Source organism: Argentina silus (assembly GCF_951799395.1).
Source record: "Argentina silus genome assembly, chromosome: Y".
Classification (NCBI taxonomy): Eukaryota; Metazoa; Chordata; class Actinopteri; order Argentiniformes; family Argentinidae; genus Argentina; species Argentina silus.
Genome location: NC_139654.1, coordinates 19,932,241 through 19,987,995, shown reverse-complemented (window position 1 = coordinate 19,987,995; position 55,755 = coordinate 19,932,241). Strand labels below are relative to the sequence as shown.

Below are 55,755 nucleotides of genomic sequence, written 5' to 3'. Positions count from 1 at the left end.
TGTAAACAGCCAGGACAAAAGGCTTTAGAAAACAGCCTGGGTCAATTGATCTTTCAACAGACTGACCGACGCCAAGCCAGGTAGGAGTATCTCCCTGGATGACGAAATGTAGTTCTTGAATGTTATTGGTGTATGCAGACAGGAATTAGAAGTTTGTTGAATGGAGGGCGTTGACCTGTGTGATGTTTATAAAAAGACAGGTAACGGAAGTGGAAAGGGTTCAACTTTGCAAATCTGAGAATAAAGTCTCTGAATGAATCAACAGCTCTGGTTAACGGTATGTTATTTCAAAATACCATTATTTAAATTCTACGACAGTCTGTGGTCGTGTAATGATGAAAGAACATATAAAACAGTAAACCCAATCATATCTCCATAGGTGAGTGTGCTGCAGTTCGGTAATTTGTTATTTTGATGTATAAAATCAACGTGTTAATTTAATAACAGGTTAGGCAAAGATTTGTTTATGTAACCTCAATCATTGCATCTTAACCCCCACTAAATAACCATAACACCACTACACTTAATCAACTTGTATACTAATCACCTGTGTCTCTGTCGTGGAATTTAAGTCATAGTATTTTGAAATAAAATACCGTTAAAATACCGAGCTGTTGATTCATCCAAAAGACTTTATTCACAGAGAACAAAGCCGGGTCAGGTTTGCAAAGTTGAACCCCTTTCACTTCTGTTACCTGTCCTTTAATAAACATCACACAGGTCAACGCCCTTCATTCAAATTCCTGTCTACTTACACCAATAATATTCAAGAACTACATTTCGTCATCCAGGGGCTTCGCCCCCTTTGACTTGGCGCCGGTCAGTCTACTTGAGAGATCAATTGACCTAGGCTATTTTCTAAAGCCTTTTGTCCTGGCTGTTTACAACTGTGTTTATTACCCATCGTATCCTGTCCCCAGATCACTCTGCAGCTGTGTGGCTTTGTACTTCATTATTCCTACCCTCTAGTCAACCCCCACTATCTGATCTCACCCCTTCTGAGTGCATTCTCCAAATGTTCCAAGGCCACCTGTGGGGTGTGACCTCTTCACCAGGTGTGGGATTGCTAAGGCTAATATTGTTTTTAAATTTACCATATCTCCACTTCAGCCATCTCAGTGCTTTGCATTGTGAAATTATCCATTTTAGATGAGCTGTCAACCATTTTTTAAGTGTGATTCCCTGTTGATGTGGCGAATCACATCAGCTCTGCCCTGGTGTCTGCATTCTAACTCATGCCAGCAGGTTGCACACCAAAAGTGAAAAGGTGTAGTCCCAGTGATGAAAGGCCATTTCTTGGTCCACTGAGTTAAATTGGAGCCATGAGGCTGCCCATGTATTCTTCCTTTTATTTTTGATGGAATATGTGACTCACACTCTCTCTCTTCAGTCTATGGGGAAGAGATATAGATTTTTAATTAGCTAATTGAACAAAAGTGTAGACACTGAAGCCAAGTTACCTGCGATGGTCTCCTGTCTTAAGATTGCACTTGTCTCATCATCTCCATTATCTCATTCTCTCCTCTGACGATGTTACATTCCTGCCTCCTCTGTCCCTCTGCACTGTTGGCTAATGCTGATCCCTCGTCTCCTTCTCTCTCTTTCGCCTTCTTAAAATACGTCAATAAGCTCATCTGGAACAACAGAGTTGATAAGTCTTTCTTGAAAGCACATAGTAGCTAGCTAACTAGTGGCATAGAAAAACCGAATGCCATTGTTTAGCATTGCTTGTTTAGCATTTCTCTCTGCCGTGCACTTAGCGTTAGACAGCTAACGTAAACTAGCTAGCTGTACATAGCTTAACCTAACTTAAAGTTACTATTATAGTCTATATATAATATGGTTCGTTAATTAATTAATCCATGATTTATATGCTATATCCATGCTGTTTAGTAGTGATGGCAGTGCGACACTGAAGCTTCGATAGCTGCTTCAAAGCTTGCTTTGGTGCGAAAAAAATCACGTGACATATGACGTCCGAAGCAGCAACTGCTTCATTGCCTGAATGAATCACCTGACTGGTTCGCGGTCCAATCAGGTGATTCACTGGCACTGCCTCGTCTCGATTCTGACAGGTGACAGGTTGCGACAGTTTTGAATTTGAGCGCCTCAACACTTTATAACCGCTCTAAACAATGCACAATTTGTGGGTTGTCGTAGTAGGTGCGTTGTTGCTGTTGAGTTGTTGCGTTTGTATTCTCTGAGTGTTCTTCTTGTAATCTTTGAGTGTTCCCCATCCCACATAATCACCCCCTGCCATAGTTACACAAGCACACCCAACCTGCCATATTTTCCCCAGCACTCTCTCCTCAATAACACAATACACACATTCATCAATCTTTATTTGTAAATAGAACATGATATTCAGTCTTAGTGTGTGTGTGCATCAAAGAATTTTCAAAGCAAAGATACTTTAAATCCAAGGGTGATCAAAGCAAAGATGCTTCAGAACAAAATATATTTTCTACAAAAGTAAAGTAGTTTCTCCAACACTGCTCATTGAGGTGTGTGTAATTAAAAGCCTCCTGTCCACCAACTAGCCTGCCTAATTTGACTGCAGCCTTGCACTTCGCCAGGAGAGGTCACTGTAACTGAAGCTTCGAGTAATGAACCCATTTTCGAAACAATTGGCTAAAGTGGTTCAGTGCTTCACAAAAGCTTCATTTGCCCATCACTACAGTATAGTACATACAGTACAGCCTCCCTCTGCTGCTGATCATATTTCTTCCAGCTGTTCTTCCACAGTGGAAACCTTGTAGTCACTTCCTGCTAAATATAGCCAACCTGAACAAATTAAGTTACCTACACTATTAACTGCACAGAATCAAATATGTGCCTTGAAATGTAGCCTACAGATCCTCACTGGAAAATGTACATTCTTCTAATAACAATAACTCAGTCAACTACAGTACACCTTGTAACATAAGAGATACTGTATGACTTACCTAAATCATAGCTTGTACTGTATGAGTGGACCTTTACAATACCCTGTTGAGTTTACACACACACACACAGCTAATACTCGAGAACATTCTGCACTTGCACAGCCAAATGTGCAACTCGTCCTAGTTCCTCATCCAACAAGCATTTGCTGAGGTATTGACCATTAAAGATCTGTCTAACTTGGCACACAGCATTATGACTGAAATTAGTTGTAGCAGTTAAACTGGATTATGTGAATAGATTTAAAACAGCTATCATACTACTCAAGTGCAACACAAATGAGCTGACAGATTGGTCCCAAGTCTTTGTGTTACTTTATTTAGTTCCAGATACAGCATAGCATCCCAGTGAAGAGAATTCAAGAAAATCCAAAGCAGTCTGCATGATGTGGGACAATCAACAATTAGGTTTATTTAAGAGACCAATGAGGGGGAGCTCAGGAGAAGATGCATACATGACACCACACAAAGATCAGCTACAATCACCCCACCATAATAAAACATTATGTGGCCTTTTACACTGGATCCATAACAAAGGCATTGTTTGTCCAAGTCATAAGCACAATGATTAAGAACAATATAGACAAGATTTGCCATGTTCCCCCCACATCAAACAACCCAATGACAGGAATAGAAATTAAAGCGCCTGTGATAAAACTGAACAAAATAAAAATCTGACAAGCCAATTATGAGCAACACTTTACAGTGGTCCCTAATAGTGTGTCTGAGAACACAGGGCAATTCATTTGACCAATTCAAGATTCAATTACAGATCATCGCCTGTACAGGAGGGGTTGTGTGTGTGTTTATGTAGAGGGACCACATGCAAACACTGTCTGCAGTTCTTCACCAGCATCTCACAGACTGCTGTCAGGACTGGTCACTAATATGTCCTGGTTAGCCAAGACCATGATAAAGGTCCTGTCCACAAACAACTCCTACTCCCTAAACACTTGTAGATCTGAAAAGACTTAAGGAGGTATAAGCAAACTATATTTCCCCCGCATCTTACTAATACCAATCCACCCCTCTCAGATTGCCTAAGGGGGTGTTTGTGACAAGGTCCTGAGTACAGTGGTTATGTAGGGAGGAATGTGGGGGTCCAATCAGAGATGCTAAAGCAGCAGCATTGGCCAGCATGCAAGACTTGGAGCAGAGCCAGTTCCTCCTAAAGACCACTTCACCCTCACTACCCCCCCCCCCCCCCCCTATACTAACCCCGAGACCTCTTCTCCCCTGTTTCTCTCCTGCTAATAATATATATATTTTTTTTAAATAGCCTACTGGCATTACGACTGCCAATGGCCCCTGGTGTGAGCATTGATTACTTTGTCTTATGATGACTGTTGGATAGATGATTCACTTACTTAAACAAATGTATTGTTGTAAGTCACTTTGGATAAAGGCGTCTGCTAAATGCCAGAAATGTAAAATGTAACGTCGTAAAGCATCCATGTACAGCAGGGGAGAGAAGAGAAGGCAGAGCTACGCTGGGATAGTTCCGATCATCGACAGGACAAGAAAAAAAAAAAAAAAAGGTTGTTAAAAGCTCCATTCATTCCCTATACATAACCAGTAGCTTCAGAACATCAATAAATATATCTTAAAGTGTTGCCACGTTGTGTTGTCTTGGTGGTTGCCAGGGTAACCATTGTGGGGAGTTTACACCAGGGCCAGAACTGTAGACAAGGAAACAGAAGATTAACAATGACTCAATGGACTGATGATGCTCACATCAGCTCAGGTGATATGATACCATACAATGCTAAAATACGATAGTGATATGATACCATACAATATGTGTACAATTTAAACAATACAGGTGACTTCAGACGGGAGGATGACTACATACTGCTTATAGCCTCCTGGGCGAAGTACTTGACATCCATGTCTGTGTCTGTGGCCAGTTTCTCCAGGACTGGTTTTACCTCCGTCTGCAGGGCACTAATGACAAACAAACAGTTATTAGCATGCATGGGCACACAACACACGCTGGTGGAGACAGAAATTGGAAAACGGTCTCATAATGCATGAAATGGAATGAGGGATGGTATCAAACGTGTGTTTGATGATATTGCATTCCATGCATTACAATGAGCCCGTCCTCAAATTTCTGCCTCCACCAGCCTCCCCTGACACACACACTTCAGTTGCTCAGTGTACATACACAGCTAATCCAGTTTCTTGCTGAGTACATAGTCTAGTTTCTCACACAGCTAGCACTCCTGCATGCCATAATGGATTATGAGAGTGATGGGAGTGAAACATGCATTACCTATGGAGAGCAGTGTATACAATGGGTGGCTGGGTCAGACTATGAGTGAGGGCTTTTGCTGAATTCCATAAGCATGTTGTTGTGTGCTTGTCAAGGTAATTCAATGATTTTATTGATCTAACTGAAGACCCACTTGCTGTCCAAGACCGGTCCGATCTTCTGGAGGGACTTGGCCACGTTGAAGCGCACGTTGGCCACCTGGTCGTTGGACATCTTCAGGACGACAGGGAGCATCTGCTTGGTGGTTATGTCCTGACCACAAGCCTCTGACAGGGCCTGAGGGGGGACACGCTGTTAATAATCAGGTTATTATATATATTATATTCCCCAGAGAGGGCCTGAGGGGGATGAGTCAGAAATACAATAACACAAATAGTAATCAGGCAGGAGAACTGGTAGACACTTTGTGAAACATAATCATGCCATTTATTCTGTTTGCTTTGGAAGTTTTCGATAAATTGTCATTTTATGTAAAGCATCTTCCTGTTTTGCTTTCCATGAAAAACTATTTGATCAGCCATGCCTGAAATGTGATGTACAAATAGACATTGAATAGAGACACTCAATATTGTATATGAATCAGCAAGTTATTGTAGACATTTACAGGGTGGGAGCAGGACTCACGTTGATGCAGAAAAGCGTGGTCATCCTGTGCAGGTAGTTGGGATCGATGGCCATGCCGAGCACCTTGGGCACGATGGTGTTCTGAGCCCACTCTGCCCCAAACTTCTCCACCAGCTTCATCAGGTTACAGGTGGCAGCCTCACGGATGGCATACACTGGCAACAGCAAACAAATACACTTTCATATTGATTTTGTACACCAACACTTCAAATAAATAGGAGCTAGTTTGCCAAAATAGACAACCTCATCAATGAGAATCAAGTCTTGTATTAATCTGACACCATGACCTCAAGTTAGTAGAAGCAATGTTTCATGGAATATTTCTATCATGAATAGAAGGCTGATGACTGCTGTATGGCAGTGGTCTCTAAATCAGCTTAGCAGTGACAACTGAAGCCACAGACCCTCTGATCTCATTCAACACAATAGCTGATCTCTATAACTGCATGGCCTGGTGGATACATGGCAATTCCCTAGTCTGAAGTCTCAACCTACTGCTACATCAATCAGGCCCAAAACTGTACAGCCAAGGGCGCGAGTGCGAGAGAGAGCTAGTGAGTGAGCGTGAGAGCAAGTGTCAGAGTGAGTGAGTGAGTGAGAATGATCCAAGTGACATTGTGACTGTGAGAGTGAGAGCGAGTGAGTGCAAGCGGGAGCGATTGTGAGAGCGAGGGAGTGTGAAAGAGCAAGCGAGTATGTGTGTGTGTAAGTGTGAGAGCGAGAGAGTAAGTGAGAGCGAGCGAGCGTGTGTGAGAGTGAGTGAGTGTGAGAGTTAGTGAGTGCGAGCGAGCGAGCAGGAGCGAGGGAGTGTGAAAGAGCAAGTCAGTGTGATTGTGAAAGCGAGCGAGCAAGTGTGAGTGAGAGCACAAATGAGTGAGAGCGAGCGGGTATGTGTGCGAGAGCAAGTGAGTGAGACGAGAGCGAGGGAGGGAACAAGTGAGCGAGAGCGAGTGAGTCTCAGTGAAAGCCTCCAGCTCAGCTAGGGGAGAGCAAAATTGAAGGGGGGGAGAGTGAGGCCCCTCTCATTATCAGGTTGCTTCTCATCCCCGTCATTGGCACAGCTATCACAGCCACAAGGCTGAGAGCTGCAGACCCACACGTCTCCCTCCCTTCCCCAAAGCCACAGAAGACATGGGGAAAAGGAGCAGCGGGGAGAGGCTAGAGCAGCACGAAAGCATATTGATGTGTCCTACTGGCTGGCCAGTTGTCTTACCGTGGTCGATGAGCCAGGCCATACACAGGGTGTTCAGCTTCTCATCAAAGAACTCCACTCCCTGTGGAGACACATGGAGCTCACTTGCAACTCGATCTCAACTATTAAGACTGAACATACAGGTAATCACAGACAGGCAATACAAATGATCAAGAGGACTCCCAATATGCCACTAAGAAGTGTGTGTGTGTGTGTATGTTGGGATGTATAGGCGTATAAGACTGACCAGCTGTCCTGCCAACAGGGGCATGTACTCTATGATGGCGAGGCGGACCCTCCACTTGGCGTCCTCTGCCAGCTCTACGATGGCGGGCAGCAAAGATTGGGATAGCTGGCGGATGCCAATCACCTCGTTGACACAGTCCAGGTTGGAGATGATGTTCAGACGCACCTCTGGGCACTGGGGAGAGGGCCGGAGAAAGCGAGAACAGGACAATGTTTAGCGGGGCAAAGTAGAAAAAGATTTAGCAACAGACAACAGCCTGATCCTAAATAGAGTTCTACTACCTAAGTTCTACTTTTTGGAAGCTAATAAACACTACATATCGATGTGCAGTTTGTCTGTGAGACTGGTCTGTTCACTACCTTTGTCCTGAAATGACTGACCCTAGTCATGAGAAATGAAAAGTCAACAGGTCAAGCAAAGACAAGTCATTTCTGTATCTGTATTTTAATTTTATTTTCAGAGAGAATGAGTTCCTAGTTAATGGTGTCCAGGAGCTGGGTGAAGAGACAGTCCTGGCTGAGGAAGGTTAGTATCCAATACTGTATGTAAAAATGTCCTAGGTTGTCAATATTTTCAGCAGTCATGACAATGTCTTTTCCTTTTCCAATAGCATGCAGAGTATGTCGATGGTCGAGGATCTGATCCATGTGGATGAGGTCAATGATCTTCGGCCTACTGTACACATTGTTGAGAAGTTTATAATTTGGCCACCGGTGTGACGATGTTGCAGGAATACAGCAATGGCACTGGTGAGTTTTATTTCAGGTCATTCACTGAGGCAAAACAACCACCAGGAGGCATCGTTGAGCATGGTGGATATGTTTACAAACATTGCAAGAGAAGCTTTTGAGTTCTTGTTTCAATTTGGAAAAGGACAAACTATTGTCTGGTCGGAGAAATTCGAAATGATGTCCTTGGATAAACCTTAATTTATAACAAATCACGTCTTCATGGACATTTCATAAAATGATGTCAGACATGGAATGTGTGTGTCCGCGAAATTCCAGATTATTATGTTTATTAATGTTTCTCAGTTGATTCCGTGCATTTTAGTAGTAGGCTATGGACACGTCATACAGTATAATGTTTCATAGTTTGCTACAAATAAAGAGGCACAATTGTGGACAATGGCTTTGTAAATCAGTGGGTAGGGCCGCTTGTGACATTCCAAATATGAACACATACAGTTAAAGTCGGAAGTTTACATACACTTGGGTTGAAGTCATTAAAACTCCCTTCTTAACCACTCCACAGAATTCATGTTAACAAACTATAGTTTTGGCAAGTCGGTTAGGACATCTACTTTGTGCTTGACAAATCATTTTTCCAAGAATTGTTTACAGACAGAGTATTTCACTATATCACAATTCCAGTGGGTCAGAAGTTTATATACACAAAGTTGACTGTGCCTTTAAACAGCTTGGAAAATTCCCAAAAATTATGTCATGGCTTTAGAAGCTGCTGATAGGCTAATTGACATCATTGAGTGAATTGAAGGTTCTGTGGATGTATTTTAAGGCCTACCTTCAGTGCCTCTTTGCTTGACATCATGGGAAAATCAAAAGAAATCAGCTCAGAAAAAAGAAATTGTGGACCTCTACAAGTCTGGTTGGTTCATCCTTGGGAGCAATTTCCAAACGCCTGAAGGTACCACGTTCATCTGTACAAAGAATAGTATGCAAGTATAAACACCATGGGACCACGCAGCCGTCATACCGCTCAGGAGCAAATCAATCCCAGATTAACAGCAAAGGACCTTGTGAAGATGCTGGAGGAAACAGGTACAAAAGTATCTACACTCACCGGCCACTTTATTAGGTACACCTGTTCAACTGCTCGGTAACGCAAATATCTAATCAGCCAATCACATGGCAGCAACTCAATGCATTTAGGTATGTAGACATGGTCAAGACGACCTGCTGAAGTTCAAACCGAGCATCAGAATGGGGAAGAAAGGTGATTGAAGTGACTTTGAACGTGGCATGGTTGTTGGTGCCAGACGGGCTGGTCTGAGTATTTCAGAAACTGCTCATCTACTGGGATTTTCACACACAACCATCTCTAGGGTTTACAGAGAAGGGTCTGAAAAAGAGAAAATATCCAGTGAGCGGCACTTCTCTGGGCGAAAATGCCTTGTTGCTGCCAGAGGTCAGAGGAGAATGGCCAGACTGGTTCGAGATGATAGAAAGGCAACAGTAACTCAAATAACCACTCGTTACAACCAAGGTATGCAGAAGACCATCTCTGAACGCACAACACGTCAAACCTTGAAGCAGATGGGCTACAAAAGGGGGTCTAAACCCAGTACTAGCAAGGTGTACCTAATGAAGTGGCCGGTGAGTGTATATCCACAGTAAAACGAGTCCTATATTGACACAACCTGAAAGGCCGCTCGGCAAGGAAGAAGCCACTGCTCCAAAACCGCCATAAAAAAGCCAGACTACGGTTTACTACTGCCCATGGGGACAAAGATCCTACTTTTTGGAGAAATGTTCTCTGGTCTGACGAAACAAATTGAACTGTTTGGCCATAATGCCCATCGTTATATGTTTGGAGGAAAAAGGGGGAGGCTTGCAAGCCGAAGAACACCATCCCAACCGTGAAGCACGGGGGTGGCAGCATCATGTTGTGGGGGTGCTTTGTTGCAGGAGGGACTGGTGCACTTAACAAAATAGATGGCATCATGAGGAAGGAAAATTAAGTGGATATTGAAGCAACATCTCAAGACATCAGCCAGGAAGTTAAAGCTTGGTCGCAAATGGGTCTTCCAAATGGACAATGCCCTGAAGCTTACTTCAAAGTTGTGGCAAAATGGCTTAAGGACAACAAAGTCAAGGTACTGGAGTGGCCATCACAAAGCCCTGACCTCAATCCTATAGAAAATCTGTGGGCAGAACTGAAAAAGCGTGTGTGAGCAAGAAGGCCGACAAACCTGACTCAGTTACACCGAGTTCTGTCAGGAGGAATGGGCCAAAATTCCACTAACTTATTGTGGGAAGCTTGTTTGACTCAAGTTAAACAATTTAAAAGGCAATGCTACCAAATACTAACAAAGTGTATGTCAACTTCTGACCCACTGGGAATGTGAAGAAATAAATAAAAGCTGAAATAAATCATTCTCTCTCCTATTATTCTGGCATTTCACATTCTTAAAATAAAGTAGTGATCCTAACTGACCAAAGACAGGGAATGTTTAACTAGGATTAAATGTCAGGAATTCTGAAATACTGAGTTTAAATGCATTTGGCTAAGGTGTACGTAAACTTCCGACTTCAACTGTACTGTGTTAAATACATTTTAATAGAATCAGTGGCTACGGCCATGGGAGACATTCCAAACATTAATACTTCAAATACAGAGTGGTAGGTCTGCCCACTTTGCTCAAATGCATTTCAATAGAATTAGTGGGGGGAAGTGAGCGATTTTGGCATTCATAATCGTTTCCTGTTAACAAACAAAAGCGTGACAATTTATCTCGCCATTGGAGAGATACAATTCGAATGATCACCAAACGAATTTCGTTAGTTCATAGAAGATTGACATGCAAACATTGATGTTACTGTCGCCTTGAATGTTACGTATTTTAGAGAATCGTGGCCGCACCCCCCACTTCCGAAAATAAATGCATCATTATTAGTAGTAGTAAATTGTGTGAACAAGAAGGCTGCCCTTGCTGAAAATGTGGACATTCGCACCCTATTATTATTGTTTTAACAACTGTGTGTATATATATATATATATATATATATATATATATATATATAGTATATTCTTTGTATTGTATATTTTACATTGGTTGGCATTCTGCGGACAGCAAAGCAAGAATTTCGTTGTACCGGGAAACATGTTTTCTACTGTGCATATGATAATAAACACTTTGAGTCTTGAATCTTGAACTGTAGGCTACTTTTTTATCCAGTCTCAATCCCCCTGAAACCCAACATCCTTACTGCTGTCTCGCATGAACATTCCTAACTTCATTCTGTAAACATTGTTAGATTATTAAAGCAGACTCGCGCTTATTCATGTTAGACTGCGTTAAAACATTTCACTGTTTCTCTGCGCTGTGAGAGAATGCACAATGGCAGTATGAGAGTAGATAGGAATTGGTCTCATTGCTTGGTTCTTGTTAAAATAACCTGACATTTAAACCATTTCCACTCATCTCTGCAATTCATGAGTTGCTATAATAAACTTGATTTTGCCAATATGATCAGGCAAACCATTCTCTTTTCAAATATCCTTCACAGCTCATCACCACCTTGTTACGGCTTTTGGCAGCACTTCACACCCCATGCCTGCTGCGATGTTGGTGTGCTGGTATTAAACCCCTGCCAACAGTAAGTGTGAATGTAATGTCTTATTTCAGAAATACCATGTCATCATAATAGGTTTCTTGTATTTCACTCACGTATGTTGTTGTCCTCAACACACATAGGTCATCATTGTAAGAAATGTCTTGGATGTTAACTTTGTATAAGCTACATGAATAGCAGAATTATATTTTACCCTCCATGCACAACATTGTTATGAAGGCTAGCTTGTCAAATAGGGTGTTATAATTCAGCCTGAGATACAAGACACTCAAGCGATGTAGATAACAACATGACACCACTTTATCGTTATTATTATAATGAAATCTGCATGCATCTATCAAAATCTATCAATACAACTTATATTTTATACCTTTGAACATAAAAGGGTAAGATTTTCCTATTTGTGTTTGCTGTCAAGCAAGTGTCATGTAGTTCTCAATTGATAAGAGAATACTGTCTGCTAGCTAGCACATGACACTGACCATGGATTAGAGTTGTACCATTGTTGTCAGATAAAAAGGTAAGACATTTTCATACACACGCCGTTTCAGTGTAATAACATTAACAATTCTTACGTTAACGGTTACAGCTGACATTATACTTTTATCAACAGTGTGTGTTCATACAGGTGCATGCAGTAGCTAGCTAAATGCTTTACATTATCACAAAAATACAATAATACCAATAATGTGTCCAGTGTGCCAACTTTGTGTGCATTATTTTATCATCCGACATATACTACATCAACAGCATTTGTTTCTCTGTCTCTGCTGTGTGAGTGAGCCCTCGCTCCCTCCTTTCATAAATATAACAACATTTTCCGCATGAAAAGGAAGCTAGTAGGGGCGAGCGATATACCAGTGTTGTGCCATGACATGGATTTTGGAATACCACAAATATCATGACAGCACATTTTCTTACCCCCCCCCCCCCAACGTTCTAGTTAGTTAACAGCTACATAGCCTTTAGTTTAAATCTAACTTACTAGCTGCTACCTAGCTAGTTTTACTAGATGGTTATTACTACTTGCTATGGCTAGGTAACTTTATGCTAACATACGATAGCCAACTACTGAATGATAGCCAGAAGCTACCTAACAATTAGCTCTTTTTATTTTTTATTTTTTTATTTCACTAGTTAGCTCTTACTTTAGCTAGCTAGCTAGTTAAACAGCTACATAAGCTAGATGGTTATGACGACTACTTGCTATCAAATTCACTAGCCAGCTAAGGTGCATTGACCCACAGCTAGCTAGCTAACACTAAGAAAAACGAAGCAAGTTGGCTACTAACTTAATGGTTTGTATTTATTTTTTAGGGAGAATTTCGTGAAAAAAATAAAATAATAATACTAATTAAAAGGGGACAGGCACAGCAGGCTATCCATGGTTGGTTTGTGAAGAAGCCATGTCAGAGTCAGACAGATGCCAAGCCAACCTGCCACCAGTCAGGGTAAAAAAAAGTAGTAGCCATGGACCTGCCACCACAGGTCAGAGCCAGCCTGAGAGGGCCAGTGACACAAGCAGCCATCAATCTGCAGCAACAGGTGAAAGTCAGAGCAGGAGCCTGTTGTCATCTTCCTTTGCACAACCAGTTCACAAGATACCACTTCCCAGATAAGTGTACTAATACTAATACATTTGGGATTGAGTGGTGAAGCCTGTTCTCCAGTCTAAGTAAATTCTTTTAAACAAGATTAAATTTAACTTTGCTGTATTTTGCTGTGGCAATCCTGCTTAAAGCTTTGCGACCTAGTTTCTGTTGAAAGCCATCTGTTTGAAACCAATTGCTGTCAATCTCCAGTGGGAGGGCATGAAACTGTTCTGCAAGGTATTTTAACTTCTGCTCACCTTGGACCAGGACTAATACATCTGGGATTGAGTGGTGAAACCTGTCTGGTCGTTAACTGATCGTTAGGTGGGAGGGGCTGCTACCCTGTTAGTCATCAGCAATTACAGAATCTGCATTTCTATCGTGACGGTCATAGAGACAGCCTCTTGACACGAAGACGCCTGACACAAAGACGAAGAAGTCAATATGTGGAGTCCATCGAGGAAGGCCAAACAACTAAGTATTTTTTATTCTATTCATTTATTTTTTCACTACTCTGAGTGTATTGAGCACGACCAACATCTTGTATTACCCTCTCTCTATATTCAAGATTCAAGATTCAAAGTGTTTATTATCATATGCACAGTAGAAAACATGTTTCCCTGTACAAAGAAATTCTTGCTTTGCTGTCCGCAGAATGCCAACCAATGTAAAATATACAATACTAAAGAATATACAATATATACTAAACAAACTATATCAGCAAATATCACAATGTGCTTCCTCCCCATTCCTGTTATTTCATCCCTCAGGAAGACACAGACACTACATCCCCACTCACAACCATCTAATCTACCCACCATGCTCAACTGACCACGACCTCAGTCGCGGGAGAACTTTGGAACTGCCAGTCAGCAGTCTGGAAAGCAGAGGCTCTTAGCTTACGCCTGCTTCATGTCCCTCCACTTCCTTGCTCTCACAGAGACAGATTACACCGGAAAACACAGCTACCCCGGCAGCCCTCTCTGATGCCTACTCCTTTTCTCATACCCCAAGACTCCGGTCGAGGGGGAGGCACAGGACTCATCTCACCAATGCCCTTCCCCTGTCACACCTGTCCATATCCACCTTCGAATTCCATGCTGTTTCTGTCACCTCCCCCTGTCAAACTTCACATTGTCGTTATCTATCGTCCACCAAGTCAGCTAGGCCACTTCTTTGATGAGATGGATGTCCTTCTCCGCTTCTTCCCTGAGGACGGCACACCGCTCACACTACTGGGTGACTTCAACATCCAGTCGGAGAAGCTTCACTCGGCTGGAGCACTTGACCTTCTCTCCTCCTTTGGCCTTACCCTGTCCCACTCTCCTCCCCCTCATAAGGCGGGCAATCAGCTCGATCTTGTCTTCACCAGATCCTCCCATACATCCAACCTTACTGTCACCCTTCTCCCGGTTTCTGATCATCATTTTGTATCCTTCTCCCTTCCTCTCAAATCCTCCCCCTCCCAGTCAGTCTCTACCCACACTGTACCCTCTCCCTCACTGCTCTGTTCTTCTGTCTTATCCTCCCTACCCTCTGTTGAATCCTTCTCCCTTCTATCCAATGATGCAGCCTCCTCCACCCTCCTGTGCACTCATTCCTCATCCTTCGACTCTCTGTCCACAGACCTCAAGGCCAGCACGATCCTCTCCATGTACTACTTGGCTGTCTGAAACCATGCAAGCTTGTTGAATAGGGCTCCGGGCAGCTGAGAGGAAATGGAGAAAAAACAGCCTCCCTGATGACCTAAAACCTTCTCTCTCCTCCTCAACTACACCTCATCTGCATCAGCTGCTAAAGCTTCTTACTACCATTCCAAAATTCAATCCTCTACCTCCGACCCAAGGAAACTGTTCTCCACATTTTCCTCCCTCCTAACCCTTGAACATGCCGTTTCTTACCAACTGTCTCAGTACCTCCTTCAAACCAACCTCCTTGACCCTCACCAATCCGGCTTTAAGGCTGGGCACTCTACTGAGACTGCTCTCCTTGCAGTCACAGAGACCCTCCACTCTGCTCGAGCTTCCTCCCTCTCCCCTGTTCTCATTCTTCTGGACCTGTCTGCTGCATTAGACACAGTAAACCACCCGATCCTTCTCTCCACCCTCTCTGGCTCTGCACTCTCCTGGTTTGCATCCTACCTGGCCGATCGCTCTTACCAGGTGACCCTCACCCCTGGGGTCCCCCAGGGCTCTGTCCTTGGGTCCTTACTGTTCTCCCTCTACCAAATCTCTTGGAGTAATTTCCTCACATGGTTTCTCCTACCACTGCTACGCAGATGACACTCAACTCTTTCTCCCTTTCCCCCCTTCTGACACTCAGGTGGCAACACGTCTCTGCGTGTCTTGCAGACATTTCCGCTTGGATGTCAGCCTACCGCCTCAAGCTCAACCTTAACAAGATTGAGCTGCTCTTCCTCCCAGGGAAACCCTGCCCTCTCCAAGACTTCTCCATCAAAGTAGAAAACTCTACTGTGACCTCCTCCCATACAGCCAAGAACCTTGGGGTGATCCTTGACAACCACTTATCCTGTGTGGCGAACATCACAGCGACAGCACGCTCCTGTAGATTCTTCCTCTACAACAGTCCATTCCTCACCAAAGAAGCAGCACAACTTTTGGTCCAAGCACAATCTCGCCTTGACTACTGCAACACACTCTTGGCCAGGCTCCTGCCTCTGCAGCTCATGCAGAATGCTGCCGTCCATCTCGTGTTCAATCTCCCCAAATTCTCCCATATCAACCCCCTCCTTCGCACCCTTCACTGGCTCCCGGTAGCAGCTTGCATCAGATTCAAGATCCTGGTGCTCGCCTACTGGGCGGCAAAGGGAGCAGCCCCTCCCTACTTTCAAGGAATGGTCAGCGCCCGATCACTCCGCTGTTCTGCAGTCATGACTGCAGAGTCACTACCCATCTTCCGCCGTAGATTGAAGACCCACCTCTTCAGGCTCCATCTTAACTGTCCCTCCTAAAGACCTCTTCATCCCCACTATCCCCCTGTACAAGTTTCTCTCCTGCAAATAATACATTTCTTTATAAAAAAATTAAAAAAAGTTATTCTTCCTTCTCACATTGTGACTGCCAATAGCCCCTGGTCCTAGCAGATTACTTTTTCTTATGATGACTGATGAATAGATGATTCACTTACTTACAACAAATACATTTGTTTAAGTCGCTTTGGATAAAGGCATCTGCTAAACGCCATAAAGGTAAATTATATATTGATTCATGTTTTAGATATACCCAGTAATGAAATCTCCCACCAAACCTCTGAGGGAGAAGAGGACCAGTATCAGAGCACGCGTTGCAGATTCAGAGGGCGACAGAGAGCACCGCCCAGTCTCATCTGGATTTGCTGTTCCTGTTAGACCTCAAGGTATGCTGACAAATTTTATTTTCCAGTCAGTGGGATTGTGTTAAACCGTGTTTATTATGAAATGGTCTAAGATGAAATAACTGGGACTAATTTTTATTCCGTTTATATTTCTTTTAGATATTTCACAATACAGAGCAGTGGGTCCCGGTGCAACCTCATTTGAAGTTCCCTAGAACACAGCAAGGACAACATATGAAGAGGAGGGCTTTTAATGCTACATGGTATAAAGAACATGCATGGTTAGAATATTCGCAAAGTCAGGACTCGGCCCATTGTTTTGTATGCAGACATTTTTCAGTGCCCACTGCCCCTCAATCTGCCTTCGCTTCTTCTTCTGGTTTTGCGAACTGGAAAAAAGCCCTATATAAAAAGACGGTGGGTTTGCAATGCATTCCAGATCAGAGCATCATGTAAAAGCCATGTTAGCATGGACTGAGAAAGAATGGATAAAGAATACCCCCCCCAAAACAAAATAAAAGTGAAAGAGAATCAAGACTATATAAAAACTGTGGCAGATGTTCTCCTGCTTACTGCTACTCAATATTCCCCAAAGAGGCCATCGTGAATCAGGAGTCGGAGAATAGGGGGAACTTTCTGGCCATACTGGAATAAATAGCAAAACATGACCCAATAATGAAGAAAAGAGTCAGATGGTTCGGCGTGATGTGATACAAGAGGTCAAAGAAAGTGAGGCATTCAAGTATACTTGCTGATGAAACCAAGGATCTGAAGAAAAGAGAGCAAATTTCACTGGTTCTGAGATATTATTATGAAGGGGAAGAAAGAGAGTTTCTTGCATTTTCAACAAGCAGATTGTTTAGGTGCTGCAGGCAGCTAAGATCATCAATTGTCTAAAGCAGGGGTTCTCAACCTTTTGCAAGCTGGGCCCCCCCAAAGCTGGTTCATTGCAGTTGGGGCCCCCCCTCCTCCCGGCGCCACCCCCCCCCCTTCCCGGCGCCACCCCCACTACACCACCTTGCATAGATAGATAGATAGATAGATAGATAGCCCTAGGCTAGGCTATTATTGTTAGGCCCACACTATTATTATTATCATCATCAGTAGCGGTAGGTAGGCCTATTATAATTACTAGGCTATTGTTATAATTGGCAGTAGCACCAGACTTCTAATGTGAGCTTGCAGGCATTATTATTATTATTATTATTATTATGAGTAGTGGTAGGCCTATTATCATTACTAGGCTATTGCTATATAATTATATGAGGTTACATGCTTTATTGTTGTTGTTATTATTATTATTATCAGTTATTATAGTTAGCTAAGTGCACGTCTAGCAGTTAAAAAATTACTGGCTAGGGCTGAGATGGGGATAATCTTTAAAAAGACTGTTTGTGGGGTTAGTCTTTAAAAAGACTGTTTGGGTTTTGAAGTATAGGCCTAAGTAAATCGATATCGAGATTGATAACAGATAGACTAGCGAGAGTTGGCACAAGCGAACTTGGCAAGAGACTAGACTAGAGTGAATGGAGCTACGACGCGTGTGCCGACGCTTATATAGTAGCACTTACGTGACGTCGCGTCACAGGCTCAAAATACAATACCCCTGTATTGGTAGATTTGAAATGAAACTGTGTGGTTGATTTGTTTGTGTGTTATAATAGTCCAACCACTTGCATTTCGACATGGGGGGAATCTGTTGCATCTCCTTTGTAGGTCTACTAATAGCCAGTGAGTCCGTGATTTTTTCCCCCCTCCCATCCTGTAGCCTACTCGCGCACCCCCGGGAGAGTGTCCGCGCCCCACCAGGGGGGCGCGCCCCACCGGTTGAGAACCACTGGTCTAAAGAGATATGGGCTGGAGTACAAGAACAATCTTGTCGGTCAGGGATACGACGGGGCGTCCGTAATGCGTGGAAAACATACTTGTGTTTCTGCACGCATAAAGGCAGTGGCAAAACATGCAGTGGAAATCTGTACTTTAGTCTGATGAGTCCAAATTTGCGCTGACCATTGCTTGAAAGTAGGGAGGGGCTGGTCCCTTTGCCGCCCAGTAGGCGAGCACCAGGATCTTGAATCTGATGCAAGCTGCTACCGGGAGCCAGTGAAGGGTGCGAAGGAGGGGGTTGATATGGGAGAATTTGGGGAGATTTGAGATTTTTGGTTCCACCCGCCGTGTCTTTGTGAGACACAGAAAAGGTGAACGGACGGTTTCTATATGTGTAGTTCCCACCATGAAGCATGGAGGAGGTGGTGTGATGGTGCTTTGCTGGTGACACTGTTGGTGATTTATTCAAAATTCAAAGCACACTTAACCCATTTGTGCCGACTGCCGCACGACATCTACCGCCGGTTGCTGCGTTGCGCACATTTGAATTTACCGCCATTTTTGATTTGTCGTAATTTTCATGAGTGCAGCATATAATGCACTGTCATTGGTTCAAATACACATGAGGTGGGTCTTGTTGATTTTTTAAAACCACGTGAGCACCCAAATGTCTTGTGGTTCGCCGAACGCACTTGTATGTCTGATTGATTTTCCACGACACGACATTCGGGTGCTCACGTGGTTTTAAAAAATCAACAAGACCCACCTCATGTGTATTTGAACCAATGACAGTGCATTATATGCTGCACTCATGAAAATTACGACAAATCAAAAATGCTGCGCTGCACAGCAACTGGCGGCAAATTCAAATGTGCGTAACGCAGCAACCGGCACAAATGGGTTAACCAGCATGGCTACCACAGCATTCTGCAGCGACATGCCATCCCATCTGGTTTGCGCTTAGTGGGACCATCATTTGTTTCTCAACAGGACAATGACCCCAAACACACCTCCAGGCTATGTAAGGGCTATTTGACCAAGAAGGAGAGTGATAGAGTGCTGCGTCAGGTGACATGACCTCCACAATCACCCGACCTAAACCCAATTGAGATGGTTTGGGATGAGTTGGACCGCAGAGTGAAGGCAAAGCAGCCAACATGTGCTCAGCACCTCTGAGAACTCCTTCAAGACTGTTGGAAAACCATTCCAGGTGACTACCTCATGAAGCTGATTGAGAGAATACCAAGAGTGTGCAAAGCTGTCATCCAAGCAAAATGTGGCTACTTTGAAGAACCTAAAATATATTCTGGTTTGTTTAACACTTTTTTGTTTACTACATAATTCTGTGTGTTCCTTCATAGTTTTGATGTCCTCAATATTAATGTACAATGTCGAAAATAATAAAAAATAAAGAAAAACCATTGAATGATAGTGTCAGCTACAGCCAGCTGCAGCTAAAAAGGCCAAGTGCCAACCTTTCACCCCAAATGACTTAAGACATGAAGCACATATACTGTGTGTACTGTAAACAACGCGGTCCAACTGCTGCAGGCAACACACCACTTTACAGCTGCAACTACTACGTTCAAGCATGAGACCCTCAAAGTTCATAACAGCAAAAGGCACGCACACACAATGCAGGGACAGATGAACAGGAGAGCTGCCACCCTCCCAGTGCCGTTTCAATGATAAGAAACGGCCAACAGATCTCATGATCTGTTGAGATGATAAAATTTAACACGGCATACAACATGAACTGCCCTTCACCAAATTCGCAAACACTACTTCAAAAGAAAAATTGACTGTCTGTAAACCCAACATACAGCAACGACACCGCATGCGCCCAGTTCTGTGATAGCGGACACCCTGAAAAAGACCGGTGTGCAATTTGCTCCTTACCAGTCTGTCATGATAGACATCAACATATCAACGAAAGAATGTGAGATTGTTTATGCGCGTATCAGTCGCAAGGTGTTGTATATAAGCAATAGCCCTTGTTCAACAAGGGGGGGGGGGGACGACTTCATTGTGCCATTTCACTGTATGCCACACAGGTAACAGTTTGTGTAGTCTGTCAGGACAGGTACTCCTCTGTGTGCTATCGTATGTCATGCATGATCTTTTTAATCAAATAGGGAGGGGAAGGGGATTCCATTAATTAATTGTATTTCCAATGAAAGTAAAAATATATTATCATCTTTACAGATTGGAACTGGCCTTGCTCTCTGTCCAGAGGGACAATGCCATGATTGGCCAGGTCGACAACATGCTCAACTTGGTACGGAAGAAGTACCATTTCAGCCTCAAGTCCGAGGGAGCTCAACGCCCTTGGAGTGGAACTGGGGGGTGAATGTGCATGCCTTCACCTACTGCCAGGTCTCCCCTTATAATCCGTAATCATCTGCAGCCCACACCACATACCTCTCACATAAGTGCCCTGGTAATGTGATTCTACCATGTCCCTGTATTGCCTTTTAGCATCTCTGATAGCTTTCCCCAGAGTTAAATGTGGTGGCCCATGCTTCTTTGCTTTTGATTGTCCTCACTGTTTGGGGAATGTCCAACATCGTCAATGCATTGTCACTGGTTTCATCAGGCAATCAGTAAGCTTGTTGACGTCCACGGCGACCCAAATCAAGTCCCAGTTAGTGGAATCAAAACAATCCTGAAGCATAGAACAAATAGGTTGCTCCAACGATGAACGACTCGCGTCACTGTTGCTGTTTGTTTTCAACCTCTGCCTGTAGGCTGGTAACAACAGGATAGAGGCGTGATCAGATTTACTGAACGGGGGCCGGGCCTTGTAACCATCCCGAAAGGGAGTGTAGAAGTGATCCAGTGTGTTGTCAGTGCCCGCGGGGCAGGAGATGTGCTGATGGGAACCTAGGTAGAACTCTTCTCAGGTTGGCTTGGTTGAAGTCCCCAGTCACAATACAAGCAGCTTCTGGATGTGCCGTTTCCTGCTTGTTAACTATCCCGTACAGTTCTTTGAGTGCAATAGTAGTGTCGGCCTGGGGTGGGATGTAGATAGCAGTAATAACAGACGAGAATTCCTGTGGTCGATAGAAGGGTCTGCATTTTAACATCATGTACTCCAGGTCAGGAGAACAAAACTTTTGAGCGTCTCAACATCAGCACACACAGTTGTGGTTGATCATGAAGCACACTCCTTCCTCCTTACGCTTGCCAGAGTCTATTGTTTGGTCCTGTCGCTGAATTGAATAGCCATCCTGTTGAATAGCCGAGTTGGGCATCGATGGGGAGAATCAGGAGTCAGTGGAGATAAGAAGATTGCAATCCCTTATGTCCCGTTGGAAAGTTATCCTCCCTCTAAGTTCGTCCAGCGACTGAACAAGGAGAATAGTCAGAAGGGGGGGGGGAGTTCTTGCGGCATCTCAGCCTCACTAGAACTCCAGGTACGGTAGATCGTAGTTATGGTAAGTAAAAATGTATCTCATGTCCAAAAGTGCTTGGTGGTCATAAGAAATAGTGGCAGAAACATTTTGCACACAAAAGTAACAATAAGAACCAAAATAAAGAGCAAATGGCAAGGTTGAGCAGCAGCTTGCCGAACAGCGACATCTTGAATTCAACATTTATTTAGACCATATACGGCAGAAACATTTGAGGATGGTATAAAAAGGTGTGAAAATGTATAATAAATGAGTACAATGTCAAACCCAGGTAACCAGCATTAGTCTGTTTATGACGACAGTCTGATGAGCCAGGTTGGGCCAGGAGAGATGGGGTCTCCTGTAGCCCAGAGTTGGTAGGCCTCCAGCTCCTCCAAGGTTTTCCCTACATACAAACATAAGCCATTGACAGTCCACCTTCACTTGGTCTACGAGCTGGACCAGGAAGAGAGGAAGCACGCAGGGTAAGGTAGGTTACCTCGTCTTTGAGTTGGGCCAGGAACAGAGGCAGGAGGTGTTCCACGGTGTTGTCCTTTCCCAGGATGGTGGACAGGCCCATGATGACCGAGGCCAGGGCTGACTTCACATGCTGGTTGGTGTCAGACACCAGCTCCTGGAGGGAGGGACAGAGGGGGGAAGGAGATGTCAGACTACACCCATCATCAACATCATATTTATGTTCCTTCAGGACCCGCAAGGGCAAAGCTGTTGTATTTGGAACTGATAGTGGAGATCCAAATAAATAAATCAGCGCTGTGGACAACATTTGCAATAGCAGGGGACTGCAATAGTTGCTGCGAGAAATGTTTCTCTCAGGAGAAAAGGGGCATTGAGGACCAATTCAAGAAACTGTTTCAGTTGAGAAATAAGCGTTTCAGGTCATGTGTCAGCAAGCTGCGTGCATGGCCTTTCTGTTGTTGGCACATCCAGCAGAAACAAGGTCTGTGATGACATGTTTACACAAGCTGATGCTCCACACTGCTCAAAAACAATGCCATGGTGTTTAGAAGAAGATGCCAATACAACAGTGCCCTCTGCTGGCCAAAGGCGTTAGGGAACTGCAACACTGAAATCACAGGCTAAAGCTCAGTAGGCTGACAGTGGCCTCATCTCCTTCATATGCACTGATCAGAAATAACAAAAGGCATGCTTGCTTTCACTCAGCCTGAGTTTTCAGATCAGTGCAGATGAAAGACAGGAGATTAGAGGATGCCACTTCAGATTATTGGGGTGCAGTGATGGACTCTACCTACAGAGTGTACATTCATGGTTATGACAGGCTGTGAAAAAGCATCAACATGGCTATGGCAAGCAACAGGTTAATCCCAGTGAACAGGCTGAGAGGAGAGTGACCCAACCGGACATATAACTACAGCTGAAATATTAGCATCTCAACAGTGAATCTGTTCAACGAGTGTCAGGCCCCCTTCAACTAGAGAGATCTAAGATAAGAGAAGCGGTTCATCTCTTTAAGACTCGTGGATTTCTAAGGTTAGTTCCATCCAGTGAGAAACTGACATGTCAAAGAAAACCCTTACACAGTAGTTAGCTAACAAACTAATATTTCTAAAAAGGATAAGAGTAAGTTGTACCTTGACACAGGGCAGAATGTGAGTCATGATGATGGTCTCTCTACTGTCTTCTGGCAGATTCTCACAGAACTCTGGGGGACATAAACAAGTTTGGTTAGTTAACACTGCAAAGCTGTCTGGAGACTAGAGGACTCATTCAAACAGGGTATCTAGAGCTCAATAGTCATTACCTCCCATTCCTGCCTCTGTTTTTACCTTTTGTTTTTGTTAGTTATTTGTACTGTTTACTGTTATGTATACTGTTTAATAGGTTTACTATTGGAACAAGACTACAAGTCTGCAGCCAGGCTCACCCTTGACTTTGTTGGCAGCAGCAGCCCTGACCTCTGCCTCACAGTCCTTCAGAAGGTTCTGGAAGGCTGGCACCAAGTCGTTCTTGGTGATCTCTGGACCAACTGCTTTCTGGAGCTGTAACATTACAGTAACATAGCAATTAAACTGTATGCATCTATGCAAGGGACGTAGAGGATGTTACAGTTAGTGCACAAAGCTCATTCTAATAGTCTCTGCAGCACTAGATTTCAGATTATTATTTTTCTAATATTGATTAAAGCAGCAAAGGCATATAAACAGTTCCACTCTCCTAACCTCAGAGAACTTGTCTGCCACCATGTAGCGGACCCTCCAGGACTTGTCCTCTGCTGCCTGGCGAAGGGTTGGCATCACCAGGGTCTCCAGGTCTTCCTGGGGCAGCAGGGTGGCGATGCTCACACACGCCTCCACCGCTAGCAGACGGACAGAGTCCTAACAGAGAGGGCCATTGGGATTAGTTTAATTCAAATTAATCTCATGTATTCTCCCTTAGCAATAAGCCATTAACAGTTTGCTGGTGGAATTTCAGCAACTTCCCAGTCCAGTGTCACATCCACAGTATCTCATGTTAACCAATTACCTGCTCATCTGAGGCCAGTGCAGTGAAGAGTGAGATGATGTCACTCTTGATGTAGTCCAGCTCCAGAACCTTGGCGAACTCACCAAGCTTGGAGGCAGCTGCGCGGCGCACCATGGGAGTGTCGTCTGAACACAGTGTACGGAAGTGTCTAAAGAGAGAAGAACAACACACCAATGTCAGAACAGAACTTTCCATGTTTGCTTCTACTGAACATGACCATGGTGCAGTTAGTTTGTGTTGCTAGTAATGTGTGTGAGGCTAGTCTGTGCATTACTGTGTCGGTGACTGGTGTGCGAGAGAAGGTAGCAATGTATGGTCTCTGATGTACTCACTGGCGGATCTCAGCCTTGACGGTGCTGGAGACACGGGGATAGCAGACAGAGAAGAGGCCACAGGCAGAGGTACGGGAGGTGAACCAGTCTCCACTGGCCAGGCGCTTCACTAGGGGCTCGAAGTGAACCTCAAGGTCCACGGGGGAGTGCTCCTGGGAAATCTTACGCAGAGACTCCACAGCCTTGTCTCTCACCACTGTCTCCTCTACGGTGGCCAGGCTCTCCAGAGGAGGCTGTAGAGACATGGTCAGGTAGATCAGTAATGTGTGTGGATCCCCAGCCGACAGTGCACATACTAGGGCCCTCCTCCCACTTGCATGGTGGGTGTACACTCACCAGCAGGCAGTGGACGTACTCGGGCCCTCCCACCAGCATGGTGAAGTTCCCCAGCTGCTCAGCCAGGGCAAGCAGCACCTCATCCTCATCATAGATGGTGTCTACAGAAGGGAGATACACGGTCAAACATCACATGCATGGCATGCCATGCCACTGCCAGTATAAATGCTGAACTGTGTAATCATGGCATACTTTTTCGGGAATGTAATGACAGAATTGCTGGGTCATAAGTCAGGTCTCATGACGATGGATGTTTCTACCAAATATGAAAGGTGTATGACAGGTGTTAGGTACCTGTGAGGAAGGGGAGGAGCTCTGTGCGGGTCCGCTCCACCCCCAGAGCCAGAGCGATGGTGGACAGCTTCTTGATGCTATTCAGTCGAAGCTGAGAAAACAACAGTAGGTTGTAACAGGTTTAAGGACAAATATTCTGTGAAAAAAATTGTTAAAAACTAACCACTAATAGAGTCCCAAAGAAGCCTAGAAGTAACTTTGATCAATTATTTCTTACTAATAAACATTTCAGAGAAATATAAAATGTCAAACCCCCCCCCCCCCCCCATTTTCCAAGGGAATTACAAAGTAAGTCAACACAACACAAGAACGCACCCACCGGGAGGAAATAAATTAACAAAAGAATTATCAACCGCCATTCATTGCAGGAAAAACAAGCCACACAGTTATACGTTAAGTTAGAGTATCTGCCAATCCTGGATTTCAGTGTGCACCAATACAACAAAAGCAACCAAGCTACAAGCAGTGGAACAACCTCAATATGCTTGGTGTAAGCTTATAAACAGCGACACCCACTAGATTACTTAAATCAATAACAAAATAGAAACATAAAATGTGTCAGCCGGCTAGCGGTAAATACTATCTAGCCAGCCAGGCACTAACCCTACCATCCAACCAACATACCTGAGTGGAGAGACTGTGTCTATGAGCATCTCTATCCGTATGTAAACTATAAACCAAAGTTATGACCAAGCAAAAAAGATGCTCACTGTCCGGTCACGGTTATATGCGTCTCTCAATTTCCTGAGGTGCAGCCGGAGGGGTAAACATCATGTCTGGAAATGCCCTCAGCTAGCTGCCTTCACCGTGACCAAATCGCGTTCCACACAGTAGATGGGCCAGTCCTGTGCGCGGCTCTCCATTTCCTAATGGACCGGAGTGGTAAACATGTCCGGATATTCCCTCTTCAGGTAGAATTCAGCTGCTTTCACCGTATCAAAAGTGCGCTCGCCGTTCCTCGTCACGATCCACAAAACAGCTGGATGGCGCAAGCCGTGTCATGCTAGCCTGCCTCAGTACCTTGAGCAGAGAGAATGCCATCATTTTCTTGTGTAGCAGGGGAGAGGTCAAGGAAGATCATGATTTTCAAATCATGAGCTCTCCCTTGGCACGGGCAGCAGCGAGGATTTTGACCGCGTCCTGAGACCTGAACAGCTTCATGACCAACGCTCTTGGTGCCGCCTATCCCGGGACTCGCTTCGCAGTGTACTGTGTGCTCTTCCGATCTCCATTGGGTCCTCTGAGGGGCGCAACTCCAGTATTTTGGGGATCCATTCTTGCAAGAATGCAATGGCATCACGGAGTCCAGCTTCTCCTCTCTTGGAAATGGCGCCATCTAACTTCTTGTCTCTTTCCTCCAGGTCCTCGAGTATGTCGACAATGGCTGCCTCATAGTTAGTGTGTTAGGGTAAAACAATTGGAAACCAAATCTCGTGTCGTCTTGGTGAAGTTTATCGATAACCTCATCAACTTTAAGATGTTCTGGTAGTGTTTCCTGAATCCTAGCAATGCCTCTGTCCATCTCTCTGTCATCTGTGTCGGAACCCGCCGAGGATTGAGTCGTCAGGGCCTGTTTTCCAGTGTTTCGACAAACGATGTGGCGGAGGCAGTTTAATCAGGGTTTTTGTGGCTACTGAAGTGCGTCAATCTATAACAAACTTGTAGAAATAGCTGCGCTGTTTTAAAACGCATTTTAAAAGTAAAAACATTTCGAAAGTTTCAGGAGGCTATGACGACGCGTCTGTTCAGAGTTTCGCCATGACCGGAAGCCCCCTTTTAACTACAACTTGCTTCTCTGGAATCATTACACACTGCAATTATCACACACCTTATATGCCTAGATGACCATGTTGTTGTAGTAGTGGTAGCCAACAGACAGCTAGCTACACGATCAATACACATATTGCTAACCTGTACACGCAAAAAGTATAGTTTCTGTTATATTAGGCAACAGAAACGCTTAAATAGGCTGAGGTACAGACAGTGATGCACTGACAGATTAACGTGGGTAGAAGCATCCTACAAGCTGGCTAAAATGTGAAATCTTAACCATCTTACTTTTTAGAAGAGTGACATCAGATTTTTGCCAGTACAAAATGAGGGCTCATGTGTGTAGTTAAAACGTGAGCTAGCTAACGGCGTTAGCTAAATACACGACTCAGTCGCGCCTAGCATTACTAGCAAGCTACCTAACCCGTTGAACTGGTTAGCTTGCTCATCTGGCATTTTAATTCCCAAAACGCGACTGATGCCCCGCTGATTTGCTAGCTAATCTAGTTAATAATGTTACGTTGTACGATCACACGACACGCGTACATTAGCTAGCTAGGTATGATGGCAGGAGTTGTCAAAACAGCCAGCTAGCTAACGTTAGCTACAACACGGCAGGGTCCGCCCGGCTGAAATTATAGGCTGAGGTCGAGGGGTATCATACCACGCACGTTCAATAAATCAAACAAAGCCCGTTAATATCCCACATGAAAATCTGTTATAAATGAGCCATCAGCAAATACCTGAACATCCTCATTCCGAAGCTCATCAATGAGAACAGCTATAGGGTACAGAGAATCGTCTCCTTCAACTCCTGCCATTTTGGATAATGTTGCGGTTTCTGAATGGCGGTTCAACATACGGGGTTTCTGCCACAAAGGTCCGTGTACCTCGCGGCCATCCGATTTGCATATTCAAAACGGAAATCAGAAATCCACTCATATCTAGTTTTTCGTTTGTGGATTTAGAAATCAGAAAGCGAGAATTGGCTCATTTTCCAATGTTGGGGAATCAAATATCATTTGGGGGAAAAAAAGAGAAACAAGGGTAATTGGTTTTCAATCTGCACCCCAAAAACGAAGAATGGCTTGTTTTTCTTTATTTTTTTCAGTTTTGCTAAATCAAATAACAGTAATAGAAAGACAAGAAAATAGACTTCATTCTGTTTTCGTATTTCCTATTTTCTATGCTGGTGAAGGGCGGTACTAGCTTCCAATATGGGCCGGCCCACAATACTTTCATTGGCCAAATGTAAAGCTAGCTTTTCCAACCCACCCTTTTCCACAAGCTTCACTCAAGGGCAAGCCATGCTGTCACCTAGCCTATTATTACGAAAGTATTAAGTCTGATCAACCAGATTCAAGATTATATCATGATCATTGCTTTCCTGTGAGTCCAAGGCAGGCATAACCCTATTACATTGAGACATGTAGTGGGGGCCGGTGTGCAGCGGTGCGGGGCACAGCCACTTGATAAACCGTGCTTGTATAAATATTTCTTTGTACAGTTTCCACTGTTTTGATGACAGACCGTAATTGATAGTCCAAATAGGATACAATTCATAACTCCGTCGTCCCAGCCATAGTGCGGATTTACATTTACGCCTTCAACTCTTTCTCCCTTCAGTTTTGTGCATAATCTTTCGACGTACAAACTTTTGTCAGTTATGTGGCACCTGAAAACACAATACAAATCGTATGTACCTATCAAAAACTAGATATGTGTTTTGATTTATTGCAGCTAACCTGCTTAACCAATCAACTCGTTGACAGATATGACAGCAGCGCCACAGGCAATTAGAATCCCCCAGGCCAGTAAACCTCTCAGAACTGGGCATCTCTGGCTCTGCACTCTCCTGGTTTGCATCCTATCTGGCCGATCGCTCTTACCAGGTGACGTGGAGAGGATTGCTGTCCTCTCCACGAGCCCTCACCACTGGGGTCCCCCAGTCACTCGGTAATTTCCTCACATGGTTTCTCCTACCACAGCTACGCAGATGACACTCAACTCTTTCTCTCTTTCCCCCCTTCTGACTCACAGGTGGCAACACGTGTCTCTACATGTCTTGCAGACATTTCCGCTTGGATGTCAGCCCACCCTCTCAAGCTCAACCTTAACAAGACTGAGCTGCTCTTCCTCCCAGGGAAAGCCTGCCCTCTCCAAGACTTCGCCATCACAGTAGAGAACTCAACTGTGACCTCCTCCCATACAGCCAAGAACCTTGGGGTGATCCTTGACACCCACTTATCTTGTGTGGCGAACATCACAGCGACAGCACGCTCCTGTAGATTCTCCCTCTACAACATCAGAAGGATACGTCCATTCCTCACCAGAGAAGCAGCACAACTGTTGATCCAAACACTTGTGATCTCTTGCCTTGACTACTGCAACGCACTCTTGGCCGGTCTCCCCGCCTCCACCATCAGGCCTCTGCAGCTCATCCAGAACGCTGCCGCCCGTCTGGTGTTCAATCTCCCCAAATTCTCCCATGTCACTCCCCTCCTCTGCACCCTTCACTGGCTCCCGGTAGCAGCTCGCATCAGATTCAAGAACCTGGTGCTCGCCAACCGGGCGGCAAAGGGAACAGCCCCTCCCTACTTGCAAGCAATGGTCAGCCCCCAAACCCCAGCCCCCAAACCCCTGCCCGATCACTCCGCTCTTCCACCTCGGCTGGCCGCCTGGCCTCTACGTGGATGCAGCAGCCGCACTACTCGATCACAGCTTTTCACTGTCCTGGCGCCCCGCTGGTGATGAGCTTCCCACTGCTGTCATGACTGCAGAGAATCTTCCGCCGTAGATTGAAGACCCATCTCTTCAGGCTACATCTTAACAGTCCCCCCTAATGACCCCTTGACCCCCACTATCGCCCTGTACAAGTTTCTCTCCTGTTAATAAAACAATAAAAAAAATATCCTTCTTCTAGCATTATGACTGCCTATGGCCCCTGGTTGATTGATTACTTTATCTTATGATGACTGATGGATAGATGATTCACTTACTTAAATGTATTTGTTGTAACTCGCTTTAGATAAAGGCGTCTGCTAAATCCCATGAATGTAAATGTAATACAATTTGCAAGGGGGTGCTGCGTAAAATGTTGTGAAGGCCCCTTTATACCAAGAGAAAATAATGCATATCACCGGTTAAACAAGCAATTTTCTGAGAATAACAGTGGTTAGTGCGAATGAAAAGCATGTGCAAAGCATGAAATGATCGGGTCTCAGGTAAATGACACGAGTGCACCCGTCCGGACCCCATAAACAGGTCCGATCACGAGATCGTTGCATATATTTGTCAGTATAGTAATCCCAACTCATCCAAACCTGCGCGACAATCTAGCAGGCGCCTATGTCAACGTGCACCACAACACAAAGTGATCACATATAGTGAGAGAGCAACGTAAGGCGAGATGGGGACATTAGCGGACTGACCATCTGGATCACCGGGAGAATTCGTGGGGCCGGTGAGCGACGCGATCCGTGAAATATAGTTCAGTCAGGGCACTTAAGTAGTTAAATGTTTTAGTTTAATGAATGTACAATTTGATTTGGCGTAAGGGATAGTTCGAATATGAATTAAACAACATTATAATACAACATAATATACATAGCAGGGAGCCCATCAACTTCTAACCCTTGAATAAACAATATTAAAACGAATAAATACAAAAGCGGGGAGAACCATGAAATTCAACCCTCCGTATGTAGGTAACAACAGCTAACCTGCAGGTGGAAGCTGGGGTGGTGGTGGGAAACTTAAACGAACGGGCAGTGTGAACGACCGCTCAAGCTGTAGTGGAACTAACATGAACTGGCTCTTATAGCCTGTCCCATGAACATGTGACATGATCAGCAAAGTGAGAACGTCCCTGAAGGCCAGCTGCGTCCTCCTTGCTGTGCCTTACTGAACCTGCGTGATACTTCAATTCAGTCAGGACACTTAAATTGTTGATGTCAATGTTTTTAGTTGAATGAAGGCACAATTTGATTTGGCGTAATGGATAGTTCCACTTTTATATAGTTTGGTATAGTTAATTAAACACAATTATAATACAATGTAATATACATAGCGGGCCCATAAACTTCTAACCCTCATAAACAGCAGAACCATCCAATACCACAAGACTGTGTCCGATTTAAGCCGGTACCTGCTTAGCAGGGTGACCCACCCGGTGTCCCCCCGCATGTGTGCGGGGACGGGAGTACTGTTTACAACCTGGATCAGACAGGGGTCATTCTAGCATTATGTGAAACTAAAACTATGTATCCGATTAAACCAACCGGTTCCTGCTTAGCAGGGTGAATCATAGACCCCCAGGAGTAAGCCAAGGAAAAAACTCTCCAGAGGGGAGAAAATGATAGGGCACAGTGGCAAGGAAAAACTCCCTCAGAGGAAGAAACCTTGAGAGGAACCACACTCCAGGGGGACCCATCCTCCTCTGGCTGATCAGGTGCTGAAGAGTAAACTAATGTGGAATGTGGTGTGGTGCAATAGTTCAGGGGTCCATTGCAAAGGACAGCTTTCTGATGGGAACCGGGGCAGCGAGGACCACGATATAGGGTGGAGTAGACTCAGCCTGGATGAATTCAGGAACTGGAGTCTACTTTTGAGGGGCTCAGAGCTGTAAGGGGGGAAAAAAGCGCCCTTTGTCCTACTCAAAGGTTGATCACTGACTTTTCAGAAAATGAATATTGACACCACTTTAAGTAACATAAAATAATAAAAGGAATTTTTCCCAATGTAAATCAGGGAAAATCTTTCTTGGTTGTCTGGAACAAGAATCACTGAAAACACCGAAGTATAAGCAGAGAAATACGTTTATTGCAATCTTGACAGAGTACAACAAACTGAGTTAGTTCATGAACAACTGAAGCTGAAAAGGGAAAGCAAGGGGTTTTATACCCTGGGTCCGCCTCTGAATATACGTCACAACACTTTCCAATAAAATGATTAACATATTGAAGTACACTTATTAATAATACACTTATTATAATAAATGATGAGGATCAGTTGTTTCTCATAGGTATGGTGTAGGTAATTTTAGCACAAAGCCTTGTCTATTATTTTATATACTAGAACTGTGGAGCTACTTTCTCACATTCTGGTCCCTATTTGTTACAAACTTATTTATAGCTTAAGCAAAACATTTACATAATTTGATAATTTGGTGAGGTTTAGGCAGAACAGCTCTCGGCAGGCATACAGATATAGGTAGCACTCATCACAGGGGAAGATGAAAGACTAGGCAGTTTGTGACAGTTAAGGCAGATGGTGATCCGCTCTGTGTTAAGGCTAGGGTGGTGTATCTTATTCAGACCGTTCAGTACAGTTATAAGTTCAAGACGGCCTTGACCAGTCTCTGACTGGGTGGGGTGGCGCCACTATATCGCCCAATCAGTGTACCTTATTTAGCGGAGCTTGTTTTCTCCACCTTTCTTTTGCCGTTTGGTCCCCGTGTTTGTTTGTACCCCATTCCCCTTTTTTGTATTAAAACCCTGTTTTGAAGTATTTACCCTGTGTCTGAGTATCTCTCCGCACTTGGGTCCCTCGCACTACCTCCCAACCCTAACAAACTAGGCACACAGCCAGAGGAGAGAGAGAACGATTAACAATATCTAGCATAGGAGCCCCTAGGACCGGTAAAAGTTCTTTACTTGACCCTATTCCTACGAGGCTAGTTAAACAACTGGATGGCTTATAAGACATAATCAGTTTGCTGAATGTCTCAGGGCTAATAGAATCAAAAGCTACCAAAACTTCCCTATTTCTAACCATATCCTGGGAACAATTCTACAAATTCAACAATACTCACAATGTTTTCACATTTCCACACAGTTCAACAGATTCAACAATACTCACCTTGTTCGTCACATTATCCATTGTAGTCTGATCTTCTACATTTTTCATCAAAGTATTCCATAAAGTCATCACAGTTGAATTGATTGGCAACGTAATTTTTGCCAGGCTGTCTACTTGTTAGTTTCGTGACTGAGGAAAACAAGCAATTTCTCTTCGATACAACCAGGTTTGAGAGGTAGGTGGATCTTGCCGTGGCGAGGGCCTGTTTATACTGGGATAGGCCATCTTTCCAGGCAATGTGAACAACTTCTAAATTAGTGGAGCGCCACTTCCGTTCGAGTTTTCTTGGCTTGTTTAAGGGCACGGGTGTCATCAGTATACCAGGGAGCTAAGTTCTTGTGTCTCTGCTTTCTCCTCCTGAGCGAAGCAACAAGGTCAATGTAGCCGGGGTTGCTATTCAGGGGGTCCGTGGATTGTAGAAAAGAATCAACACATTTATGAGCAGTGCTAGAATTTATAGAACGGCTAATGATAAATCTAGGTTCTGGGCTAAGGTAGTTTGTTACTGTGAGCTGGCATGTGATAAAAAAGTGATCTGACAGCACAGGGTCATGAGGAAATACTAAGACTTCATCAATATCAATACCACACGATTTAGAGTATGATGATGGCAGTGGGTAGGTTCAGTTACCTGTTGTAAAAAAACAACTGAGTCAATAAGTGCTAAGAAAGCTTTTCTGAGTGGGTCAGCATCATCATCTACATGAATGTTGAAATCTCAGAATATCACAATCCTATCAGCCTGAATTACCAGATCAGACAGGAACTCTGCAAATGCATTAAGGAATGTTGAGTACGGCCCAGGGGGTCTATACAGAGTAATCACAGTGAGCAACTGCGGAGTAAGTACCGTGCTATAGCTACGCGTACGGTTCTGCTGCAAATACTTCATTACTCAAACCTCAAAAGTTGAGAACACCACCTCCGTTTTAGGTGTAAGACCTAGACGTGTGTCGTAGATCATAGCAACCCCTCCTCCTTTCTTAGACGCGCGCGGGACATGGCTGTTAATAAATCCAGGAGGAGAGGCTTCATTTAACTGAATATACTAATCTGTTTAAGCCAAGTTTCAGTTTGTCCCATCACATCTAATGTATGGTCTGTAATACGTTCATTAATTAAAATAGCCTTAGAAGTAAGCAACCTAATATTTAGTATGTCCAGTTTAAGCTGGGTGTTGGAAAGAGACGCAGAATGCATTTTACTATCAGCAGAGGGGCAAATTTCTATACCCCACTAGGTTACTAGAACAAGGACCTGATGGTCTATTTAGCTCAGTTATACCAGACGGGGGACAGACACAGTCTCAATATGATTAGCTAAAATACCCAAACTATGCGTACTGTTGGCAGACTCCACTGAACTAGCAGACTTGGGGCTTAAAGTCTGCTGCCTGGCCTGCGCCCTAGCATATCATAGTTGATTAGACTGACGCAAGCTGCACGCATGTGCAAGGACGGGCTTGCACCAACCTAGATCAGACAGGGGTCATTGTAGCGTTATGTGAACTAAAACTAGTGTCCAGTTTAACACTGGTACCTGCGCCAGCTAGAATAACTTTCACATACACCTGTTACGACTCCAGATGAAAACTCGTCTACGTCTAGGGGCTGTAGAGGAGTCGCAACAAAAAGGTAGTACATCAGACTTATTGTAGGAATTAAACAACCACAAGCCACAATTCAACTATATACAGTGGGGGAAATAATTATTTGATCCTTTGCTGATTTTGTTAGTTTGCCCGATTACAAAGAAATGAGCGGTCTATAATTTTTATGGTACTTTTATTTTAACAAATAGAGACAGAATATCAACAAAGAAGTCCAGAAAAAACACATTATATAAAGTTATAAATTCATTTGCATTTGATCGAAGGAAATAAGTATTTGATCCCCTACAAACCAGCAAGAATTCTGGCTCATACAGACCGGTTATATGCCCATGAGGCACACAGATTACTCCTGTCACTTTTAAGAAAGTACTCCTAATCTCTGCTTGTTATGGGTATAAAAGACACCTGTCAATAGAATCAATCCCTTCCATTCCAACCTCTCCACCACCATGGGCAAGACCAAAGAACATTCAAAGGACATCAGAGTAAGAGTTGTAGACCTGCACAAGGCTGGAATGGGCTACAAGACCATCAGCAAGAAGCTTGGTGAGAAGGAGACAACTGTTGGTGCAATTATTAGAAAATGGAAGAAATACAAAATAACCATCAATCGCCCTCGGCCTGGAGCTCCATGCAAGATCTCGCCTCGTGGGGTAAGGATGATCATGAGAAGGGTGAGGGATCAGCCCAGAACTACACGGGAGGAGCTTGGTAATGATCTCAAGGCAGCTGGGACCACAGTCACCAAGAAAACCATTGGTAACACACTACACCGTAACGGATTGAAATCCTGCAGTGCCCGCAAGGTCCCCCTGCTCAAGAAGGCACATGTACAGGCCCATCTGAAGTTTGCCAATGAACACTTAAATGATTCAGAGAAGGCTTGGGAGAAGGTGATGTGGTCAGATGAGACCAAAATTTAACTCTTTGGCATAAATTTGGAGGGAGAGAAATGCTGAATGCTACAATCCCAAGAACACCATCCCCACAGTCAAACACGGAGGTGGAAACATTATGCTTTGGGGTTGTTTCTCTGCTAAGGGTACAGGACGACTTCACTGCATTGAGGGGCCAATGGACGGGGCCATGTACCGTAAGATCTTGGCCGAAAACCTCCTTCCCTCAGCCAGAGCACTGAGGATGGGTCGTGGATGGGTCTTCCAGCATGACAATGACCCAAAACATACAGCCAAGGCAACAAAGGAGTGGCTCAAGAAGAAGCACACTAAAGTCATGGAGTGGCCTAGCTAGTCTCCAGACCTTAATCCTATCGAAAATTTGTGGAGGGAGCTGAAGCTTCGAGTTGCCAAGCAAAAGCCTTGAAACCTTCAGGATTTGGAGAGGATCTGTAAAGAGGAGTGGACCAAAATCCCTCCTGAGATGTGTGCAAACCTGGTGACCAACTATAAGAAACGTCTGACTTCTGTGCTTGCCAGCAAGGGTTTCTCCACCAAGTACTAAGTCATGTTTTGCTTGGGGATCAAATACTTATTTCCTTCGATCAAATGCAAATGAATTTATAACTTTATATAATGTGTTTTTTCTGGACTTCTTTGTTGATATTCTGTCTCTATTTGTTAAAATAAAAGTACCATAAAAATTATAGACCGCTCATTTCTTTGTAATCGGGCAAACTAACAAAATCAGCAGGGGATCAAATAATTATTTCCCCCACTGTACAGTTATTTATTTCCTCGGGGGAAACACAACACAAGACACACGCCAAGGAGAAAAGGGAACCACGAGTGGTGCCAAAGCAAAGAAATCATAAACAAAAGTGATGTCCTAAACTAGTGCAATAGTAAGCTATACTATCAGGGCTATGCTAAAGTGCTATGCTACACTAGACTAGAACATACATGGGGCGGCACCCACTCCTAACCTGGTGAATTGTAACAGAGGTGAGCCTACGTGTTGGAAATGTAAACCCATGGGTCTCTTACCTATTCACCTTACCCCTATGGCGTACAATTAACAGACAGACAAACTATCTTCCTGAATTTCCCCCTGGGATAAATAAAGTTTCTATCTATCTATCTCTATCTATGAGAAAAAACAATAAGTAAACAATGACGTAAATAAAACAAAAGAAAACTAGATGTAAACTAGTACGTCGGAGATTCGAACACAGCAAATGCAAAACTAATACGTCGGAGATTCGAGTCGACAGCAAACGCAAGACTACTGTGAAAATGGGTCGACTCCCGAGGGGAAGTCCAGCGGAGCTTTTAAAGGACACGGACAGCCCTCTGATTGGTCAGGAACAGTGATGACTGAGGGGGACGAATGAAAATTGCTGACGGACACCTGAATGTAGAGTGACAGGGTAAGGGAAAAACAGAAGGAAACACAAAACACGACAAGGATACACGCACATGTAGGAGTGGGAACGTAACACCTAACACTGTACCGAAATTATTGCAACATGCCATGCGTTCTAAACATCGTTACTCCGTGCCTTTGAGCTTTAACATTTCTACTGAATTCAACCTAAGTAACATTCATAAGCAGCTGAGGGACCATCGACTCATCTTCATCAAAGTGGCAGTGTTTGAAGCTCCCGTCCTCGGGTCATGGGTTTCCCTCCTCCGTTAAGAAAATGGTTTGGTAGAACTTGCTACCACCGTGGTCGACCATGCAAATATCGAGAACATGGAAGAAAGAAAAGCAGTATTCGTTTAAGATATAACAATGGGAATTCCTCTGCTGTTCCCATCAGAATTACAGTGTTTGAGAATGATTGTGAAACAGGTAATTATCCAATCCTAGTCAGCGAGTGTGAGATTGGAGGCCGGATCGAAAACGGCACTACGAGTAGTGTATTCGCTATGCCTAAGAAAAAGCCTGTAAAAGCTGTAAGAAACACAATTCCAGTAAAACATCCACTTAAACACTGAAAACCCAGCATTTGAGAAAACACACCGTTTGTGCACTAGAGTCAAAGGAAGACGTTTGTCATTGCCTTCTGGTTGCCAAACTTGGATGACCGGCATCTGGTCCTAGGCTTCCCTCCTCGATGATGAACATCGGTTTGTAGGCAACGTTAGTTAGGCATAGCAGATAGCAGGACATGGAAAGAAAGAATACAAGCAACTATTACTTGAGAATTTCCTCAATCCAACTAGTTTATGAGAGTGAGTAACGACTCATCCAAACTAAATCAGAAAGTGTGAGAATCATAAGGATAGAACAATAAACACAACCGTGATTCACCATGCCTAGAAGCCAATGCAACCATGAGAACCAAAAGCTACTCAGCGACCGAATCTACATAGTGACTGTAACAACGTCCTTGGACACAGAGGCGGACTCGATATGGATGGTGAGGGAAAACCCAGTTTATTTTATCAGTGTACGTTAGGACCTGGTTGACTTTCCAGTCGTCCTTCCGAAAGCAGAGGCACACACATCTTAAACCATTTCGTTAACGAGGCTTCATTCGCAACAGGTGTGCAACAACGCCTCGCTTCCGCACCTTGGCCACGGTCCTGTAGCTCCCTCTACAGGCCGAACGCTGCATGTCCCCCCACATACCCCCACCGCCCGACACAGGCCGGGGACACGACGGCCGACAGCCTACTCCCCCCCCCCCCCTGCACGGGAGAGGAACTCTGCCACGACCATCTGCGGCCCCGGTCTGTGCACGACCGAAAAGTTGAAGGGCTGCAACGCAAGATACCACCGGGTGATCCTCGCGTTCACATCCTTCATGCGGTGGAGCCACTGGAGGGGAGCATGGTCGGAATAGAGGGTGAAAGCGCGACCCAGCAGGTAGTAGCGGAGGGCGCCGACCACCCACTTGATGGCGAGGCACTCCTTCTCCACCGTGCTGTACCGGCCCTCCCTCTCCGACAGTTTGTGGCTCAGGTACAGCACCGGCCGGTCAGCCCCCTCCACCCGCTGGGTCAGCAATGCTCCCAGGCCTCTATCCGACGCGTCCGTCTGTAGGGAGAAAGGGAGGTTAAAATCAGGCGCATACAGGACCGTTTCTCCACAAAGAGCCTCGAATGACCCCTGGCACTGGCCCGACCATTGGACCAGATCCGGGGCACCCTTCCGGGTGAGGTCCATCAAGGGACTGGCCAGCTCTGAAAACCCCGGCACGAACTGCCGGTAATAGCCAGCCAGCCCCGGGGAGGCGGCGATGGCCGCAGTCTTTTCAACCTGCGGCCGCACCTCCCCTCGACCCAAGTGGTACCCCAGATACCGGATCTCCGTTCTCTGCCCCGTTCCCCTCCCCCACCTAGGTCAATCTGACCACCTCTCATTGTTCCTACTGCCCAAGTACTCAGCACTCATCAAACGGGTGAAACCTACAGTGAGGACAGTCAAGGTCTGGCCAGAGGGTGCTGACTCAGCGCTCCAGCAGCATTTCGGAAACACTGACTGGGGTGTGTTTGCCACACAGGCCACCCATGACTCCCACACGGACATTGATTCATATGCCTCCTCTGTTTTGGACTACATCAATTCCAACATCAATAGTGTCACCACACTCAAACGGATCACCACTTTCCCCAATCAGAAGCCATGGATGAACAGTGAGGTCCGACTCCTGCTGAAGGCACGCGACATTGCCTTCAGATCAGGGGATGCTCGGGCCCATAGCTCATCCAGGGCTAACCTGCAGAGGGGCATCAAAAAGGCCAAGCACAACCACAAGCTGAGGATAGAGGACCACGTCAAGAACAACTCTGACCCCCGACGCATGTGGCAAGGCATCCAGGCCATCACTGACTACAAACCGACTAACACCTCACCCCTCTCCGTCGACGCCTCCCTGCCTGATGAGCTGAACCACTTCTATGGCCGCTTTGACAGGGACAACAAGGAGGTGGCCATCAAGGCTGTGCTCCCTGCGGATCACCAGCCCCTCACTCTATCTCCCACCGACGTGTGTGCGGCACTGAGCAGGACTAATGCACGCAAGGCTGCTGGTCCTGATGGGATCCCCAGACGCGTCCTCAGGGCCTGTGCTGTGCAGCTGACTGAGGTTAGGACTGACATATTCAACCTGTCCCTAGCCCAAGCAGCTGTCCCCGCGTGCTTCAAAACCACCTCCATCGTGCCGGTGCCAAAACACTCCACGGCAACGAGCTTAAATGACTTCCGCCCAGTGGCACTCACGCCCATCATCATGAAGTGCTTCGAGAGGCTGGTCTTAGCTCAACTCAAGACCTGTCTACCACCCACACTGGACCCCTTCCAATTCGCCTACCGGCAGAACAGGAGTACAGAGGATGCCATCTCAACGGCACTTCACTCCGCCCTGTCCCACCTCGACAAGACCAACTCTTATGTGAGAATGCTGTTCATTGACTTCAGTTCAGCATTCAACACCATCATCCCCTCCAAACTGATCTCCAAACTCAGTCAACTGGGCATCAACTCCTCCCTCTGCAACTGGATTCTGGACTTCCTAAACAACAGGCCGCAGTCTGTTAGGCTACACAATCACACCTCTTCAACCCTCACCCTGAACACCGGCGTTCCACAAGGCTGTGTGCTGAGCCCCCTCCTTTACTCCCTCTTCACCTACGACTGCACACCTGTACATGGCTCAAACACCATTGTCAAGTTTGCAGACGACACAACGGTGATTGGTCTCATCAGCAACAACGATGAGTCGGCCTACAGGGAGGAGGTCCAGCACCTAACAATGTGGTGCAACGACAACAACCTGGCTCTCAACACCAGGAAGACCAAAGAGCTCATTGTGGACTTCAGGAAATCAAAAGCTGGCACACACACCCCCATCCTCATCAACGGGACTGAGGTGGAGCGAGTCACCAGCTTCAAGTTTCTGGGTGTCCACATCTCTGAGGATCTCTCCTGGACCCTCAACACCTCTACCCTGATCAAGAAGGCTCACCAACGTCTCTTCTTCCTGAGGAGACTAAAGAAGGTCCACCTGTCTCCTCAGATCCTGGTGAACTTCTACCGCTGCACCATCGAGAGCATCCTTACCAACTGTGTCACAGTATGGTATGGCAACTGCTCGGCATCTGACCAGAAAGCACTGCAGAGGGTGGTGAAAACTGCCCAACCCATCACCGGTTCCTCACTCCCCTCCATCGAGGCTGTCCAGGGCAAACGATGCTTGCGTAAGGCACGCAGCATCGTCAAGGACATTTCTCACCCCAACCATAGACTGTTCACCCCACTCCCCTTCGGGAGGCGCTACAGGTCTCTCCGCACCCGAACCAGCAGGTTCAGAGGTAGCTTCTTCCCTGCGGCTGTCACCCTACTGACAACCTACCAACCCCTGCACCCCCCCCCCCCACCCGGACAATTGCACTATTACTGTACCACTGCTCTTACTCAATACCACTGCTCTCCTGTACATATCTGTCTATACTGTTCATAATGCACATATCCCTATATTTTCTTTAATACTACTGTTAATACACTGCACATATCTGTACATACCTGTTTATACTGTTCATACGGCATTCCATATTTATATTTATTCTGCTATCTACCTTAATGTTACTGTTAATACATATATACTGCTAGACTGCATTACCTATACAGCTCATATGCTGCTACACTGTTCATACTGCAACCTATTTATTCTGCTTATAATGCTACTGCTTACTCATATACTGCTTTCACTGCACTACTTATACTATACTGCACTACTTACTGCTCATATATTGCACTACCTGTATATACTGTTCATTACACTTTCTGCTATTTTGCACTTCTGGTTAGACGCTAACTGCATTTCGTTGTCTCTGTACTTGTACTCTGCACAATGACAATAAAGTTGAATCTTATCTAATCTAATCTAATCTGCCTCAGGGACCGCAGAACAGCAGCCACACGCTGCATATGCTGCGCCCAGGTGTCACTGTAAATGACAACGTCATCCAGGTAGGCAGCAGCATAGGCAGAGTGCGGCCGCAGAATGCGGTCCATGAGGTGCTGGAAAGTGGCTGGGGCTCCGAACAACCCGAAAGGGAGCACCGTGAACTGATATAACCCGAGCGGAGTGGAGAATGCAGTCTTCTCCCGGGATACCGGGCGAGAGGGGAATCTGCCAGTATCCCTTCGTGCAATCCAATGTCGTAAAAAATGTGGCTGTGCCAAGCCGGTCCAAGAGCTCGTCAACCCGGGGCATCGGGTAGGCATCGAATTTGGAGACCGCATTAACCCTTCTATAATCCACACAGAACCGTATAGACCCATCCGGCTTGTTGACAAGCACGATGGGGCTACACCAGTCACTGCGGGACTCCTCGACCACACCCAGTTCCAGCATGGCTTCCAATTCCTTGCACACAATGTCTCGTTTGTGTACCGGCAACCTATAGGGACGCGTGCGCACCGTTAAACCCGGCTGCGTTTCTATATGGTGATCGATAAGCGTAGTCCGACCGGGCAGGGGAGAGAACACGTCGGCGAACTTAGCTTGCAAATCTGCAACGTCCGTGGCCTGGCTAGCAGAGAGATGGTTATCAATACCGACCGGAGTGCTAACTTTTGATTTTGGGACTTCCGGTCCGAACTCATCTCTCTCTGGAATCATTGTAGCCAGAGCAACAGTGACCACGTCGTTCCATTTTTTAAGGAGATTTACGTGATACACCTGCAAGCTATCCCCCCGGTCCGAGCGTACTACCTCATAATCCACGTCCCCCATGCGACGTGTGACCACAAACGGCCCTTGCCACTTCGCGAGTAATTTCGTGCTGGAGGTGGGTAACAGTACGAGCACCTTGTCTCCCGGTGTAAATTCTCGCAGGTTAGTTCCCCTGTCGTGTAGGAGTTTTTGACGCTCCTGGCCTTGCTGCAAATGCTCGCGTGAGATAACCCCTAGGGCGTGGAGCTTTGTGCGCAAGTCCAGGACGTATTGAATCTAATTTTTACTGTCGCTATACCCTTCCTCCCAATTTTCTTTAAGAAGGTCTAGGAAACCCCGGGGCTTACGCCCGTAGAGTAATTCAAACGGGGAAAACCCGGTGGAAGCTTGGGGGACTTCCCGTACCGCAAACAGCAGTGGATCTAGACATTTATGCCAATTCCGACTATCCTCGTGTACAAACTTCCGGATCATTGATTTCAAGGTCCGATTGAACCGCTCACAAAGGCCATCAGTGGCTGGGTGGTAAACACTGGTTCGAACCGCCTTGATGTTCAACAACCCGTACAGTTCCTTAAGGGTGTGTGACATAAAATTAGTCCCCTGGTCGGTGAGAATCTCTTTCGGGATTCCCACGCGGGAGATTACTTGAAAAAATGCCTGCGCTACACTCCTGGCAGAAATATTGCGCAGCGGTATTGCCTCGGGGTATCGGGTTGCGTAATCTATCAAGACCAACACAAATCGATATCCCTGTGTACACCGATCAAATGGCCCGATAATATCCATGGCAATGCGGTCGAATGGGTTCTCGACCAATGGTAAGGGCCGCAAGGGGGCCCGTGGAATGGCTGGGGGATTTACCAACTGACATTCGCGACAAGAAGCGCACCACCTACGCACCTCTGCCCGAATTCCCGGCCAATAAAATCGAGCCATTATACGGTTTAGTGTCTTATCATAACCTAAATGGCCCGCCATGGAGTTGAAATGAGCCGCCTGGAAGACCATTTCCCGGCGGCTACGGGGAACCAACAACTGGGTTACTTCCTCCTGACTATGTGAGTCACGACTTACTCGGTATAACCTGTCGCTGATAATCTCAAAATAGGGGTGGGCGCGCACTGTGTCTGGCCGTACCAAAGTACCATCAATTGCTATCACTTGGTCATAGGCCGATCGTAGGGTCTCGTCACGAGACTGCTTGAGGGGGAAGTCACCTAGCAGCGGTTAGTTCGGCGGGGAAATCTCGGGTTGAGACCCCCCCGCCGGCTCTGGCTCCTCTGCAGTTTCGCGAGGCACCGCCTCAGCACAGAGCACATTACACGCCTCACACCTCCCTCTCTGTCGTGCACGCACCCCGGTAGCCCGCTTTACTGCTTGAGGAAACCCCTCCCAATCTACACCCAGAATCAGGGGATGCGTGAGGCGCGGGCTAATCGCCGCCTGTACACTATGTTTTTTTCCCTCCTAATGCGTATCATGTTGTATCCTTACCGGAACACGATACGCCTCTCCTGGTCCGGGGGTTGAGGGCTCGGTATGTCTCCGATGCGGACGACCTGCCCCACCTCCATCACTGGGCACTCCGCCTGAACATGGCCCAGCCGTCCGCATCGCCAACACACCCCCCCTGTCGCTCGGGGTGCTTCCTGTGGGGCCAGGGCTGGCTCTCGATATGCCCGCCCCTGCCATCTCGTCCTCGGAGCGGGCGCCGGCCTCTCTCCTTCCGGTCCCACAGCTCTTTCCGGGCGCCGGCCCCCCGCCCCCTGGCGCGGGGCTGGGGTTGGTCGTCAGGGCTCCCGCAGTGGGAGGGAGAGATGGTCCTCTGCCAAGCTCACGGCGACCGCGAGATCCTGGGGCCGGTGGTACTGGACCCAGGCGTCGGTTCAGGTTGGGATCCCCGCGAGGAACTGTTCCATCACCACCCGGTCCCCGACCTCATCCGTCGAGCTGTTCGTCGGGTCCAGCCACCGCCACGCGCTGTCCCGCTGCCGCTGGGCGTAGTTAAAGGGCCGGCTCCCCTCCTCCATCATCAGGGCCCGGAAGCGGCGGCGGTGTTCCTCCGGCGTGAGGCCCAGGCGGTCTCGAATTGCCCGGGCTAGGGAGGGTTAATCCCGTTGGGCGGCCGCTGGTAGGCTGTGGGCAGCGAGCTGCGCCTCACCTGACAGGAGGGGCAGCAGATGGTATGCCCACTCGCCGTCTGGCCACCCCGAGATCCTCGCCGTCCCCTTGAACACCACCAGGAACGCCTCCGGGTCGTCCAGGTCCCCCATTTTTTGGAGGTGGACCTTGTGCCGACCCGGGCGCCGGCCCCGCCTTGATGGCCCCGACGAGCTCCCGGAGGAGGGTACGGTCCTCAGCCCTCGCCGTCGCCATCTCCTCCACCGCGGCCTGGTGCTCCTGCTGCAGGTGGGCCTGCTGTTCGAGGATCATCGTCATCCTGGCAATGGCCGCACTTAGTGTCCCAGGTTGGGCGCCAATGTAACAATATTCGTAACACAGAGGCGGACTTTGGTAGTGGTAAGGGAATCAACCCATTTATTATTCAATATTATTATTATTATTATTATTTGGTCTTCTCCTCGGCGACTTTCCAGTCCTCCTGCCGAAAACCTCCTCGCTGCTCTCCCGGCCTCCTACTGAAAGCAGAGGCACACACATCTTACACCATTCGTTAACGAGGCTTCATTCGCAACAGGTGTGCGACAAAGCCTCGCTCCCGCACCCTGGCCACGGTCCTGTAGCACCCTCTACAGGCCGAACGCTGCATGTCCCCCCACAGAGAGTAATTACCCGTCAACCCCCCTGGAGGAATGCTTTAATTAACACACTTGTGGCCTGGGATGGTCCATGGCCTACAGTGCACACATACTGTATGCCCATGTCTGTTAGCGGGTGGTAGTGCGGTGGACCCAAGTGCGAAGAGATACTCAGACGACAGCGTAAAGTATTTATCAAAAGGGAGTTTTAATCATAAAACTGGGGAATGATATACAAACAAACACTGGGACCAGCCTTGGGGACGTAGAGTCTCCCCGGCGGACCCCCCCCGGGGTCGGGCTCCCGCCCCAGGGCCGTCCTGACCACCCGCTCTATGTCCCAGGACACAGGGGCGAGGATGAGAGCCTCTGGAATGATGGGGTCGGGGGTCTCCACCAGGTCCACTGGGTCGAACTGACGGGAGAGGGCATCAGGTTTGGTGTTCATTGCCCCTAGACGATAGGAGATGGTGAAGGTGAACCTGGTGAAGAACAGCGCCCACCTCGCCTGACGGAAGTTCAACCGCTTGGCCCCCCGGATGTACTCCAGATTCTTGTGGTCCGTCCACACTTCAAACGGCTGGATGGCGCCCTCCAGCCAGTGCCTCCACTCCTCCAACGCCAGCTTAACCGCCAGCAGCTCACGGTTGCCCACGTCGTAGTTCCGCTCTGCTGGGGACAGCCGATGGGAGAAGAAGGCACAGGGGTGGACCTTCCCGTCCTTAAGGCACCGCTGGGAGAGCACCGCCCCCACTGCAATGTCGGAGGCATCCACCTCCACCACGAAGGGCCGGGCAGGATCAGGATGCCCAAGGACCGGGGCGGAGGTGAAGTGCCGCTTGAGTGTGGCAAAGGCGTTCTCCGCCTCGGGGAACCAAGTGAATTGAGGGTGGCTGGACTGGGTGAGGACGGTCAAGGGAGCGGCCAGGGCACTAAACCCCCGGATGAACCGCCTATAAAAATTGGCGAAACCCAGGAAACGTTGTAGCTGTTTCAGGGAGGAGGGCTGGGGCCAGTCCAACACTGCCTTGACCTTGGCAGGGTCCATACGCAACTCCCCCCTGGAAACGATAAATCCCAGGAAGGAGACGGTCTCCTGGTGAAAAACGCACTTCTCCGCCTTCACATAAAGCTGGTGGCGGAGAAGGCGTTGTAGAACCTGGCGAACGTGCAGCCTATGTTGGGCCAGGTCCTTAGAAAAAATAAGGATGTCGTCCAGGTAGACGACCACATACAGATCCAGGAGGTCCCGAAGGACGTCGTTGAGCAATGCCTGGAAGACCGCCGGGGCGTTGGCCAATCCGAAGGGCATGATACTCGTAGTGGCCCCTCGGTGTGTTGAATGCCGTCTTCCACTCATCCCCCTCCCGGATCCTCACCAGGTTGTAGGCGTTACGTAGGTCCAGCTTGGTGAAGACCCGGGCCTGCTGCAGGGATTCGAAGGCTGATGTCATCAGGGGGAGTGGATAGCGATTCTTCACTGTCACGTCGTTCAGGCCCCGGTAATCGATGCAGGGCCGCTGTCCCCCGTCCTTCTTGGCCACAAAGAAGAACCCTGCACCCGTTGGGGACGTGGAAGGTCGAATATGTCCCGCGGCGAGCGCCTCCTCGATGTACTCCTTCATGGCTAATGTCTCTGGTCGGGACAGGGAGAACAAGCGACCCCTAGGAGGCATGGAACCTGGCAGAAGGTCGATAGCGCAGTCGTAGGACCTGTGGGGCGGCAGGCTCTTGGCCCGTGACTTACTAAAGACCTCTGCCAGGTCCCAATACTCCGGGGGAACACCGGTCAGGTCGGGCACAGGGGAGGTAGGTGGCAGTGGGCGGGGAATAGGAGTAAGGGGACTGAATGGATGTGGACGGTCGAACCTACCCCCAGAACAACCTTCCTGGTGGCCCAGTTAATCCGGGGGTTGCTGGAAGCCAGCCAGGGGTGACCCAGGATGAGGGGGCAGTCAGGAGCCTCAATGATGAAAAAATTAGCCTCCTCCCAAGGAGCCCCCTCGACCTGGAGGCGCACGGGGATAGTGCGCTGTGTAATCAGGCCAGCTCCCAGGGGCCGACCGTCCAGAGCCCGGACCGGAATGGGCTCCACTAGCTGGATGAGCGGGACTCCCCATCCAGCCGCCAGGCTCGTGTCCATCAGGTTCCCCGCTGCTCCAGAGTCAACCAGGGCGAGGACCCTCTGTGGGTCGGAGCCCCACTGCACTGCGACCCGGAGAATGGTCCGGGAATCTCCAGGAATGGAGGGTGGATCCCGTCCCACCAGCACCCCCCCAGATACTAGCGGGACCCTCCGTTTCCCGATTTCTCCGGGCAGGCAGCGCAGCAGTGACCCGACCGGCCGCAGTACAGGCAGCGCCCCTCGCTCAGGCGGCGCTGTCTTTCCGCCTTTGAGAGGTGTGCTGCCCCCAACTGCATGGGCTCCTCCTGAGGGACCTCCACAGGGGGACGGGGGAAGGCACATGGTGAGGCGCGCCGCGTGTCAACCGTCGCTCCCTTGATCTCTCCCGGCGACGGTTGTCCACGCATATAGAGAGGTCAGTGAGATCGTCCAATTGCTCAGGGAGCTCTCGGAAGGCGAGATCGTCCTTCATCACCTCCGAGAGACCCTGGGCGAAGAGGACGACCAGCGCGCTCTCCTCCCAACCTGCCTCCCTCGCCAGGGTCCTGAACTCCACGGCGTAGTCCGCCACGGAGCGCTCACCCTGCCGGCAGGCTGTGAGACGACGGCCGGCCTCATGCCGCGACACCACCCGGGAGGTGTCGAATACCTTGCGTATCTCCCGGGTGAACAGAGTGACGTCAGAGCATGTCGGCATCTGACGCTCCCACTCGGCCGTAGCCCAAGAGAGAGGCCGGCCCGTCAGCAGGGTGATGTACGCCACCCTGGAGCGCTCCGTGGGAAAGGATGAGGGCTGCAGGCTGAACACCAGGGAACATTGGGTGAGAAACTCTCTGCAGCCCTCCGGACGTCCGTCGTAGCGTTTAGTCGGTGGTAGGCGTGGCTCCCGTGCTGGGGTCTGGGGAGCTGGAGCAGGTGGTGTCGGTGCAGGTACCGCGGCGGCCTCCCGAGCCTCCGACATGGAACGGACCATGATGGTGAGTCGATGGAGGCTCTCGGCCACCTGCTGCATACCCTGCTCATGCTGGGTTAACACTTTGCGCTGGGCTGCGGATTCCTCCTGCAGCCTGAGTATCTGCGCTGGGTTCATATTGGTCAGAGATTCTGTTAGCAATGCGGATGCGGTGGACCCAAGTGCGGAGAAATACTCAGACGAAAGGCGTAAGTGCAAGAACTTATCTCTTTAATTGAGAATGGTCGGGGCAGGATGCACAAACAAACACTGGGAGAAAAGGGTAAAATAAAAGTGGAGAAAACCAAGCTCCAATAACATAGGTACTCACATAGGACATGGGGAACACACAGGCTAGATATAGCAAACAGGGGACAGAACACACAGGTGAAACGAATCTGGGTAGATTGGGAGACCACTGGCCCCGTACCGCCAGAGGAGGGTGCCAGAGTCACCAGACAGCAACCTCAGGCGTGACAATCTTTCGCCACTTGCTGTAAGGAAACTCAATGACTAGCTATACTTGAGTGGCGGACAGTGAAAAAGACTCAATCTCACTTGAGTTCAAACAAGGAGATGGAACTCTAATCACTTTTGTCGCTGACTTCAAACAGGAAAACCTACAGTATTTACCAATAGAGTAACATCCAAGATGCTATATGGTTGACTGGGTAACCTAACCAAATTGTGGCCACCTATGTCGGCTGATCACGTAATGTTACTGACATATCTCCAGATTGTTGAGAATACCATTCATGATACGTGACTGTATATATTATTCAGTGTCAGTTCACCACATGGCTTCTGCGTGCATGAATGGATGCGATGGTACACAACAATCTGATCAATGAAATGCTCGCACTTGTCATTCACCTGTTTTTTTTCACCTGTGTTGTCAGCTTTAAGGATGCCATATCATGTCTTCTGGACATGGTATGGATCATGTCAACCATACAGTGCTCTCCATAAGTATTGGAAAGATGAAGCATTTTGTCTTCTTTTAGCTGTATACTCCAACAGTTATAGGATTTGAAACAAACAACAGAGAATATAGTATTCACCTTCTGTCAAAAGGTGATGACGTCACATGAATTTAATCATCAAAAATAATACTTGAAAATTATAAGTCCCGCCCCTTTGGGGTGATGGGGTTTGTGTTGATGATTGTGCAATGAGATGTAGGTGAGAGGTCTCTTATAACTCCCGCCCGTTTGGGGTGATGGGGTTTGTCGGAACTTGACATTTTTATGAGGATGTGGTCACCCCCGTAGGCTATAGAACCGTGAGAATGGATTGGATGGATTAGGGGGGGGTCCCAGGGGCCCTGAGCTGTCTGAAGAACCAGCGGGGTTCAGCTAAAGTTTGTCATTGATAAGGGCTGTGTGATGTGTGGTGATGCCTTTATGCTGCATACAGGCATCTATGTCAAAATTGCATATGAGGCTTAAAATAAAAGTTCAATACAGAGGGTTAAAATGTGTAATTAAAAAAAGGCAATTAAAAAATGGTTAGGCTGCTACTCTAGGGGTAGTAATGTGTTCAATAATGAAGGGTTAGGGTTAATAAAATGGGGGATTAAAAAATGGTTCACTTTTTAAAAATGTTTAGTTTCAAACGTGGGTCTGACCCGTGTCGCGGACGTGTCACTGATAAGATCACGTGTTTCCCGGGCAAAAAGGTGTATATATATGACCCTGTGTGAGATCTGTAGTAGTTGTGGCTATATGACAGTGTCTAAAATGGCGTCTACAAGGATGGTGTGGGAATTGGACGACGGTCGTGTAGTGCGTGTAGAGTTTGCATCTGTAGGTGCATTCCCCTATGTGGACATATGCACTTTCGAAAAAGAATCTGAGAATCTTCTGAGAATCTATTCATCAGAATTCGAAAGATTGAAGGGTCACATCCTGGAATTCATTCGCTACATGCATTCTGTGCACGACAACCAAAATGTGACCCTGAAGGGCATGAAACCCTCTATCCAGATGAACGTGGATCCCCGAGTACCGAGCCGTTCCCTGCAGGAAGCTTTTCTTGTTGACTGTTCAAGATCTCACATATGGCTGTTGGTGCGATTCCAGACAGAGTCTTCTGAAAGACCAAAGACGGTGATGGAGAAAGAGCGCTACTGTCCTATTAAACTGGCATTCAGAGTGGCAGACTTCTCAAAGTTGACAAATCTCTTGAAAGCTATCACCGAGTTTTTCAATCAGGAAAGTCAGACACTGAGACTCATCCAGCTGGCAAAACGTCTGAACACGTGTTCTGGTAAACGGATCTCAGGTCCGTCCAGGCGTTTAACCCCTAGATCTCTGTCTGACTCTGAGCCATCCAAACGTAATCTTTTTCCAATCTTTTCAATGCTTGAAACAGACGGTGTTGAATCATAGTAAATCATGCTAGACACCTCTACTACCAAGGCCTACTAGACACGCCTACTAGACACAACCCCTTCCCCGCCCCCTCACCTTCAATCTATATAAGAAGTTTGGAAAAACGAGTTTGTGCGACATTACTTATTACTTCAACATGGCTGATTTTTTCACAGTCAACGATTTGCCTTCCTCAAGTGAAGACGAAGGCTACTCTACAGTTGGGGAATGTAAACCCCTAGAATCTCAAGATGAAGAGTCTAAGCTTCTCAGCTATCTTCCGAGCCTTTCTCAGGAATCTGGCGGCTACGATGATTTGTATAAACCGGTTCTTGAAGACTACCGGAATGCCCAGACGGACGACCTCACAAGGTGGAAAGCCCTAGAGCATCAGAGCGATTCCGAGGAGCCTATTAGCCCTGTCACCTACTCACCCATCTCGCCCGACAGCGAAGCGTCAAATACTCTGTTCGAGCCTCTTGAATTCCCCGTCAGAAGATATAGGCCGTATACCGGCAAGCCAACATTCGACAAAGCACCCGGTCTGTACACCCCTGGGGGCCAGGCTTCAGATTTTGCAGCCCCCGTGGCTGAAGATCATTCTGTCCTCAACGTCTATCCAACACCTCCGACTTCGCCTAGCCTGCAAGTAGCAGGGTCCGCTGGGATTCAGAATGAACCCGGTGTGGAAGCTAGCATCACTGCTCAGGGGACCCCTCTGAACCCTCCCTTGAATGATCCGATGGTTGTAGAGGTTAAAGAAATTCTAGAGAACCGGCTTCAATCTCAGCGCCAGGGTGGTGATGTTTTTCTGGACACAGTGAAGGCCGGCGTTGCCATTGTGTTAACATTGGTGATAGATGATCAGATAAAAAAACGAATGTTATGGGTGTAAAACCGGTCATCCAAGCCAACGTCGACATGCTTGTCTGTACCCTCTAGAGAGTGATTACTTTTACAGCAACTTTGAGGCGCTGATGACCGCCCTGTGGACGTGGAAATTTCTCCCGACTCTTATGGTTGCTCTGGAGACGGTTGGATTAGGGGGGGACAGCAACCGGCTGTGTTCAAGGAGCAGCCGAGGCCTTTCTATACGGTCTGAAGTATGAAGAAAACATCCAGGGGAAACTTAAAGAAATCGTTGATGCGTATGTGGGGGTTAACAAGGACCGGGATCATATGATAGATGAACTCGTATCCTACTGGAAGAGTGTTGAAATAGTTCACACCCTCTTTTGAACTAGTCTAAACTGATCAAAAATGGGGAATGCTTTCAGACTATTCTTTAACTTTTTAAATTCCACTTCAGGTCATCCTGGGGTCAGCTCTCTGGTAAAACGGGCGATTGCTAATCGTGTTAATGATGAATCTTTATTTCAAACATGTAGCGATGTTGACATTGAACAAGTTGTCCGTTTTGAGAGGTCATTGGAAATTGTGAGAGATTGTGTGTCTTTTAACCGTTGGAAGGAATTGGTGTATATTGGTTCAAATGCATCTGATGCGGAGAAATTTGAAAAAACATTAGATGGAATTATTAGAGAAGTGTCTAGGCATAGCTTCAAATTTAGTCATCTCATGGTGTTGTATACCTATATAATTGATGTAGCAGCATATCGCTTTAAGAATGGTCTACCATTTGATGTTGATAGGGCCCTAAATGCCTTACACACTTCTGTGGGGTTGTATTAAAAACATGTATTAATCATTCAAATGTAATGACATGTAGTCAATAAATAATTATGCAAAATCGTCATTGTACTCAGATCTTGCATGCTTACTAGTCGTCATGACCTCAAAAAAGTCTGAGCGTGTAATGAAGAGAATATATTATGACCCTGCACACCCGGGATCATTTGGAGGGGTAGAAAAACTTCAAAAAGCCGTCGAAGAGCAGACGGCTGAAAAAGTTAGCCCTGATCAAGTACGAGAATGGCTGTCTGGTCAGGAGGCGTACACCTTACACAAAACGGCTAGAAAAACCTATGCTAGAAATCGTGTTTTTGCGCCACGTCCTATGTATCAATTTCAAGCGGATCTTTGCGATATGAGTGCACTGTCTAAAGACAATGATAACTTTAAATTTCTGCTTACAGTAATAGATTAGAGTATTTTCAAAAAAAGCTTATGCACGCTCTTTAAAAAACAAGACGGCCGTCGTAGTTGCAGAGGCCTTTGCTGCAGCCTTAGAGGAGAGCGGTATACCTGTTAAAATTCAAACGGATGCAGGAAAAGAATTTTTTAACCGTATCTTTGAAAAACTAATGAAGAAACATAATATTCAACACTTTGCAACGGGTAGTGATTTGAAGGCGTCAGTCGTGGAACGTTTTAACCGTACGCTGAAGACGAAGATGTGGAGGTTTTTCACTGCTAAGAACACCCGCAGATATATTGATGTGATTCCGGATTTGCTTGATAGCTATAATAATAGTTATCATAGCAGTATCAAAATGAAACCTGTTGAGGTAACACCCTCCAATAGCATGCACGTCTTTGAGAATTTATACGGGACTTTACCTCTGAACAGTAAGCCCCCTGTGTTTAAATTCAAAGAGGGTGACATTGTGCGGATTTCCAAATACAGGGGGATATTCGATAAAATGTACGAACAATCATTCACTGATGAATACTTTATAGTTAACGAATGTATCCCTAGACTCCCGACCGTTTATAAATTAAGGGATATAAAAGGTGAAATTCTTACTGGCACATTCTATGAGGCAGAACTGCAGAAAGTGAGAATCACCCCTGACACGGTCTTTCGGGTAGAAAGGATTTTAGACAAGAAAATTCAAAATGGACGGAAGATGGTTTTAATCCACTGGCAAGGTTGGCCTAGTCAGTTTGACTCATGGCTGCCTGCTAAAGAGGTCATAGAGCTTGGGAAGAAGAAAAACAAGAAGAAGCCAAACTAGAAGAAGCAAGGATGGAGGAGCGAGAATCTTTCTATGTGACGCTCCCTTCAAATGCATGTCACAACGTTTACCCTAGCAATAACAGTTCAAATTATACGATAACGCTGTCTCAGCCTATAGAGTTACATGGACCTTATGAGGTGGCGTTAGCAGAGATAATGTACTGTCATACATGGAATAATATTATAAGTTTAGAAGATACCTATGACCTGAAAGACCATTCGAGACCGCGGGACCCTCCAATCTACCAGAAAATCCCTACAGGCTATTATGACAGTGTCGATGCGATAGTGAAGGAGATAAATGCCATATTTAAGAAACAAAAAACAGATCTACTTTTATATTACAGTTCTATACATAAAAGAATTTCTGTATTAGGACCTGATAAATATTCTCTCAGGTTCAAGGCTCCACTAGCCTACATGCTAGGATTTGAGCCTGACGAATGGACACGATCGGGTGGAAATCCCAGGAGTAAATATCCCAGCGATATTAATGCAGGGCAGTATAATTTTTTCGTCTATACGAATATCGTGGAAGCACAGCATGTTGGAGACTATGTTGTTCCCCTTCTAAGAATCGTTAAAAAAGAAGGATCTTACGGTGATGTAATCACTCTCTCCTACAGCAGGCTACACTACGTTCCTGTTAATAAACAGCGCATACAGGATATACAGATTGAGCTAAAAACGGATTTAAACAAGCCGATTCGATTCACATACGGGAAGACAATTTGCAAGCTGCACTTTAAACCAAAGTCTCTCATCTGAATCTATAGAACAAAGCAAAAACAGCCGCAAAAAAATAAATAAATAATAAAGAATGGATTCACAAAGATTTGTGAATTATTACGTAAACCAAACAGGTCGTGGCAGTCTAAGTGGGTTTGTAGGTGCTCCTGTGCAATATGGCCGAGGGTTAGGGTCTATCTTAAGTCGGGCGTTCAGATTTGTCCTACCGTTTCTTAAGCGAGGGGCAAATATTGTTAAACCACATTTGAAATCAGCAGCGAAGGGGATAGCATCAGACGTTGTGGGGGCCGTAACCAGTCATATCGCCAATCGAGCCAGCCAGTCTCAGGAAGGATCAGGAATAGGACGCCTTGCCAGAGGAAGAAGAAAAAAAAGATCTGTGGCATTGTTAGAGCATCGCACCTCTAAGAAACGCATATCAAAAAAACCCAGAAAGGCTAAAAGACTAAGTGACGGACATATATTCTAAAAATAATAATAATAATAAGAAGAAGAATGTCTCTTGTACATCATCTCTCAGCTGAGTGCACCAAATCGGAACTTGACCTTTTTGCACCGCCCATGACCCAATTGTCTATAGAACAAAGCAGTTATGTGGAGATCCATCCTCTAAACTCTATTGTGGATCAAGAGGTTCTGGATTTTCAGATATCCGGAAGTGGAAGTGCCTATCTAGATCTAAACTCAACATTGCTCTATCTACGACTCAAGATTACCAAGGCAGATGGAACAGATCTTGCAGGCGCTGATAATTGTGGAATAATACAATACCCATTAAATACTGTATTCTCACAGGTAGATGTCAGTCTGAATGATGTTCTCATTAGCTCATCGTCCGCAACACATCCTTACAGATCTATTATTGAAACTCTGCTCAACTTTTCAAAAGAAACCTTGGAGAGCCAGTTTTCAGCAGGGCTCTGGTACAAAGATGAAGGTGCAGATTTGGATTCTGTATCTATTGCGGCTGATGGTCCTAACACAGGGCTTGTTAAGCGCGCGAGCTTCTGTCGAGGTTCACGCGCATTCGAACTAATGGGACCTCTACACAGTGACATATTCTTCTCCGAAAGACTCTTGTTAAACAATGTGGATGTCCGTTTGAAACTGGTGAAAGCCAAAAGTGCTTTTACACTGGTGTCAGCTGCTGACCAGGAGTATGCATTAAAAATCCTATCTGCAAGTATTTTTGCGAAAAAAGTACAGGTTTCACCCGATGTCATGTTAGGACATTCGGCTGCTCTGATGAAATCCAATGCGTTATACCCTATAAGCCGGGTAGTCGTTAAGAATTATACAATCCCTAGAGGCTCACGGGTGTGCGCGCAAGACAATTTATATTTAGGGAGGCTCCCTAAATATATAGTAGCGGGATTAGTTGATCATCGAGCTTTCGTTGGAGCAAGGGAAAAGAACCCGTTCAGATTCCAGCACTTGGATCTTGAATATCTCAGTCTCAGTGTAAATTCACGCTTTATCCCCGCAAAACCCTACCAACCCCACTTTGATAAACATCAGAGTGTTCGAGAATTTTACAACTTATATGTGGGTACAAACCGACATATCAGAGACTCTCCGCTCTGCATTAACCGTGACAACTTTGAAAACGGTTACTCATTGTTCCTGTTCAATTTGTCGAGGGATGATGAATTAGACAGCGAGGCTCTCTCACCCTCGATGCATGGTAACTGTCGTCTGGATTTAAGATTCAGAGTAGCCCTGCCTCAGACAATGACCCTGATAGTGTATGCCTGCTATGACAGTGTCATAGAGATAAACTCAAAGCGACAAGTCCTGATCGACTATTAAAAAAAGTGGAAACCTTTAAACCTGAAAAAGGA

The 55,755-nt window shown here is 46.4% G+C and overlaps 1 protein-coding gene across 1 annotated transcript; it reads right to left on the bottom strand.

Annotated features, from left to right (window-relative positions):
- Positions 1 to 3,240: 3,240 nt before the first annotated feature.
- LOC310824279 (serine/threonine-protein phosphatase 2A 65 kDa regulatory subunit A beta isoform-like) lies at positions 3,241 to 27,840 on the bottom strand. The gene is made up of 15 exons (XM_083697153.1): positions 27,721 to 27,840; positions 25,208 to 25,298; positions 24,914 to 25,014; positions 24,578 to 24,810; positions 24,246 to 24,393; positions 23,942 to 24,097; positions 23,647 to 23,761; positions 23,354 to 23,424; positions 22,240 to 22,374; positions 7,281 to 7,454; positions 7,055 to 7,115; positions 5,842 to 5,996; positions 5,351 to 5,493; positions 4,795 to 4,886; positions 3,241 to 4,621 (listed from the first exon to the last, which is right to left on the bottom strand). Exons 1-15 carry the CDS (start codon positions 27,835 to 27,837, stop codon positions 4,605 to 4,607), a joined length of 1,809 nt encoding a protein of 602 aa, XP_083553279.1. The 5' UTR covers positions 27,838 to 27,840; the 3' UTR covers positions 3,241 to 4,604.
- Positions 27,841 to 55,755: the final 27,915 nt, after the last annotated feature.

Bases quoted from the DNA above. Each gene is read 5' to 3' on its own strand.
- LOC310824279 (XM_083697153.1), bottom strand. From the start codon at position 27,837: ATGTTGAACCGCCATTCAGAAACCGCAACATTATCCAAAATGGCAGGA. The intron at 25,015-25,207 runs GTACCTAACACC...TCCCTTCTGTAG, and splicing joins GCTCCTCCCCTTCCTCACAG to ACACCATCTATGATGAGGAT. The intron at 5,997-7,054 runs GTAAGACAACTG...TGCTGTTGCCAG, and splicing joins GGCCTGGCTCATCGACCACG to TGTATGCCATCCGTGAGGCT.